The sequence below is a fragment of the Pinus tabuliformis genome, chromosome 4_2 (genome assembly GCF_031772625.1).
Source record: "Pinus tabuliformis cultivar Carrire ecotype Pingquan chromosome 4_2, CPIR1, whole genome shotgun sequence".
Lineage (NCBI taxonomy): Eukaryota > Viridiplantae > Streptophyta > Pinopsida > Pinales > Pinaceae > Pinus > Pinus tabuliformis.
Window position 1 is genome coordinate 963,140,260 of NC_142304.1, and position 72,089 is coordinate 963,212,348.

Here is a 72,089-nt window from a genome sequence, read left to right on the forward strand (position 1 = left end):
AGGCTTACGTGTCAACCGTCTTTGTCTCCGGAATCGAAAACAGTATGGACAAAGCGAACTCGTTTAACAGGTTCGAAGTCTCCTATTAAAGTTAGAACAAGTGTTCCAACAACATCCGAGATTCCGGTTACTCCAAACATTTCTGGAAACCCTGCCTCTATAGAAGAAGTTCAACAGCCACAGAGGGACAGTGATACTGATCCTAGTCTGAGAGTAAACACTTGTGTTACTGAACCAGTTCCATCTGCAACCGGTTCGGAGAGTCTTGCTCTTCAAACATCTGTCGCTGTCGATTCAACCCCTTCTTCGGCACCAGAAATATTTTACGGACCTGACGGTCTTCCCCTTCCACCTGGTTTGATTGCGATAGAGGAAATTGTAGAAGATCCGCAAGCAAGTACTCCAACACACTTTGGAGTCGGGGTCACTCTATTTCCTTCTTCGTCAGAAGTTGGTCTACCACCAGCGGAAGTTCCTGTGGAATCACTAGGCAATCTTTTGGATAGACTCCAAATGTCTGAACAACCGTCAACATCTAGGACTGTGTCGACTGACACAGCGACAGCAGAACTCCCTGCCGTCACTCCGACAATGTTTGCCGGCGTACCATCTGTCCCGACTAGCTCACAACCGCTAGAAGGAGTCCATCCAGGGGCTATTTCGACAGTATGGTCTGTTCTTGTTTGTTCTTCCGGAATAATATCTGGCTACTCTTATGTTGAGTCTCGACAAATTGATCCATTTGGAGGTCAATTTGGGCAATCCAGTCCCCAAGGGCAGAAAATCCCCTTGAGTTCCGGATTACCACCGTATGGGGGGCAGTATGCCCTTTCATTACCCCCTCCGGGAGGATATCCATACGGGAGTTCACAACAGTATTCAGGTTATACTGGAGTTACATCAAGTGGTTGGGTACCTATGCTACCTCAACAACCAAGAGTTGTATATTCAATGCAACAATGTGTACCTATGTCGAACATCCCGACTACACCAGCTATTGTGACAATATCACAAGTTCAAACGCTGCCTGTTGTATGCCAACCTCAAACTTCTCAGGTTGTAATGCAACAGCCCCTTGACCCTGTGACTCAACCACAATCGCCAACTAGTGGGGCGACACAGGTCCAAACGGGTACAATTACCCCACACCTTGGTCCAACGGTTAGTATAGCGCAACAGAACATGGCTTCACAACCGTGGCTGGTGCAATACCAACAACCACAATTCCAACAAGTATACCAAGGTTCTGAGCAGCAGATCTTTGCGAACAGTGGACAGCCGTACATTCAAAACGGTCAAAATCAACCATTTTACAATGGTCATGCCCACCAACCGTATCAGTCATACCAGCATCAACTACATTATGCTGGTATGCAAAGGCCAACTGCTCAGGCGATTCCATCGTATCCTGGGTATGCTTCACCTAACCTGAATCAACAGTTACCATTCGTGGCAACCTTAGAGTTACCTGATTTACACCGGTTAACAAACGATCCAATTGCTTACGCCCCTTGGTGGCCAGCAATTCCACATAAACTTCCATCATATATTCCTAAATTTAATGGAAATCCGGGTGAAGATCCATCGAATCACGTGATGACATTTCATCTATGGTGTTCATCAAACACCCTCAACGATGATTCGATAAGGCTTCGCCTCTTCCAGAGGACGTTAACGGGTCCAGTGGCAAAATGGTATATTGAATTGCCTAGAGCTTCGTTCGACAACGAACAGAACTGCTTACCAACTTCAAACAGACAACGGTCACTCACATATCTGATCATATACATGAGTGGCGACGACGTCGTAGGATGGTAAAAACGTACGTTCCCGATCAACTATTAGCTGAATGGTTTATCAAGTCTTTACTTCCTACCATCACGGAAGATGTGGCAAAGGGGGGAGTCGTAACGGAAGAGCAAGTTATCGCTCGTGAACAATATCTGAAATTGGTCTATACTCAGTCTGGCACGCTCTACGACAAAATACCTGACGCCCCTAGACCGGAATTCTCAATTCCTCCTCCTCCTAAATCGAACCATGACTCTCACGCCGGCGATGGCGTGATTGGCAAAACAGACACGAAATCGACGAAGGCTACATCTAAGAAGGCCTGTAAGATTTCAGATCAAAATGCAAAAGACGAACTTCTTGCTTCGGAAGTAAATGTCGTATCGACAGATAAAGGCAAAGAAACCAAACAACCAGGAAGCAAGAAGAATCAAGGCAAAGGGAAGAAGAAGAAACAGGATGAGTCATCTCCTGAAAAAACTTCTTCAAACCCTCCTGGAAATAGGAAACCCCCTTTCGGGTGTCAAATATGTGACGAGGATCATTGGACGAAAGAATGTCCATAGAAAGCTGAGCTTAAGAAATTCTTTAAAAGTTCGAAAACCTCAGCTGTGTTAACTGATCCGTTTCCAAATCCAGGAACAAATCTAGTTGATAGTGGAAATGCATCCCCGTCTCAAGTGCTAATGTTGTTGATTTCGAAACAGCAAAATGATGCTTTGATTTCGACAAGGAACAAAGATTACGAGAATCCGCAGTTGTCGAACGACAAGGATAAAGATCAACCAAGTAGTTCGACAACAACTTCGATAGAAGTTGTACCACCCATCATTCCTGAATTAACAATAAAACCGCCAAAGGGAGTAGTACACAAGTCGACATTTAATCCTCGCGCTAGAGCGGCGCAGCATTATAACATAGTGGAAGATTTGGCCCAATCGCCATCCGCTATGTCGACTCTTGAAGTACTACAAAATTGCCCATCCCAAAGGCAGGCTTTGTTATCAGCCATTGGTGGGGTTGATCCTAAGGATTCCAATCTTGTATCCTTTGACCACAAAGGATACGATCCTCAGTTACCAACCCAACTAGCTTTCCTTATTCAAGTGAAAGCCCTCAACAAAACTGTTCATCGAACAATTATTGATGAGGGGGCATCTACATGTATCATGTCAATGAGTTGCTGGAAAACTTTAGGATCTCCAACCTTGTCGCGATCGTCGAAAACATTAAAAGCATTCGACGGCAGGACATATACCCCATATGGTATCCTAAATAACTTGAAAGTTGAACTAGGGGGAAAAACAGTAGAAATAGATGTTGAAGTCATCGATGGGAATCTTGATTACAACATCCTACTAGGAAGACCATGGATATATGCCATGGCAGCTGTTGTGTCGACCTATTTCAGAAAGATTGCATTTCCCTTTCAAGGAGGAATTACAATCGTCGAACAGCAAAACTTCCTCCCAAATGGTTCTCAAGTTACTGGAAGCATTCCAATGATCCATGGAGGCAATCATTCGCTCCAAAATATCGGAGTAGGTCTCCTAAAAGACCCTGCCTTAATGGGTACTTTTGCCCTACCGCCTCCGAGTAATCTGGCGGAAGTGGCCACAGTGGAATATGAAACCTTCTATATCTAATGGATTTGGACTCCGAGGACGGTTCTTATCTCGTGTCAACCTCGTTAAAAAATGAAACAAGGAGTCATGAGGATAGTTCTTCTACTATGTCAACCTCATTAAAAAATGAAACAAATCCCCTTTTCAAATGTCAAAGGTAAACCTTCATTCCAACCACCGAGTTGAATGCAATGAAGCTTGGGGGGCATGCACCTCGTTTTGCGTTATTATGCTGGGGGCATACAAACTTATCATCGAGCAGTGTTACCACAAGGTTCAAGCTCGTTAAAAAATAAACCCGCACCGAGCAAATGTTTCCATCCGCATTTAAGCTCGTTAAAAAATGAACTATCTTCCGGTAAATAACCACCGTGAATGTAACATTATCAGCCATTAAAGCCTTGGTCGTGTTTGCACCGTCACCTCCACTTTTCCATTGGCCGATCATTCACCTCCATTTGATTGTTTACCCATTTTGAGGAACAACTGTGAAGAGTGATTTCACTAGCCATCCTTGTGACACTGCCGTGCTTGGAAAATTCCAACCCTTACCTGGAATCAGCTGCTACCCATTTTATCACTCGTTCCTCAAAAGACGAGTCTCTTTTAAGCTCTTTTCATCTGACTCGTAAAATATGAAAAGATTGCCAAGTTTTTGCCTTCCAGCTCGTTAAAGCAACTGGAAGTGCTATCCCTCCTCTAGATTTTAATCTTTTTAGACCTGAGGGATTATTGCACAAAAAGATCGAGCGCTTGTTTTTTTCGGCTCGTTAAAACTATCGAAATTTCATCCCTTCTGTATTGTTTTATACTTTTTCGGACTTAAGGGATTAGATGACGAAAAAGGACTTCCGGAGTTACCTTTACGTTCCTTTTTAGACTCCCTAAAAAGGAAAAGGACCGAGTTATCTTTGTCGTTAAACTCGTTAAAAACATTAATAGCGACAAACGTGTCTTTAGACGAGAATGAGTTTCACTATCGCTAGGCTCGTTAAAACATAGCGATGGGTTTGCCCGAAGGGAAAATTATAGAACAAGCATATGTTATCCTCCTCAAGCTTGACAAAAATAAAGAGGTACTGGTCAACAATGACTGGGGAAAAAATAGGAAGAAACTCAAAGAACCTTTATTGGTAGCAAGTCGCTCTTGAACATGACACTTCCACTCCGTGCCAGAGTCGGGTTGGGTTGTTTCATTCACCGGTCACATCACCATGGTCTCGCCATATGTTGTGGGGAAAAATGCCTATGCAGGACGATCCTATCCACCTAAGGTGTGACAGTGCCTTAGCAACAAACAGAGACAACTATTCTAGTATTCTTCCTTTATGAATTAGAATGAAGAGAGATGGATGGACTAACCGGTGTCTTCCGTTTGTCCCTCGATCTAGTTTCTCTTCTCTTTGGGAGTTCCCAGCTACTTGTCTTCTCGCTCGCCCAGCTTCAACAGGTTTCTGCAAGATCACAAGAGAAGAACACTACACAAGACATAGATTCATATTCATAACTAGTTCAGGATTAGAAATAAACTAAACATACTAATGCAATCATACATCAAAGATACATCAGTATATAGGAGAAACCAAGATAGCTTTATTGATGAATAACAAGGTTCAGGAAGAGATACAACCCAGAGGGCTCCAATCCAGCATCTCCTTCCCAGCAAATGGAATTCCTATCTTCACCCCCTTCAAAGCATTAAGCACCCAATAATTCCAATCTCAAACCAACAGCAATTCTTTGCAATAACAAAATTCCAGCCTCTAGATCTCATGGAGGAGAGATCCATATATAGATGTTTGGAGAGAGGATGAGTCAGCTTGAGATCTGACTAGTGTCCTCTCCCTCTGTCAGTTCTTGATTCCACTTGGAGGTTCTTGCTTCCACTTGGAGATTTGGAACCTCTTACTCATCATAGTCGAATTCCCTGAGGCAAGTGTCATTTTGGAAGCTTCCTGGGTTTTGACACCTTGAGAAATGAGCTTGCCACATGTCCACTCTCGCTCAGCGCAGGTAGCCAGTGTTGGCTTTGACATTCAGCGCAAGTAGCCAGTGTTGGCTTTGACATTCAGCGCAGACAGTCAGTGGAGCCATTGACATGATCCTGAATTGACTTGTTTTTGAGCAGTTTCTGGTGGAGAACTTCTGTGAATTGTTGTGGTTTGTTAGCCTTGTTCCTCTAGGGGTAGGAACAACATGTTTAGGGACTTTGGATCCCTTAGATTATGGACATTTTATGCTCAACGCTGTAAGGCACAAAAATGTCTATAACAGTTGCCCCCTAAAGTATGAGGCCGTTCATCGGGTGAAATGCTTTATCCAGGAGGGTCCGAAGTTCATCCAATGCTGGGAGGAGACCTGTAATAAGATACAATACAATACATTATTTTTCATACTGCTTTCATGATCTAGCTGAGGTGGGCATTCCCATGCTCAGCTTTATAAATTCATTTTTCTGTACATAGAACAGACAATCGTCTGATGGTAGACTGATAATTTTGATGAAATTATCATCCTTTGAGTAGGATGATTATCTGCTGCAATGATGTACATGTCAATGTCTTTATTTTTCCTGAACATATATCGCAGCCCAGATGGATGAAACTAGATCCGGGGTCTTCAAACTCGTTCGATCTTCACTCTAAGTACAAGTCGATCCATGTGAGAAATGTTCTGAAGTCGAACATGGAAAGACATCGCTTGATTACCGGTCAATGAGGTAAATCGTTAACAAGCGCGAGAGGAATCACCGATAATGATAATGACCCTCAAGGTACTGCAGTACAATTCACGTGGTGTGAATAAAGGACTTGGCGTCGAACACCACGCAAAATCTTTCGGTCGAAGGTCATTGATGTATACCTGTCGCCGGAAGTGAGAAACTTGCCATTGAGGCATGCAAGCTTCAAAGTACTGAAGGGGTTGTTCCTAGATCCACTTCTTGGATAATGAGCTGATGTCGACAAGAAGCGATCCGTCAAAGGAGGGCCTTAATGAATCCCACATCAGTGACGCGGAACGGAGCTAATGATTTTGATGGAGGTGAAAACGATCTGTGACATATGATTCAGGGTGGCGGTCATGAAAGGATGAAGGATAATGTATGGCAGTGGATGGGACACGGTTGACTTTTCTGAACGACTTCTCTTGAACATATGGCGACACTGATGCAATGGATTGGTAGCATTACCCCAAATATGGATGGTATGGTGAGACCATGGTGATGTGACTGGTGAATGAAACAACCCAACCCGATTGTGGTACGGAGGAAAAGTGTCATGTTCAAGAGCGACTTGCTACCATCAAAGTTTTCTTGAGTTTCTCCCAATTTTTCCCCAGTCATTGCTGACCAGTACCTCTTTATTTTTGTCAAGCTTGAGGAGGATAACATATGCTTGTTCTATAACCTGCCCTTCGGGCAAGCCCATCGCTATGTTTTAACGAGCCTAGCGATAGTGAAACTCGTTCTCGTCTAAAGACAAGTTTGTCGCTATTTAGTGATTTTAACGAGTCTAACGACAAAGATAACTCGGTCCTTTTCATTTTTAGAGAGTCTGAAAAGGTACATAAAGTTAACTCCAAAATTCCTTTTTCGTCATCTAATCCATTTAGTCCGAAAAAGTATAAAACAATACAGAAGGGATGAGTTTTCGATAGTTTTAACAAGCTGAACAAAACAAGCGCTCGATCTTTTTGTGCAATAATCCCTCAGGGCCAAAAAGATTAAAATCTAGAGGAGGGATAGCACTTCCTGTCCCTTTAACGAGCTGGAAGACCAAGGACTCGGCAATCTTTTCATATTTTACGAGTCAGATGAAAAGAGCTTAAAGAAGACTCGTCTTTTGAGGAACGAGTGATAAAGCAGGTTAGCAGCTGATTCCAGGTATAGGTTGGAATTTTTCCAATCACGACAGTGTCACAAGGATGGCTAAGTGAAATCACTCTTTGCAGCTGTTCCTCAAAATGGGTAAACAATCAAATGGAGGTGAACGATCGGCCAATGGAAAAGTGGAGGTGATGGTGCAAACACGACCAAGGCTTTAATGGCTGATGAGGTTACATTCACAGTGGTTATTTACCGGGTGGGTTCATTTTTTATTTTAAAATGAGCTTAAACGCTGGTGGAAACACTTGCTCATTGCTTATGTTTATTTTTTAACGAGCATGAAGTCCGCGTTAAAACTGCTCGGATCTTGCGTTTATTTTTTAACGAGCATGAACTTTGTGCTAAAACTGCTCGAATATATGGTCTAATTTTGATTTTTTACCATAACTAGCTTTGCCCTTTTCAAAGATAGTACTGCATCCTCAATTGCTACATCAAACTAGTTAGAAATGAATAAAATTTGCTTGAAAACGAGATTAAAACCCTAATATTTTGCTTTGAACTACGTAAAAAGCAATTAAAAAGTGTTTTTACCTCTCATTTTACCATTTCATTTGAACTTGGTTTGTTGGAGCTTTGGAGGTGCCTCTTCCCCCTTGATTTTCATCAGCTGATTCCGGGAGATTCTGCGGACGATTTTCGGCGCCGTCTGGACCAGGTAGGAGCTAAACCCTAGCTCTTTCTTTTCATGGTTTCCTTTTTCCATTCTGTGCTTGTTTTCCTGTTTCCCTGAGCCCCTGGGGTTTTGTTAGGGCGCTCTGCCATCAGCGCAGCTGGTTCACTCGAAACCTGCGTTGAATGTCAAGCTGCCTTAAGGCAGTTTGACCTTCAACACAGGTGGAACACTGGCTAGTTGCGTTGGGCACAGAAAATTGGTTTTGTTGCACAGTTTTTGATGAAAATTTCGCCAGTTTCTCATCAAATCCAGGATCTTACTCCTTCTCTTGTTTGTTTTGCAGGGACCTTTGAGCAAAATGACCCTTACATGGCGAGAACGAGAACATGAAGAAGAGGATATGATTTCCCTCCATGATCCTGTCACGGTGAACGCGCTGCGGAACTGTGTCCTGCTGAAGTTCTTCCGTATCTCTAGTATGAGAGCGCAGATCTCCTTACTGCAGTATATGCTTGATGCTTGGGATCCTATCAACCAAGTATTTCAGATTAGGGGCAAATCTATCCCCCTGACCGTCGTAGACATTTACTTCTTGACTGGCTTGTCGAGGCGGGGTGCTCCCATTTCTTTGTCAGGTTCGGCCCGAGGGAATGACTCCGTGAGAGATTATGTCCGTCAGTATTGCAGGGAAGGATCTCAGCCGAGCAGAGATGGCAAGGTCGTTATCCGTGAGATTACTGACATGTCTCTCAGGTCAATTCTGTATACTATTGGTAGGATGGCCGGTAGTGCATCTCTTCATGTTGCCAACAAATCCTATGTGCAGCACTCCTTGGAGTGCCTCCAACCGAAAATATTCAACTGGTGTGATGCAGTACTTCTTCAGATGAAAAGTAAGTTGACCAAGGTAAAGGACAGGAAGTTGAAGAACTTTGGATTTGGTTCTATTTTGACTGCCTTTGCCTTGGAGAAGATACCACTGATGCAGCCTCAGTACATTGCACTCGACTTGCCTTCTCCTACCGAGCCACGCATGCAGAGATGGGTTGATCACATGTCTAGGCATGCTGGTCAATCTCAGATTTCTTTCACTGATACCTTCTTCAGGTGGTTCGAGCGTCAGGAGATGGTCTATTCCGAGTATCCATATGTTGGCATGGATTTCTGAGGTGATCCGGATTTGGCACTGTCGGATGGCGAACAGTGGGGCGCTATTGGTAAAATCTTCGACCATATCACTGTTTACTGTTTTTATGTATAATTTCCTTGTGCTTTATTCTATCAAGACTTTAATCAAACTCATGTGTGCATGCAGATGTTGGTCCTGTTCGTCCAGCAGTTCGCCCGAGAGCGCCAGTCGCTGCCCCAGCAGGGGAGACTGCTGGGAGGGTTATTCTTCGCGACCTTGACATGGCCGAGACCCTTACAGCTGTGCAGGAGCAGGTTGAGAGCCTTACTCTTGGCATTCCGGATGTACGGATCGACGAGTTACCTTTACAGTTGCAGCGGCATACTACTGGCGTGCCTAGACGATGGACTCGTCTCTTGCGCATGATTGCTCAGGCCGTGACGTGCTATCATGAGCATCACTAGGCTAGGGTGCCCCCTAGCATTTTTGAGTTTTTGGGTCATGGGACCAATTTTGTCTTGGTTACAGAACATTATATGTAAACGATAAACAGCTTATATATATTTTGATTTTCGGGGTTTATTTCAGTTGAGTTATATGATCCATATGTACAACATTGATGATGTGTCTCTTTTTATAAATGTCGCAAATGTCTATCTAACACATAGTTTGCTAATGAGTCGGTTAATGTGTTTAAGTTTCTGGAAATATGCTAGTATTGAATTAAATCAAACTGTCTTTCCAAAATCTTAACCCTTAGAAACATACGATAAATAGCTGGATTGCAGACGGAATATATACCATTGAGTTGTAGTATCACGAGTTGTGAGTCTAGCCTGACGATTAGTCGGCGTATACCATGGGTGATGGCATTAGAGAGTAGTTCTATCAATGTGCTATACTCAGCGATGTTATTCGTTGATTGCCCAATACATACACCTCTGAAACTTACTAACTTGCCGCTTGGGTCAAAAATGGCCCAGGCTGCAGAGGACAGGTTCCGCGAACTACGACTCTCTCCGTTAGCATATCCCACACATGTCTCAAAAAGGTTTGACATCTGCAAAAATGTAAAAGGTGGATTACTCGACCAAAACAACCACTTTATCGAAAACAAAATACAACAAAAGCATACAGGTTACTATTTAAGCATAGTAACGCTTGAGGTACAACCCATTACGGGGTTGCGCCAGTGGAATTCCGTCATAATCCATTAACTCGTAGGCTCCTTTTGCTAACACTCGTTTAACAATATAGGGGCCCATCCATAAAGAATTTAATTTACCTGCTCCCAATTTATCGGATTCTTGGTCATAAAGCAAGACCAAGTCACCTTCTGAGAAGACATGGGGTTTGACATTTTTGTCGAACTGCGCCTTGACTCGTTTCTTATGGGCTTCGTTAGCCAAAGCGGCATCACGACGGGTTTCATCCAATTGGATTAATTCCAAGAAACGGGCCTCTTCTTCCGAAGTTTCGGGGAGGAGATCAATTGCGAGTTTAAGAGACGAGATTTCACACTGGATTGGCAAGACTGCTTCCAGGCCATACACCAGTTGGAAAGGTGTGAACCTGGTCGCATTCCTTACCGATGTTCGGTAAGCCCACAAGGCTGAGTACAGGATCAGGTGCCACCTTCTTTTGTGAACTCCGATCATCCTTTGCAACATATGCTTCAGGACTTTGTTGATCGCTTCAACTTGTCCGTTGGCTTGCGGATAATACGGGGTAGAGCTGTCGTGAGATAGCCCTAGCTTGGCAGCTAATTCAACCATCATGTGATTGCGGAAATGCGATCCATGATCTGTAACTATAGCCTGTGGTACGCCGAACCTGGCGACTACATGATTAAAAAAGAAAAGGGCAGCTGTTTCACCAGTGTTATCTAATGTAGGCATCGCCTCGGCCCATTTGGTAAAATAGTCAACGGCGACTATAATATACCCATGCCCCCCGGTCGAGGTGGGGTTACATGTCATGAAATCGATGCCCCATTTGGCGAAAGGCCCAACAGCAACTATTGGCTGTAAAGGTGCGGGTGGTCTTCTGGTTTTGCTATCAAAAATTTGACAAGCATGGCAACTTCTGACTGCAGTTATGCAATCTTTGAACATGGTTGGCCAGAAGTATCCTGCTCGTAAGATTTTCTGTGCTGTTGCATACCCAGATTGATGCCCCCCACACGCGCCTGAATGACACTCATTCAGGGCTTTTTCGGCATCCTCATGGGTGAGGCACCTCCTCAGAACTGTATCGATACCACGACGGTAAAGTGTATCACCGACGATCATGTAGTCTTTCGCTTGGTATCATATACGTTTCTGTTCAGAGTGAGAGGTGTTAGGCCTGAACTTTTGGGTCTGGAGATAAATTATTATATCTCCATACCACTCATTGCTCGTAGATATCAGAAACAAACTCTCGTCCACGATTAATTCTTCGGATGTTTCATCGTTGGATGACGATGGAAGATCGCACAATAATTTTGCGAAAACTAGAGCTTTCTTTGATTTGGATTTTACAAATTCCATATCAAACTCTTGAAGGATCGCTATCCATTTTGAATATTTGCCCCCCAGCAACTGTCGCGATAATATATAAGTCATGGGGTTGCAATCTGATAAAATGGTAGTTTTCCGAAAGAGGACATAATGTCGAAACCTTTGAATCGCTTGAACAGCTGCAAGCGCTAGTTTTTCAACATAAGAATATTTTCTTTCTGTATCATTCAAGTTTTTACTTAAATAATATATAGGATGTTCAATTCCATCGACCTCTTGAACTAAAACCATCGCAATGGTTGTATCTGTTGCAGCCAGATACAGGTTAAAATCTCTTTGATAGTCTGGGGCATACATTAATGATGCTTTTATTAGAGAATCTTTCAGAGCATCAAAGGAAACTTGCACCACCTAATCCCAGACAAAAGGTACATCCTTTTTCAAAGGACGAGTATAACCTTTAGCAAGTTCTACGTAATTTGGAATGAACCTCCTTAGAAAGTTTGCTTTCCCTTGGAGTTTCTGAATCTGAAGCAAATTTGAAGGTGGAGGCAAATTGATGATTGCTTGAACCTTGTAAGGGTCGAGACGAATCCCATCCTTGGAGACTACAAAGCCAAGTAAACGACCAGAACTGACGCAAAACACACATTTGTGCGGATTGAGTCTTATCTTGTAGTGTCGGCAACGTAGAAATATCGCTCTTAAATGCTGCGGATGATTAGTCCGCTTTCGCGAATGAGCCGGAAGATCGTCGAGGTATGGCTGAACGATGTTCTTGATGTCATGGAAGGCATAATTCATTGCCCTCTGAAATGTCGCCCCTGCGTTCTTTAAACCAAAGGGTAATTTTCGATAAGCGAATGTGCCCCACGGACAAATGAATGCAGTCTTTGACTGGTCCTGTGGGAGGATATTTATTTGATTATACCCGGAAAATCCATCCATAAATGAAAAGATTTCACATCCAGCACATTCATCAATTATCTGGTCGATGAAGGGTGTAGGGTAGTTGTCTTTCGGGCAAGCTTGGTTTACATCCCTATAATTGACACACACTCTAATTGTCCCTTGTTTCTTCATAACAGGGACAATATTCGATACCCAATCGGTTAGAGGAACCGGGTAGATGAAACCAGCATGGAGAAGCTTTTCAACTTCTGCCTTAATGGCAGCGGATTTCTTGGGGTGCACCTGTCGAAGCCATTGTCTTACTGGTTTGACATCAGGATACATCTTAATTTCATGTTCAACTATACTCGAGTCAATGCCTAGCATTTCATCATATGACCAAGCAAAGACATCTCTGAACTCGCGAAAAAGAGCGTCATATATTTCCAGTTCTGAAGGAGAACAACCTTTGCTGACATAAATATTCTCTACAACATTTGTTTTAGTCGAGATATTTATGGCTATAGTCTCTTCAATATTGGATAAGTTTCGCTCGGAGTCCACCGTATTTACAGTATTTGATAGGAATTCAAAAACTGAAGGGTGGTAAAGGTCATGTTGAGTATCTTCTTCATAATCCTGAAGAAGGGAACGATGGTGGCAATCATTCCATGGTGCCCCGTCAATCAACATTGATTATAGGATTCCTTCGTCGGTTCCATGCACTCTCGACCAAGGGTCTAATGGGGTACCATATTCTCTAGACCTATCTACCCAAACGCTTGATGAGCGTTGATTTGGGTTCACCTCCCATGCCCGAAACATTGATTGCTACAATATTTCTATTGGGGTTGGGGGCAAAACCATTGCATGATCCATGTTGATATCGTCTTCTGAGATCTTCGTGGAAGATATCATGTTGCAGGCTGCTACCAACGCTATTTCTCCTATATAGATTGGAGGTGGAAGTGCGAAAGTTCCCATTAATGTGGGGTCTTTCAGTAGGCCTACTCCGATATCTTGAAGCGAATGGTTGCTTCCATGGATCATGGGAATGCTTCCTGTAACTTGTGAACTATTAGGGAGGAAGTTTTGTTGGTCGACGATCGTAATCCCTCCTTGAAAAGGGAATGTGATATTTCTAAAATAAGTCGACACAATAGCTGCCATGGCATATATCCATGGTCTTCCCAGTAGGATGTTGTAATCAAGATTCCCATCGATGACTTCAACATCTATTTCTACGGTTTTTCCTTCTAGTTCAACCTTGAAGTTATTTAGGATACCGCACGGGGTATATGTCCTTCCGTCGAATGCTTTTAATGTCGTCGAGGATCGCGACAAGGTTGGAGATCCTAAAGTTTTCCAGCAACTCATCGACATAATACATGTAGATGCCCCCTCATCAATAATTGTTCGGTGAACAGTTTTGTTGAGGGCTTTCACTTGAATAAGGAAAGCTAGCTGAGCTGGTAACTGAGGATCGTATCCTTTGTGATCGAAGGATACAAGATTGGAATCCTTAGGGTCAACCCCACCAATAGCCGATAACAAAGCCTGCCTTTGGGATGGACAATTTTGTAATACTTCAAGAGTCGACATAGCGGATGGCGATTGGGCCAAATCTTCCACTATGTTATAATGCTGCGCCGCTCTGGCGCGAGGATTAAATGTCGACTTGTGTACTACTCCCTTTGGTGGTTTTATTGTTAATTCAGGAATGATGGGCGGTACAACTTCTGCCGAAGTTGTTGTCGAACTACTTGGTTGATCTTTACCTTTGTCGTTCGACAGCTGCGGATTCCTGTAATCTTTGTTCCTTGTTGAAATCAAAGCATCATTTTGTTGCTTGGAGATCGAAAACATTAGCACTTGCGACGGGGAAGCATTTCCACTATCAACCAGATTTTGACCTGGATTGGGAAACGGATCAGTTAACACAGCTGAGGTTTGCGAATTTTTGAAGAATCTTTTAAGCTCAGCTTTGTATGGACAATCGGTTGTCCAATGATCCTCGTCACATATCATGCATGGACATTTTGGTTTCCCTTTCCGAGGAGGGTTTGAAGAATTTTTTCCGGTAGATGACTCACCTTGTTTCTTCTTATTCCATTTGTTTTGTTTCTTTTTGCTTCCTGGTTGATTGGTTTCTTTGCCTTTATCTGCTGATACGGCATTTACTTCCGAAGCAAGAATTTCTTCTTTTACATTTTGATCTGAAGTCTTACGGGCTTTCTTAGATGAAGCCTTTGTCGATTTCGCGTTTGCCGTGCCAATCACACCATCGCCGGCATGAGAGTCACTATTTGATTTAGGAGGAGGAGGAATTGAGAATTCCGGTCTAGGGGCGTCAGGTATTTTGTCGTAGAGCGTGCCAGACTGAGTATAGACTAAGTCTAGATATTGTGCACGAGCAATAACTTGCTCCTCCGTTATGGCAGGAAGTAACGACTTGATAAACCATTCAGCTAATAGCTGATCGAGAACGTACGTTTTCACCATCCTATGACGACGACGCCACTCATGTATATGATCGGATATATGAGTGGCCGTCGTCTGTTTAAAGTTGGTTAAGATTTCGGTTCCCGTTTCATACCTTATCGGTAATTGAAAATGGGTCAAGAAAGTCATGGCTAGGGAGCTGAAATTGTCGAACGAGGCTCTAGGTAATTCAATATACCATTTTGCCGCTGGACCCGTTAACGTCCTCTGAAAAAGGCGAAGCCTTATCAAATCATTGTTCAGGGTGTTTGATGAACACCACAGATGAAATGTCATCACGTGATTCGATGGATCTTCGCCTGGATTTCCATTAAATTTAGGAATGTTCGATGTAAGTTTGTGAGGAATCGCTGGCCACCAAGGGGCATAAGCAATTGGATCGTTTGTTAACCGGTGTAAATCAGGTAACTCTAAAGTTGCCACGAATGGTAACTGTTGATTCAGGTTAGGTGAAGCATACCCAGGGTACGATGGAATTGCCTGAGCAATTGGTCTTTGCATACCAGCATAATGTAATTGATGTTGGTATGACTGATACGGTTGGTGGACTTGACCACTGTAAAGCGGTTGGTTTTGACCGTTTTGAATGTACGGTTGTCCACTGTTCACAAAGATCTGCTGCTCAGAACCTTGGTACACTTGTTGGAATTGTGGTTGTTGGTATTGCACCAGCCATGGTTGTGAAGCCATGTTCTGCTGCGCTATACTAACCGGCGGACCAAGATGTGGGGTAATTGTACCCGTTTGGACCTATGTCCTCCCACCAGTTGGCGATTGTGGTTGAGTCACAGGGTCAAGTGGCTGTTGCATTACATCCTGAGAAATCTGAGGTTGACATACAACAGGCATCGTTTGAACTTGTGACACTGTTACAATAGCTGGCGTTGTTGCGATGTTTGACATAGGTACATGTTGGATAGGTAAATCCCCTCTGCGGACAGAGGCGATCCCACTAGCCCAACAGGGGTCTAGCAACAATCAGTCAAAGCTACTATGCAGGTTCCTAATTGCAAATAACAAAAGTAGGTAAAGAAGGACCTACTTGGAATCCAACGCTAGTGTCGAAGAAGCGGAGCTACTTTCGTTCCTTTGTCCTGGCTGGTCACAATCCTTCGCTATCCTCACGAACAGACACCTGCACACACAAAGAACGATACAAACACAAGCGTGGAATCTGATATAGGCAATTATATGTCAGTCAGAAAGGACATAACTTTACATCAAACATCATGTAAACAATGAAAGTGGAACCATAATAGTAGTCTTCTATTATTAATGATAAATAGAGAAGAGTACAACCAAGTTCTGACGTCGTAATTCTCCTCAGCCTGGACGAGCAGCTATGTGTGTCTTGCAGTATACCTCTTCTCTGGCAGCATAACCTCTCTATGCTTCACTATCACCCACGACTAGCATTACTCAAAACTAAGAACTCAGAACTAAACAACTACTCCCTTTGAACTAGCTTGTCAAATGCATGAGGACAAGCTTATATAGATGAAGAAGGGAGAATGATTCGATGAACCAGGACACCCGTTGTGGATTAGCATTATCCCCAAAAGCCATTAAAGATGGAGATAGGATAGAACTCATATCCTCAAAAAGCTCCATGTAATGAAGGAAACAACAGTCGGGCGTGCGTTAAAGAAAAAATCATTCCCAAACTGGGCTGGCGCGGGTGTTGTTCTGTGACAGGGCGCCAATGGTCACGCCCTCTTTTGAGGATCCCAGTGATTGGCGCGGGTAAGATACTGTGGACCTGCGCCAATGGAAAAAGAGTACTTTTCAGGGATAATTTGCAGAAGGTGTCTTCAGGGAACATGAAGTACATACTCAGGGGAACATAATGCAAGTGTTTTTGGGTTATGTCACTGCTCACAGGTCCCGGAATGCGTCCTCCAATGTATGGAAACGGGGCGATAGGGACAGTGACCAATGGTGAAAAATTACTGTGTAACAGATGCCCCCTAAAGCATGAAGTCCGAGAGGGAGAGAGAGGGGTGAAATGCTTTATAGGAACACACAAGAACACATATAGCTGCCGCCGAGGATCTGCATTGAGAGACACAACTGATAGTTCAATTACATGATGTACGTGGTATGGTCGCAGCCATCCATAAGAGAGTACATAAATAATCTAGATCCATAGTATGGACGCAGCCATCTGGTTAGGATCAATGAATTGACTCAGGTATGGTCGCAGCCATCCAGCGAATGAGTCATGTATCAAGAATCACGCCTGGATTACAACATACACAATCCAGGGTCTTGCGCTCCATCTCGACCCGAACAAGAGTACAAGTTCAAGCATGCGAATATAGGAGCTGAAGTCGAACATGCATGAACATCGTCTGATTACCAGTCAATAATGGAAACTGTTAACAGACGCGAGAGGTACCACCAATAATGACAATGGCCAAAAGGAACTGCTCTGGAGTTCTAGGTAGAGGGTGTGCCAAACTTTTCGCAAAACCGCAGAATACTTTTTAGGGTACGGGCGGTCAATCTTCCCGAATGCTGTGTTCAGTGCATTGCGATCAGTAGGGCGGCCGACACAGCTTCCTATGGATAAATGGTTTTAAGCCTATAGGGGTCTCCCAATGTATACGCGACGATACGTGGGAGCACAATCCGTACTGGCACCTATCGTTTCACCGTGGAGGAATCACCCAACCACTCGACGATAAGCTACCAGGTTTAAAGACGCCGGAACACGTCTCTAACCTAGACCTCTAGAATGTTCACGTTAGGTTCCAATGCGTTGTTATGTTCATTGAGTTTATTTTAAAGTTTATCTTCAATTATGTTTCAGTTTGTTGGTCCTACCGTATGTGATCTCTCAAAACTTCCTAAATGCACACGACATGCCAAAATTATATCACTTCATTCAATGAATTCTATCTACAGGAGAGTTGAGATTTTTACACAAACGAAATGATCGCTGAGCAAACAACAAAGATCCTAATGCAGCTAATAACAAGAAATAAAAAATTTCTTTTCTTTTTCTTTTTAAAAGCAACAAATAACAATAAATGCTAGCTAAAATGATGCAAAAGATCTTTTGTTTTTCTTTCCTTTAAGATAGCATGATGCATTTAAACAAATCTTTAAGAGATATTCACAGGTATAAACAAACAAACTTCACTCAATGAAAATAGAACCAATTCTGAAACACCAGAATGAACTGTGCAAGCAAGGAAAAACACAAAGACGTTCAATGAACCATGTGATCCAAGTTCAAATGAAGTCAAGCAAAATTCAAACAGGCTAGAAGTGAATCACTCAAAGCATAGAAAACCAAGCTTTAACAACTACTAGATAGGTGTGGAACAGAACCAACAAGATGACTGGAAAATCAGAAAACCAGAACTTCCCACAGAAGGCTCGACATGCAAGGCCACTAGATGTGCTAGGGCTAGGATACAAAATCGATTGAAATAAGCAAACGACTGAAGGACAAAGGCAAAACCAGTCAAACAGAGGATCAACACACTTCCAGAAGCTGTAAAAGATATAAAAGGAGAAAAAATCTGAGTCGAAAGAGCCTCCAACCAACACTCAGGCAAAATTCACAGGGCTGGCGCGACTGTCAGCCTGCAACTTGCGCTAACAGAAGATTGGCGCGGGTTGCCGTCGGGCAACTTGCGCCAACTGGCGCGACTGTCAGAGTAAAAAGCGCACCAACAAAGCTTGACGGCTTAAAAATAAATAACCCGACCCCAGGTCGGGCCGACAAAAACAATCTCAAAACTGACCCAGAAAGCTCATAGACTCAAGCAAGCAAGAGAAAATTGACATGCAAGACAAACTCCAAATAGCTCCTCCCTAGCGGAGTCGCCAAATTGTTGGATAGGTAAATCCCCTCTGCGGACAGAGGCGATCCCACTAGCCCAACAGGGGTCTAGCAACAATCAGTCAAAGCTACTATGCAGGTGTTGGATACCTATACCAATAGGTTTCATATTTCATGATTGGCAAGAGAAAATCCAAATATGCTCTGCTTTGAGTTCACAAAGATCCCATATTTCCTAAAGAGCAAGAAGGTGTGTAAAGTGTTTCAAATGTTGATGACCTTATTTCAAATTTTGATGGATGATCCAACAGTCTAATCTGGATCATGCCATGTGTTCAATTTTGTGTTGTAGACTAGAGAAAGAAGTCTGTCCAAACTGTTTAATCTTGGCAGACAACTAGTTTAGGTAGAGAAGAAAAGGATCCCAACAGCTTAATCTGGGACCTTGGAAGAGATAAGGGTAGAAGTAGATAGAAAAAGAAAAAGAAAAAGCCAAAGAAAAGAAAAGGCAAGTAAGGGTCTGCAAGTCCAAATGCACCCTCCAAGAAGAAATAAAATGCTAGGCAAGTAGCTGGGTAGGTAGCAGGGGTTGCAGAAAGGTATCCCTATCATTGCAAGGTTGGTGATGGTGGGCAGCAAGGCAAAAGATTACAGCTGGAAGCATGACTAATTTCCCTCACTCCCCTCCAATTTCATTTCTAACATTCCCTCACTAGCCTGAGATTCATGGAAAAGACTAAGTTTTCATGGTGGTTCTTGATCTTTAAAAGCCACATTTCTTATCTAAAGTTCTTTTCATTTTTGATCTACTCTTGAAACCAAGCTTGTTTCATATAAACTCAATGGTTTCCGCATCCACTTACCCCCTCCTCCACAACTAACACTAACCCTATTGTATAAATCCCTTATATCGCCTTTCTCCCTAATATTACTAACACCAAGGTGTATAAATCCCAGCATTATCTACATATTCTCCTTTTGGCATTATAGCCAAGTAAATGGTCTAAGGAGACTTCAGTCCACCTGGGACTGTGGTCAACCTTGTCTTGGATGTGCTCTGACCCCTGGTTATGAGCAGAAATCCTGTCCCTCAAGCCCTTACCGTCTCTCTGCTGAAAGCGCACAAAAAACCCCCTTTTCCTATGAAAACCCCTGAAAAGGCCCAAAAAACCCAAAAACTGCGAAAAAACCCACTTGCCTATAGTCCTCCGCCCAAAAATTAAACTGAATATTTTATTGCGCTGGCGGGACCCCTCCCCAACATGCTCGACCAGTCGGAAGGCCCGCCAGCCGTCAGATCTCCGTCGCCCAGATCTAAAGGTGGGCGGTCATTTTCACTCCCCGACCTGCCGACCTTTAGCGTCCGGGGAAAGTGGTTTTGCCTATCCCGTACAGGGGACGCGTGGCAGGCGGTGGGGTTGTTCGGAGCCCCCCTCCCCGTTACCGCCTTTGCCCAAAGGTGGTGCGGGGAACCCGCTTAACCGCCAGCCCTAATACCACTCTCCCCCACGTCATCTGTACGTCACCCTGACGTCACCTCGCCGGCGCCCGCCCCAGCGTCCCGTGGCCCTCCACGCGGACCCGCCACTGTACCCGCCCGCCACCGTGTCCTGCCACCCTGGCGAACACCTCGGCAGCCACGTCACCTCCGTACCTGGGCCCCACCATGACGTCATGCTGACGTCATCGGCGGAAAAGCGCCAAATGCACACTTTTGCCAAATTTAACGATTTAAACGACTAAATGAGTTGTTTTCGCTCATTTGCATGCGAAAGAGAAACTAGCCGTTGCCAACAGCTGCCGCGAAACCTCTCACTCAGCCATCAAATTCGACAATCCGACCATTCAAAGTGCAGACTTCGACGGCACTAAGTCTCCACAACCCGGCCCGCGAGCTTCCAAGTCGATTTTCCAGGTATTTCGCCATTTCCTTCCACTTTGCCCGTGAATTCCAATTTTCTGTAGAATTCACCATTAAAGACTGATAAAATCACTTAATTCAGCTCCACCTGAGCACCTAAACCAAACCCAAGCAACCTGCCCCATCCCTTAGCCACAATTTGACACTGGAGAAATCAGTTCGCGGGTTAAAACTGCAAAATTGGCCCCCGAGGTACCCGGCATTGTTCCCTTTTGCCAAGTGCAGTTTACCTGCTGCTTAAAGTCTTTAAAGACTTATCAAGCTATTACCTCTTCCTGCACACATTCAGACTATATCATGGCAGCATCTGCATCCTCCTCCCTCAGTGTTACTCCACTAAATCAAACCAACAAGGAACTGGAGGCCTTGCCATTTATTGACAAGGATTGTCTCATCAATGACTTTGAGGGAAGCAGGGACTTCTTGAAGACCTTCACTACACTGAGGGAAGACCATAAGGCTGGACTTGGTACAGATGGAATATGGGAGTCAAACCTGCCCTATTACTGTCTCCCAGCTGTGAATGTTTTCCCTGAAATCATTCACTTATGTGCTCAAAACTATGATCTGGAGCACAGAGCTGTCAATACTCCATCAGGGAGGATCCTTTTTTATATAAATGCTGACTCCATCAACAAGATGTTACAGTTTGATCAAACGGAGTTGCTAGTCCCATTCTCCATGAGGTATTTACTGGAAGCTGGTGATAAGATGACCAGTGAGGAGCTGCAGAAGGTCACCAGGAACTACATGTGGACTGAGTGCCAGCCTACAGGGCCACCCCCTTATCTGCATGAACATTTCAATGACTCAGGCAGGCTGCTGCTGGACATGATAGCCTATGTGCTAGGTTACCAAAACAGTAAGCATGTGGATCAAGCCATGCTCGTATTGCTGTCTGCTTACAGCCCACGTAAACCCCCTGCCCGAAAGTATAACTTTGCTAAGTTCATAGCCAATAGGATTCATGATCAATTGAGCAAATTGGACAGACAGGGGGTCTTCAGGTACTTAGCTTACATCTACCACCTGTTCATGTTTTATCATTCTGAAGCCTTCCCATGCTACATCAGAAGGCTGGATAACAAAGGAGAGAGAAGATCTGTCATTTTCTGGACCTCAGTCTATCATGAAATCACAAATTCACCCTACACCTATTGTGAATTTGTTGACCAGTTTGTGTACCCAGTCTCCTGCATGCTTATGAAGTCCCCTCCACCTAGAGTATCTAATGAGATCAAGAAAGCTTTGCAGCTATCTAAGAAGTACAAAATAGGTGATTGGTACCTATATGAACACCATACTGTGTTCAGAGTATATGGGTGTGAGCTATGTCCATATAGGCTACCCAAGTATGTTCCTATGAGATTATTTGCCTTGGAGTATTACAGGCAATTGATTCAGTCAGACCTTACCCATTTCCACAGCTCCAAGAAAAAGGCACACCTTAACTTCAAAAATGAGTTGGGCCCTTTCATCATGAACAAGAAGGAAGGATGGGAATCTGCAGACCTGATCCTCAAGGACAAATACAAATTGTCATACAGTTTTCGATGGGTCCCTTATGACCCTCAAGGTTTCATCACTGCTAGGAGAACTAAGTACAGACTCCTAGGGATTAAACACTGCCACTACCCACACATAGAAAAGTATGCCAACTTACAAGAATGGCAGCTGGACACTTTAGTTGAGAGCTTAACTGAAGAAGAGAGAATGCTTAAAAATATGAAAGAACTTGAGAAGACTATTGACCTGGACTATGTGCTCCAGGTACCTTTCAGACTGCCTCAAACAGTGGGAGAAGGGACCTCAGTTACCAGGACAGCGCCACAAACAGCAGCAGCAGGCTTAGATAAAGGAAAAGGAAAAATGGATGCAGAGGATGAAGCAAAAAAGGAACAGTCAGAGCAACAGTCACAGCAGAAAGATCAACAAACAGAGCAGCAACAAGAACAAACTATTCTGCCACAAACTGGGCTGCCAGAACCCCCCCTATTGCAAACACCACCACCTCAAATTGAGCCACTAACTACCTCAGTTTTGCAGACCCCAGCACATGAAGAAAGGGGTACTAAAAGGCAAAGAGAAGAGTCCACTCCCCTCAGTGGATCCTCCCACCAGCCAGAAGCCAAAAGGCAAAGGGCAGATTCCCCAGAGGTGGAAGACATTACTGAAGATGTCTTGAACGATACAGCAAAGGACAGGGAGGGCAGCCAACATACAGGGACAAGCTCCTTTCAGCAGGAGCAGAATTTACAGCTTGGTTTGGAGGTGTCATCCTCTTCTCAGCAAAGCCAGAAGCTTAAAAGTGCTAAGGCTACCTTCAAAGAAATCAAGGCAGCAAATGAGTTATTGAGGGCTGAGGTTTACAAACAATTTATAGATGCCACTCCAGCCCAGCAGGAAAGGTTGATGTCGGTCTACGACTTCAAAGAGGAAAAAATGATTTTCAGCCATTTCAAACCCAAGGGGCCGCACCCAATGACAACTGCAGATTTCATCAAAACAAGGGTGGAGGTCCTGGCTAAAGACATACACCCTATGGACCAAATTGAGCTCCACAAGCAGACTGGGGAGATGGTCTATGCCACCTTGGTAGAGAAGGCCACATTAGCTCATGAGCTGAAAGAATCTTTGAAGAATACAAACACTCAACTAGACTTTGAGAGGTTGTCCTCTAAGGCCAAGGACAATAGGATAAAATCTCTTGAGGAGATTATTGTTGATCTAGGGCATGACCCTAGTGACCCAACCGGGGTAAAAGCCCTCATAAAGAAAAAGGATGATGATTTAAATGCCATGAAGAAGAGGTTGAAGTTGTTACCTACAGAACACCCTCAGACAGCTGAATTGCAAAAGGAAAAGCAAGTTAATGAACAACTTGACCTCTTATTACAGCAAGATCAAAGGATTCAAGAACTAGAGAAAGAGCTGGAGGGAGCATTGCAAGACAAACAGGGAGGACCTACACTCCAAGTTCCTCCAACAGATTCCACAACAGCAACAACTTCTGGGGCAGCAGTGGCTCCCACAACTGAAGCAGCAGGTACAGCAACAGCTCCAGATGCCCACCCCAGTGTAGAAGAACTGACCAAAGCTGTCAAGGCAATGGAGCTACAAGCGGATGAAATAAGGAAAGCAAAAGAAAAACTGGCAGAGATAGATGCCAAATATGATCAATCAAAGATAACGGTAGCAGAACAGGGCAGACAGATTAAGGCTCAAAAAGATAAAATAAAAGCCCTGGAGAAGGAGCTCAATCTGGAAAATACTATGGCAGAAATCAAAAGAATTTTGTGGAATAAAATTACCCAAGCCGTTATCAAACAGTGGAAATCCATTAAAACAATGCATGAGCATATGGATTTAATTGTACAAGCCCAGGCAGATGTCCAGAGGGCCAAGACAGTGTTAGGAAACAGACCTGAGTATGCTAGCCAATTGATAGAATTTTTGAACAGGCAAGACAAAGAAGAGCTGGCAGCCGTTGGAATCACCAACAGAACAGAGGCCATCCTCATGGCTAAAAAGGTACTAACTCTCAGAGGTTATGTACAGACGGCAGAAAGAAGAAGTTATGAGATACAGACTGAAGTTGAAGATTATAAACTTAGAATGGGAATGCTACAAGCAAGAGGACTGCCCAGCCTGTTGAGCAGCTCAGGAAAACTGATCAGCAGTGATCAATTTGCAAACAGGGTGGCCGCTTACATTGAAAATCAAATCACTGCATCCAGCAGTACCTTTGAGGGAACAGTTCCTCCAACAGGACAGAGCTTGTATACTAAGCTTGAAGGCTCATTTTTTATTGAAAATGAGGTAAATCATCTATTTGAAACTCCTCCTAGTTTTTTCAGATATACAGAGCTTGATGAGACTCTAATTAAAATTCGGAGGCACCAAATGCCTAAGGAGGACTGGTGGCAGGCCATGCTCCAAATTTTGCCACGGTAGTTTCAAGACATTCGGCCACTGCCAGCTCAGGTCACCAGAAGACAAGTGTAAAAAAGTCAATGTTTGAAAAGCATCCAAAAAGTGATTCATCACCAACGATGACGGCTAGCCACGTTTTGAACAGCGCGTCCCCAACCGACTCAGCAACTCTCAAAGGCCAAATATCTTCTGACAGAACATCAAGACGCCTTCATTTTGTATTCAATGCTGTAATAAATTTCTGATAATAATATCTCAAAAGTTGGTGAGAATATTAAGTCTGAGATAACTTAGAACTCAGATATTTTGTAAACAATCGCAAGTATATATTCACCCCTCACAGAAGCTTAAGGGGTTGTTGTTATTTTCTTTTGAAGAGCTCTAGCTCGTTGTAATATTTTCAGAGAATTAATACAAAGGAAGAATGGAATTTCCAAGGCTTGGTGTTCTTTGATGTATTGTGGTGAAAGATGAATGTTACAGGATTCCAGGGTGTTGCATAAAACAGCAAGTATTCTCAAATCTCTTCATTATGTTTCTTTTGAGTCTTTTGTTCTCTTTTGTTGTTCAAATGTTTTACGCTTGATAGCAAGGTGAAAGGATAGTCCCAGGATTTAACCATGTTTACCCTGGACTCAAACTGAGCTATTATACATGTTTTCCTCAGATACAGTGACAGAATTGTAATTCTTAATTGCTGCATTTCGAAACTGTGTCTTCTACTGTGATAGACATTCTCAGGGATACAATCTTTGCCCCTAAGACCTCTGTTTTCTCCTCTTAAAGCTGTCTGTTGGGAACATGTAGATAAAAAGTGGAAATTCTTAAATGCTTTCACTGTTTGTGTTACCTGTTTCCAGTCATTTAATCAAAAAACCTGTTCTATTAAGCACTCGAATGGCCCTGTAAGTCCCATCTTTCATCTCAAAATTTCAAACACACATAGCCGCAGACTCCATTGCCCAATGGTATTCAGCCTCTCTGAAAACTACATCACTAGAATCTAAAAGGAGTTTCATCAACCAACACATAAACAAAACCAGTGCATAATAGCTAGCCTAAAACCCTATCATAAACAGTTACAAATCATAAAGAGAGAGCCCTCTCTGATCACAGTTTGGCTAGAAACAGTGATCCAAAGATTGGTTAGTGGTTACCCCGGCCGTATTCCCTTGGGAGTCATAGGGAACAACCTGGGTGTTAACATAATTGGCGACTCCACTGGGGAGTTTAAGATTTTGCAGTTTCTATCTATCTCCCAAAGCTACCATCAAGCCTGAAACTAGCCAAGAGGCCTTAGGACTGTTTCTCTAATACAGGAACAGCTTTAGGGAAGAGCTAGCTAGGGAAACTTCATCTTAGCTTTAAGACCTATATAGTCATTCCAGAATGCTTGTTCAGTCCTTGTACATATAAAACTTCTGTATAAAGTTCTAAAAGAATACTTAGAAGCTGGCTCCCAAAAGAAACCCAAGGCACACTAGGGCAAACCCTGACCCTAATCAACCTATCATTGTTGATAATCCAAATATCATACCAAAGAACATAAGGAGACAGCAAAAGCAGGACAAGCCTGCTGATTCAAATACAAGGTCAGACCAACCCATCCTCATTCCCACTCCTTGCAAAGTTCTTTTTCGTTCCACACCCAATTCCCCTAGTTCATCATCGACACCTCAAAGCCCTCCTCTCCCATCTTCACCATCTGCACATACTCTTCCGATCAGTTCCCCGCTTGTTAACCCGGTTACACCTGTAATCCCTGTTGTCCCATTTGTTCCTATTAACCCTATAAACCCCATAAATATGGCTAACAGATATGCACCTCTGCAGATACCAGCCAATGCTCCAGCTCTACCCCAAGACTACCAAACCAGACTCTCATTTTTTGACTCCCATGGCCCTTTGACAGCCATCCAGCATGCTAAAAAGATGCAAGACCACTTTGAGACCTACGAAATAGACGATGACAGTGTCAGGATGAGGATCTTTGTCCAAAGTTTAACTGGGGATGTCAGAACTTGGTTTAGATCCTTAAATGCAAATTCCATTGCAACCCCTGAAGTTCTATACCAGGAATTTACCAATAGATGGGAGAAAAAGAGAGATCCGCACCATATACTTGGTGAATATAACACTATTAAAAGAGGTCCCCAAGAAACGGTTTTGGAGTATTGTGCTAGGTTTAATAACATATACAATGCTATCCCCCAGAACTTAAGGCCCCCTCCTGATTTGGCCCTTTATAACTTCCCTGATGGTTTTGATTCTGATATGGCCTATCAGTTGAGAGAAAGAGACCCTCCAACCCTTGCAGAAGCCCAAAGGGTTGCAGTCACTGTAGAAGCCAACCTAATCGCCAAAAGAAACAGGGCAAAGCTGGAAAAGAAGACTGGTTTCAAAGAAGAGCCCTCAGGTTTTGATCAGAAGTTGGATGCAATACTAAACAGCATGAAAAGACTAGGTGAGAGAGTGGAATCAGTAGAAAGAAAGTCATCATGGGAGGCACCACAAAACAATACTCCTAGAAACCCAAATTTTAGGAGAACACAGAACCCCAATATAGGAAAAACAGGTGCTGATCAAGATATCAGACCCCCTTTTCAAGAAAATTATGCAGAAACCTCCTCAGCTAATCAGCTCAATGAAGATCCTGAGATCAACTTAATAGGTCTGGATGGTAAAAGCCAGGTTTTCTTAACACAGCAAGACCATGAGGAAGATGAAAACAAAATATTCCAAATACAATCAGGAGAATCCTTTGACTTTAAACAAGGATATGATACTGCTGTCTATGAAGTCCATAAGCAATACAAACTAAGGGGTAGGACTGTGAATGTGAATCAGCCCGAAAAGATAAAAGAGAAACAACAATCTAAAGAAACCTTAGTCACTGAACCTAATGACAGAACAAACTTACCTACAAAAGAAGTAGTGGATGAGGAGGTCACTGAAATACTGCCCCCACCACAACAGTCCACGGCAGCCTCGCCCTCTCACCCTAACCCAAACACTAATCCTCAAGACGTCAATATAAGGGGCAACTTCCAAAATCAGGATGAAATCCACCAAGAAGATCTAGTGAACAGAAAAAGAACTGCTACCCGTGACTCCAAAATCCAAATTGATAAACCTTTTGACCTAGGAACAGAGATTGGCAAGTTAAAGGTAGCAATCCCCCTCTCAGAGCTAGCCAAGCATGACATATACAAACAACAGATCAAAAAATCCCTTCAGCTCACCAATAGCAAAGATGATGTAAATGTGCTGGATGACACTCCAGAATTGCTGTTTGGCCCAGAGGTAGATGGAAAAACAGTAATCACAGGGGTTTTACCTTTTTATGTCAGCTTGCATATTCATGATAAAATACTGCATAATGCAATGTTTGACTCAGGTGCTTCTCATAACCTGATGCCAAAAGCAGTCATGGAAAGATTAAACTTAGACATCACAAGACCATACAAAGACCTGTTTTCTTTTGATTCCAGTCAAGTCAAATGCCTGGGCCTAATTAAGGATTTATGTGTGTCCTTGGTTCAATTTCCCAGCAAAACCATTTTAATGGATGTTGTTGTTGCCGATATCCCACCCAAATATGGGATGCTCTTATCAAGATCATGGGGAGCGAAACTCCAAGGCTCCCTGCAATTAGATATGTCATATGCAACCATTTCTGTCTTTGGACAACCCAAGAGACTTTATAGGGAAACACTCATGAAATATATGGTCAGCAGTGAAGAAAAGCCTCAAAATTTTCCAATATATGCTGTCCATTCGGACATAGACTCCTTCATCCTCTTCAATAACAGCGCAAGCTTCTCAAACAATGACATTAAGACCGAAACACTCATACAAGAACAAAACATTGATCAAACAAGTAGCACCTGCCAAATCTCAATTAGCCCAACAATACCCATTAACCCTCCTCCATTTGTCAAAGATTGTCAAACAAATGATGAAATTATCTTAGGAGACAAATGGGAAAAGAAACCTCAACTCATGCTTACATTGCCATCCCATGAAAAGAAGGTTAAATCTCCTATTCAGCAAAATAGTCTGTGGGTCCTAGAGTTTGATGGCTCAGTTAACAAGTTAGGGGCAGGAGCTGGAGTATGGATACATAACAAAGAGAAAGGCTATGCAGAAGGCCGGGCTTTTAGATTAAACTTTAAATGCACTAACAACATGGCAGAATATGAAGCTCTGCTACTAGGCCTCAAGATTGCAAAATCATTACAAGCACATAGCCTCTCAATCCTGGGGGACTCTGATCTAATAATTCAACAAGTGAGAGGAAATTTTGTTACCAATGACAAAAGATTGAGGTCCTATAGGTCTGCTGTAATTGAAGTATTAGAGACTTTCTCCGAGTTCGTTATCACAAAGATTCCAAGGGGCCACAATCTCCATGCTCACAGCTTGGCAACATTTGCCAGCACCTTCAAATTCCCACTACAACCCAACAATTGTTTCACAGCAGAGGTCAAATATAGGCCTTCTATTCCAAACAATGTCAAAGAGTGGCAAGTATTTGAGAATGACATGCAAATAAACAACTTTTTAACCTTGCAACAAGAGTTTACGGGATTAAATATTGACCTTGAGATAGCAAGTCAATCTCAAATAGTTGACGGAGCAAGTCAATCACAATTACAGTTTCAACAGTCTGCCCACCCAATGTCACCTAGAACAGCCAAACAATTACTCAGTCCAACCATCTTCAACAAAGAAAACATTCGGCAAATTCACCAAATTGACTGTGAAGAGCTGAGCAACGCTGAAGATGAGATCATACAACTCAAAGACAATCTTCTTCCAGCAGGCCTTACCCCACTAGAGGATATTTTTGACTCAAATGATGTCCCCAGAAAACCAAAGATGCAGCCATTAGATGCAACAATTGAAGAATGTAACATTGGTACCACTGACAAGCCTAAAATAATAAAGCTATCCGCTGCTTTGCCCCCTGACCAAAAACCCAAATATGTTGATCTCTTTAAAGAGTTCCAAGATGTCTTTGCCTGGGGTTATGAAGACTTGAAGTCTTATGATACCTCTGTTATCCAGCACACCATTCAAACAGAAATTAAGAAGGATCAATCCTGTGCTCCTTCCTTCCATTGAAAAGGAGTTACATAAAATGTTCAAAGCTGGTATCATAGCACCAATCAGGTTCTCTGAATGGATTTCAAACTTGGTCCCTACAAGAAAGAAAACTGGTGAGATTAGACTTTGTGTAGACTTAAGGAATTTGAATCAAGTATCACTCAAAGATAACTACCCTTTACCCAAAATGGATCACATTCTTCAAAGAGTAGTAGGGGCTTCAAGGATATCATTGCTTGATGGATTCTCAGGCTTCAATCAAATCCTGGTACACCCTGATGACCAAGACAAAACTGCATTTACAACCCCATGGGGAACTTTTAAGTATGTGAAAATGCCATTTGGATTAAAAAATGCAGGGGCAACGTTTCAAAGAGCAATGGACATTGCTTTTACAAAAGAGATCCATGACTTCTTGGTCATTTACCTAGATGATCTTACACCCTTTTCAAAATCTGACCAAGAACACTTGAAACACTTGAGACAGATTTTCATAACATGTAGGAAATATGGTATTTCCTTAAACCCCAAGAAGTCATTATTTGGCTTGGAAGAAGGGAAACTTTTAGGACACATTATTTCAAAAGATGGGATAAGAATTGATCCAGATAGGATACAAGCTATCCTACAAATGCCTCACCCAAGGAATGTCAAGGAATTGCAAGGATTCTTAGGGAAAATCAACTTTTTAAGAAGGTTTATCCCTAATTTAGCAGAATTAATCAGATTACTAAACAATATGCTAAAGAAAGATTCAAAGGTCAAATGGACTGTTGAAGCAAAACAAGCCTTTGAAAGTATAAAATTGGCCTTGACTCAAACCCCAGTGTTAACCAATCCTCAGTTTGACAGAGACTTTATCATTTTCTCCTTTGCCTCCCAACATACTATTGCTGCTGTTTTATTACAGAAAGATGACCAAGGGAATGAGAAGCCTATTGCCTTTTTCAGCAGAGCTCTTAGAGATGCCCCTCTAAAGTATCAAATTATGGAGAAACAAGCTTACGCTTTGATCAAAGCTATTAAAGACTTTAGGATTTACATCCTTTACTCCCATGTTGTGGCTTACGTACCAAGTCCTATTGTCAAAGACATTCTCACCCAAGAAAACTTAGAGGGCAGGAGAGGAAAATGGATTGCCAATATACTAGAATTTGACATTGAAATAAAACCTACTAAGCTGATAAAAGGGCAAGGTTTGGCCAAATTAATGACAGAAGCAAATTTCCAAGCCTTAGATATCAACCAATTGGACAGTGAAATAGAGCTGGCGACTCCAAAGATCAATGTAGCCTTTGAACAATCTCCTTGGTACTCTGACATCTGTTATGTGTTACAAAACCTGTGTGCTCCCCCAGGACTGTCCAGAACTAAGTATAGGTTCCTAAAAATGAAAACATCCAGATTTTGTGTGATGGATGGAAATTTACTTTGGAAAAACCATGAAGGAATATTGCTGCATTGTCTAATGGAGAATGAAACTAACAAAATCATGCAAGATTTCCATGCTGGAGACTGTGGTGGACATTTGTACTGGAAGTCCACTGTGGACAAGATATTGAGGGCTGGTTATTACTGGCCCACCATGTTCTCTGATGCTAAGAAATTCACAGCCTCATGCCACAAATGCCAACTGTTTGAAGGCAAAAGACAGTTGCGGCCACTTCCTTTGAAGCCCATTGCAACTGAGAGACCTTTCCAACAATGGGGTTTGGATTTCATTGGGGAAATTCATCCCTCATCTTCAGGGCAACACAGATGGATCCTAACAGCAACAGACTACTTCACCAAGTGGATTGAAGCTGCCCCATGCAGACAAGCAAATGATTCGGTGATTATTCAGTTTTTGGAAAACAATATACTGGCTAGATTTGGTTGCCCAGACAAGATAATAACAGACAATGCTGCTGCCTTTAGATCCAAGAGAATGGTGAACTTCTGCCATAAATTTCACATTACTTTGGGCCATTCTACTGCTTACTATCCTCAAGGAAATGGCCTTGCTGAATCATCAAACAAAAGTTTAATAAACATCATAAAGAAAGTGCTGGAAGAAAACAAAAAGAATTGGCACAAGAAACTGGTCAACGCTTTATGGGCAGATAGACTAACAACTAAAAGATCAATTGGGACCAGCCCATATGAGTTAGTCTATGGATTAGAAGCCAGATTTCCTTCATCACTTGGAGTGCCGGTTATGAAGCTTCTGCAAGAAAGTCAAGCAGAGCCAAATGATATGCAAAGAAGGATCAATCAGATAATCTGTGTACAGCAAACTAGAGAACAAGTTTTCAGCAGAGTGCAGATATTACAAGAAAAATTGAAAAAGGCCTTTGATAGGAGAACCAAAGCAGAAGATTTCAATGTGGGGGACAAAGTCTTAAAGTGGGATGCAAGAAGAGAAGAGAAAGGAAAACATGGAAAGTTTGACTCTTTATGGAAAGGACCATTTGCTGTCCAAGCAGTACAAGGTAACAACACCTACTTCCTTGAAAGTCTGACTGAAACTGACTTGGATGAAGGTCCGGTCAATGGCAGGATGCTGAAGCACTACTTTGACTATTTCCCATGAGTGGAACCTAAGGATTCATTGTATATATATAGATGTACATATTATTTTCTGTTTTAGATTGTAAAAAGCAGTTTTCCCAAGTGATTCACCAAGCAGCAAGAGGCAAATAGAATCAGAGGTCTTCCAAGAAAGAAGCACACAATTTTGACACATCAATGCAGTAAAGTTCAAAGATTGGTATGGGCAGCTAAGGAACAAGGCAATCTGACCTGCTGTTCTTGGTCTTTCAAAAGAAAAACCATCCCCATGTGGAGCCACTGTTGGATACCTATACCAATAGGTTTCATATTTCATGATTGGCAAGAGAAAATCCAAATATGCTCTGCTTTGAGTTCACAAAGATCCCATATTTCCTAAAGAGCAAGAAGGTGTGTAAAGTGTTTCAAATGTTGATGACCTTATTTCAAATTTTGATGGATGATCCAACAGTCTAATCTGGATCATGCCATGTGTTCAATTTTGTGTTGTAGACTAGAGAAAGAAGTCTGTCCAAACTGTTTAATCTTGGCAGACAACTAGTTTAGGTAGAGAAGAAAAGGATCCCAACAGCTTAATCTGGGACCTTGGAAGAGATAAGGGTAGAAGTAGATAGAAAAAGCAAAAGAAAAAGCCAAAGAAAAGAAAAGGCAAGTAAGGGTCTGCAAGTCCAAATGCACCCTCCAAGAAGAAATAAAATGCTAGGCAAGTAGCTGGGTAGGTAGCAGGGGTTGCAGAAAGGTATCCCTATCATTGCAAGGTTGGTGATGGTGGGCAGCAAGGCAAAAGATTACAGCTGGAAGCATGACTAATTTCCCTCACTCCCCTCCAATTTCATTTCTAACATTCCCTCACTAGCCTGAGATTCATGGAAAAGACTAAGTTTTCATGGTGGTTCTTGATCTTTAAAAGCCACATTTCTTATCTAAAGTTCTTTTCATTTTTGATCTACTCTTGAAACCAAGCTTGTTTCATATAAACTCAATGGTTTCCACATCCACTTACCCCCTCCTCCACAACTAACACTAACCCTATTGTATAAATCCCTTATATCGCCTTTCTCCCTAATATTACTAACACCAAGGTGTATAAATCCCAGCATTATCTACATATTCTCCTTTTGGCATTATAGCCAAGTAAATGGTCTAAGGAGACTTCAGTCCACCTGGGACTGTGGTCAACCTTGTCTTGGATGTGCTCTGACCCCTGGTTATGAGCAGAAATCCTGTCCCTCAAGCCCTTACCGTCTCTCTGCTGAAAGCGCACAAAAAACCCCCTTTTCCTATGAAAACCCCTGAAAAGGCCCAAAAAACCCAAAAACTGCGAAAAAACCCACTTGCCTATAGTCCTCCGCCCAAAAATTAAACTGAATATTTTATTGCGCTGGCGGGACCCCTCCCCAACATGCTCGACCAGTCGGAAGGCCCGCCAGCCGTCAGATCTCCGTCGCCCAGATCTAAAGGTGGGCGGTCATTTTCACTCCCCGACCTGCCGACCTTTAGCGTCCGGGGAAAGTGGTTTTGCCTATCCCGTACAGGGGACGCGTGGCAGGCGGTGGGGTTGTTCGGAGCCCCCCTCCCCGTTACCGCCTTTGCCCAAAGGTGGTGCGGGGAACCCGCTTAACCGCCAGCCCTAATACCACTCTCCCCCACGTCATCTGTACGTCACCCTGACGTCACCTCGCCGGCGCCCGCCCCAGCGTCCCGTGGCCCTCCACGCGGACCCGCCACTGTACCCGCCCGCCACCGTGTCCTGCCACCCTGGCGAACACCTCGGCAGCCACGTCACCTCCGTACCTGGGCCCCACCATGACGTCATGCTGACGTCATCGGCGGAAAAGCGCCAAATGCACACTTTTGCCAAATTTAACGATTTAAACGACTAAATGAGTTGTTTTCGCTCATTTGCATGCGAAAGAGAAACTAGCCGTTGCCAACAGCTGCCGCGAAACCTCTCACTCAGCCATCAAATTCGACAATCCGACCATTCAAAGTGCAGACTTCGACGGCACTAAGTCTCCACAACCCGGCCCGCGAGCTTCCAAGTCGATTTTCCAGGTATTTCGCCATTTCCTTCCACTTTGCCCGTGAATTCCAATTTTCTGTAGAATTCACCATTAAAGACTGATAAAATCACTTAATTCAGCTCCACCTGAGCACCTAAACCAAACCCAAGCAACCTGCCCCATCCCTTAGCCACAATTTGACACTGGAGAAATCAGTTCGCGGGTTAAAACTGCAAAATTGGCCCCCGAGGTACCCGGCATTGTTCCCTTTTGCCAAGTGCAGTTTACCTGCTGCTTAAAGTCTTTAAAGACTTATCAAGCTATTACCTCTTCCTGCACACATTCAGACTATATCATGGCAGCATCTGCATCCTCCTCCCTCAGTGTTACTCCACTAAATCAAACCAACAAGGAACTGGAGGCCTTGCCATTTATTGACAAGGATTGTCTCATCAATGACTTTGAGGGAAGCAGGGACTTCTTGAAGACCTTCACTACACTGAGGGAAGACCATAAGGCTGGACTTGGTACAGATGGAATATGGGAGTCAAACCTGCCCTATTACTGTCTCCCAGCTGTGAATGTTTTCCCTGAAATCATTCACTTATGTGCTCAAAACTATGATCTGGAGCACAGAGCTGTCAATACTCCATCAGGGAGGATCCTTTTTTATATAAATGCTGACTCCATCAACAAGATGTTACAGTTTGATCAAACGGAGTTGCTAGTCCCATTCTCCATGAGGTATTTACTGGAAGCTGGTGATAAGATGACCAGTGAGGAGCTGCAGAAGGTCACCAGGAACTACATGTGGACTGAGTGCCAGCCTACAGGGCCACCCCCTTATCTGCATGAACATTTCAATGACTCAGGCAGGCTGCTGCTGGACATGATAGCCTATGTGCTAGGTTACCAAAACAGTAAGCATGTGGATCAAGCCATGCTCGTATTGCTGTCTGCTTACAGCCCACGTAAACCCCCTGCCCGAAAGTATAACTTTGCTAAGTTCATAGCCAATAGGATTCATGATCAATTGAGCAAATTGGACAGACAGGGGGTCTTCAGGTACTCAGCTTACATCTACCACCTGTTCATGTTTTATCATTCTGAAGCCTTCCCATGCTACATCAGAAGGCTGGATAACAAAGGAGAGAGAAGATCTGTCATTTTCTGGACCTCAGTCTATCATGAAATCACAAATTCACCCTACACCTATTGTGAATTTGTTGACCAGTTTGTGTACCCAGTCTCCTGCATGCTTATGAAGTCCCCTCCACCTAGAGTATCTAATGAGATCAAGAAAGCTTTGCAGCTATCTAAGAAGTACAAAATAGGTGATTGGTACCTATATGAACACCATACTGTGTTCAGAGTATATGGGTGTGAGCTATGTCCATATAGGCTACCCAAGTATGTTCCTATGAGATTATTTGCCTTGGAGTATTACAGGCAATTGATTCAGTCAGACCTTACCCATTTCCACAGCTCCAAGAAAAAGGCACACCTTAACTTCAAAAATGAGTTGGGCCCTTTCATCATGAACAAGAAGGAAGGATGGGAATCTGCAGACCTGATCCTCAAGGACAAATACAAATTGTCATACAGTTTTCGATGGGTCCCTTATGACCCTCAAGGTTTCATCACTGCTAGGAGAACTAAGTACAGACTCCTAGGGATTAAACACTGCCACTACCCACACATAGAAAAGTATGCCAACTTACAAGAATGGCAGCTGGACACTTTAGTTGAGAGCTTAACTGAAGAAGAGAGAATGCTTAAAAATATGAAAGAACTTGAGAAGACTATTGACCTGGACTATGTGCTCCAGGTACCTTTCAGACTGCCTCAAACAGTGGGAGAAGGGACCTCAGTTACCAGGACAGCGCCACAAACAGCAGCAGCAGGCTTAGATAAAGGAAAAGGAAAAATGGATGCAGAGGATGAAGCAAAAAAGGAACAGTCAGAGCAACAGTCACAGCAGAAAGATCAACAAACAGAGCAGCAACAAGAACAAACTATTCTGCCACAAACTGGGCTACCAGAACCCCCCCTATTGCAAACACCACCACCTCAAATTGAGCCACTAACTACCTCAGTTTTACAGACCCCAGCACATGAAGAAAGGGGTACTAAAAGGCAAAGAGAAGAGTCCACTCCCCTCAGTGGATCCTCCCACCAGCCAGAAGCCAAAAGGCAAAGGGCAGATTCCCCAGAGGTGGAAGACATTACTGAAGATGTCTTGAACGATACAGCAAAGGACAGGGAGGGCAGCCAACATACAGGGACAAGCTCCTTTCAGCAGGAGTAGAATTTACAGCTTGGTTTGGAGGTGTCATCCTCTTCTCAGCAAAGCCAGAAGCTTAAAAGTGCTAAGGCTACCTTCAAAGAAATCAAGGCAGCAAATGAGTTATTGAGGGCTGAGGTTTACAAACAATTTATAGATGCCACTCCAGCCCAGCAGGAAAGGTTGATGTCGGTCTACGACTTCAAAGAGGAAAAAATGATTTTCAGCCATTTCAAACCCAAGGGGCCGCACCCAATGACAACTGCAGATTTCATCAAAACAAGGGTGGAGGTCCTGGCTAAAGACATACACCCTATGGACCAAATTGAGCTCCACAAGCAGACTGGGGAGATGGTCTATGCCACCTTGGTAGAGAAGGCCACATTAGCTCATGAGCTGAAAGAATCTTTGAAGAATACAAACACTCAACTAGACTTTGAGAGGTTGTCCTCTAAGGCCAAGGACAATAGGATAAAATCTCTTGAGGAGATTATTGTTGATCTAGGGCATGACCCTAGTGACCCAACCGGGGTAAAAGCCCTCATAAAGAAAAAGGATGATGATTTAAATGCCATGAAGAAGAGGTTGAAGTTGTTACCTACAGAACACCCTCAGACAGCTGAATTGCAAAAGGAAAAGCAAGTTAATGAACAACTTGACCTCTTATTGCAGCAAAATCAAAGGATTCAAGAACTAGAGAAAGAGCTGGAGGGAGCATTGCAAGACAAATAGGGAGGACCTACACTCCAAGTTCCTCCAACAGATTCCACAACAGCAACAACTTCTGGGGCAGCAGTGGCTCCCACAACTGAAGCAGCAGGTACAGCAACAGCTCCAGATGCCCACCCGAGTGTAGAAGAACTGACCAAAGCTGTCAAGGCAATGGAGCTACAAGCGGATGAAATAAGGAAAGCAAAAGAAAAACTGGCAGAGATAGATGCCAAATATGATCAATCAAAGATAACGGTAGCAGAACAGGGCAGACAGATTAAGGCTCAAAAAGATAAAATAAAAGCCCTGGAGAAGGAGCTCAATCTGGAAAATACTATGGCAGAAATCAAAAGAATTTTGTGGAATAAAATTACCCAAGCCGTTATCAAACAGTGGAAATCCATTAAAACAATGCATGAGCATATGGATTTAATTGTACAAGCCCAGGCAGATGTCCAGAGGGCCAAGACAGTGTTAGGAAACAGACCTGAGTATGCTAGCCAATTGATAGAATTTTTGAACAGGCAAGACAAAGAAGAGCTGGCAGCCGTTGGAATCACCAACAGAACAGAGGCCATCCTCATGGCTAAAAAGGTACTAACTCTCAGAGGTTATGTACAGACGGCAGAAAGAAGAAGTTATGAGATACAGACTGAAGTTGAAGATTATAAACTTAGAATGGGAATGCTACAAGCAAGAGGACTGCCCAGCCTGTTGAGCAGCTCAGGAAAACTGATCAGCAGTGATCAATTTGCAAACAGGGTGGCCGCTTACATTGAAAATCAAATCACTGCATCCAGCAGTACCTCTGAGGGAACAGTTCCTCCAACAGGACAGAGCTTGTATACTAAGCTTGAAGGCTCATTTTTTATTGAAAATGAGGTAAATCATCTATTTGAAACTCCTCCTAGTTTTTTCAGATATACAGAGCTTGATGAGACTCTAATTAAAATTCGGAGGCACCAAATGCCTAAGGAGGACTGGTGGCAGGCCATGCTCCAAATTTTGCCACGGTAGTTTCAAGACATTCGGCCACTGCCAGCTCAGGTCACCAGAAGACAAGTGTAAAAAAGTCAATGTTTGAAAAGCATCCAAAAAGTGATTCATCACCAACGATGACGGCTAGCCACGTTTTGAACAGCGCGTCCCCAACCGACTCAGCAACTCTCAAAGGCCAAATATCTTCTGACAGAACATCAAGACGCCTTAATTTTGTATTCAATGCTGTAATAAATTTCTGATAATAATATCTCAAAAGTTGGTGAGAATATTAAGTCTGAGATAACTTAGAACTCAGATATTTTGTAAACAATCGCAAGTATATATTCACCCCTCACAGAAGCTTAAGGTTTTGTTGTTATTTTCTTTTGAAGAGCTCTAGCTCGTTGTAATATTTTCAGAGAATTAATACAAAGGAAGAATGGAATTTCCAAGGCTTGGTGTTCTTTGATGTATTGTGGTGAAAGATGAATGTTACAGGATTCCAGGGTGTTGCATAAAACAACAAGTATTCTCAAATCTCTTCATTATGTTTCTTTTGAGTCTTTTGTTCTCTTTTGTTGTTCAAATGTTTTACGCTTGATAGCAAGGTGAAAGGATAGTCCCAGGATTTAACCATGTTTACCCTGGACTCAAACTGAGCTATTATACATGTTTTCCTCAGATACAGTGACAGAATTGTAATTCTTAATTGCTGCATTTCGAAACTGTGTCTTCTACTGTGATAGACATTCTCAGGGATACAATCTTTGCCCCTAAGACCTCTGTTTTCTCCTCTTAAAGCTGTCTGTTGGGAACATGTAGATAAAAAGTGGAAATTCTTAAATGCTTTCACTGTTTGTGTTACCTGTTTCCAGTCATTTAATCAAAAAACCTGTTCTATTAAGCACTCGAATGGCCCTGTAAGTCCCATCTTTCATCTCAAAATTTCAAACACACATAGCCGCAGACTCCATTGCCCAATGGTATTCAGCCTCTCTGAAAACTACATCACTAGAATCTAAAAGGAGTTTCATCAACCAACACATAAACAAAACCAGTGCATAATAGCTGGCCTAAAACCCTATCATAAACAGTTACAAATCATAAAGAGAGAGCCCTCTCTGATCACAGTTTGGCTAGAAACAGTGATCCAAAGATTGGTTAGTGGTTACCCCGGCCGTATTCCCTTGGGAGTCATAGGGAACAACCTGGGTGTTAACAGCAGGTTCCTAATTGCAAATAAAAAAAGTAGGTAAAGAAGGACCTACTTGGAATCCAACGCTAGTGTCGAAGAAGCGGAGCTACTTTCGTTCCTTTGTCCTGGATGGTCACAATCCTTCGCTATCCTCACGAACAGACACCTGCACACACAAAGAACGATACAAACACAAGCGTGGAATCTGATATAGGCAATTATATGTCAGTCAGAAAGGACATAACTTTACGTCAAACATCTTGTAAACAATGAAAGTGGAACCATAATAGTAGTTTTCTATTATTAATGATAAATAGAGAAGAGTACAACCAAGTTCCGACGTCATAATTCTCCTCAGCCTGGACGAGCAGCTATGTGTGTCTTGTAGTATACCTCTTCTCTGGCAGCATAACCTCTCTATGCTTCACTATCACCCACGACTAGCATTACTCAAAACTAAGAACTCAGAACTAAACAACTACTCCCTGTTGTGGGGAAAAGTATCCGATGCGGATGACACTAACCCTTTCTAAAGGTGACAGACTTTAGCAACAACTGAATGACAAAGTTTTCATGTTCATCTTTATGAAAGCACAGAGAGAATAGAAAGAGGATCAACCAACCTGGTGTCTTGCGCTTAGTCGATCCTTGTCCTTCTCGCTTTGTATCCCGTTCCCAGCTCTTTACTCTCCAAGCCGATCCAGCTGCACACAGAATCTGCACAACAAAAGGGAGCAAACTACGAGATACAAGCAATCATAATTGAAGCATGGATTAGGTTGCATCAAATATACATGTAAACACAAAAGCATCTATGTAAAACAAGTATATAGAAGAACATGCAAACTTTATTGATAGAAAGTAACAGGGTTCCAGAGGAAGTTACAACCAATGATGTTGGCCCCAATCCACCAGCACCTCCTCGGCAGCAAGAACTCTCTTCTTCACCTCTAGTAAAACAATCACCCAATAATCCTGGCAGTATACCAACAGCACCTCCTTGCTTATACAAAATTCCAGCCTCCCTAGACCTCATAGAAGAGCTCTATATATAGGAGGGAAGAGGAAAGGATGAGTCAGCTGGAGGCTGGCATATAGCTGACTAGTGTCCTCTCCATCTTCAGTTAATCTTCAGTTCGTGTGTTCACTTGGAGATCCTTGCTTACACATGGTAATCAAGTACCTCTTACTCATCACAGGGCGAATCTCATGAACCAAGTGTCATTTTGGAAGCTTCCTGGGCAATTGACACCTTGCAGGATGACTGTGCCACTTGGCCAATCTCGCCCAGCGCAGGTAGCCTTCATTGTTTTTGACTTCCAGCGCAGGTATAGAGTGGGACAGTGGCAATACAGCGCAGATGCTCAGTTAAGCAGCTGACATGATCCAAAATAAGCCTGTTTTGAAGTGTTTTCAGGTGGAGAACTGATTGGAAGTGCTGTTGTTTGATGACCTTGTTCTTTTAGGGGTAAGAACAACATATTTAGGGACTGAGGATCCCTGTAATTATTGACATTCCATGCTCCTTGACGCGAGGCACAAAAATGTCTATAACAGTTGCCCCCTAAAGTATGAGGCCGTTTATCGGGTGAAATGCTTTAGCTAGAGGATCCGAAGTTCGTTCCAGTGCTAAGGAGAGTGCCCTGTAATACAATACAATACAATACATTATTTTTCATTCATCATTATTCTCATGATCTAGCTGAGGCGGGCATTCCCATGCTCAGCTTTCTATAAATACATTTTGGTACATATGACAGACGATCGTCTGAAGATAGACTGATAATTTTCTGCTGAAACTATCATCCTTTGAATAGGATGATCATCTGCTGCAATGATGTACATGGTAAATGTTTTTATATTTCCTGAATATATATCGCAGCCCGGATGGATGAAACTAGATCCGGGGTCTTCAAACTCGTTCGATCTTCACTCTAAGTACAAGTCGATCCATGTGAGAATTGCGCTGAAGTCGAACATGGAAAGACATCGCTTGATTACCGGTCAATAATGAAAATCGTTAACAAGCGCGAGAGGGATCACCAATAATGACGATGACCCTCAAGGTACTGCAGTACAATTCACGTGGCGTGAAAAAGGACTTGGCGTCGAACGCCACGCAAAATCTTCTGGTCGAAGGTCATTGATGTATACCTGTCGCCGGAAGTGAGAAACTTGCCATTGAGGCATGCAAGCTTCAAAGTACTGATGGGGGTGTTCCTAGATCAACTTCTTGGATAATGAGCTGAAGTCGACAAGAAGCGATCCGTCAAAGGAGGGCCTTAATGAATCCCACATCAATGACATGGAACGGAGCTAATGACTTTAGTGGAGGTGAAAACAAACTGTGAAATATGATTCAGGGTGGCGATCATGAATGGATGAAGGATAATGTATGGTAGTGGATGGGACACGGTTGACACTTCCAGAATGACCCCTCTTGAACATATAACGACACTGATGCGATGGATCGGTAGCATTACCCCAAATGTGGATGGTGTGGCGAGGACCATGGTGATGAGACCGGTGAATGAAACAACCCAACCTGATAAGGTACGGAGGAAAAGTGTCATGTCCAAGAGTGACTTGCTACCTTTAAACTTTGATGTTCTCCCAATTTTTCCCCAGTCATTTCTGACCAGTACCTCTTTATTTTTGTCAAGCTTGAGGAGGATAACATATGCTTGTTCTATAACCTGCCCTTCGGGCAAGCCCATCGCTATGATTTAACGAGCCTAGCGATAGGGAAACTCGTTCTCGTCTAAAGACAAGTTTGTCGCTATTTAATCATTTTAACGAGTCTAACGACAAAGAAAACTCGGTCCTTTTCATTTTTAGAGAGTCTAAAAAGGTACAGAAAGTCAACTCCATAATTCCTTTTTCGTCAGCTAATCCCTTAAGTCTGAAAAAGTATAAAACAATACAAAAGGGATGGCTGTTCGGTACTTTTAACGAGCTGAAACAGGCAAGCGCTCGATCCTTTTGTGCAATAATCCCTCAAGTCCAAAAAGATTAAAATTTAGAGGAGGGATAGCGTTCCGATCATTTAACGAGCTGGAAGGCCAAAACTCGGCAAACTTTTCATATTTTACGAGTCAGTGAAAAGAGCTGAAAGAAGACTCGTCTTTTGAGGAACGAGTGATAAACAGGGATAGCTACAGATTCCAGGAACAGGTTGGAATTTCCAATCACGGCAGTGTCGCAAGGATGGCTAGGTGAAATCACTCTTCGCAGCTGTTTCTCAAAAGAGGTAAACACACAAATGGAAGTGAATGATTGGCCAAATGAACGGTGGAGGTGGTGGATGAAAACACGATCAAGGTTCTTATGGCTAATGAATTTACGATCTCAAAAGGTTATTTACCGGTTCATTTTTTCCATGAGCTTGAACTCTGGGTGAAACTTTTGCTCACACTTTTCTATTTTTTAACGAGCATAAATTCAGTCATAAAACTGCTCGAATTTCGCGTTTATTTTTTAACGAGCATGAACTATATGCTAAAACTGCTCGATATACCAGTCATAAAAAGAACGCCTCCTCTAAGGATCCATTTTTTATAGAGCTTGGGCCTTACCACAGCTATGCTCCAAATTTTGGCAAATTTTACTTCTGCCCCACAGGCTTTCTTTCATGCAAGTTCGGAAACGGTTAATCTTAAAACCAGATAAATAACCGCCCCTAGCTTACACTCCAGAAAGTTTGCATGCCCCCAGGTATAGGATAGAATTTCGAGGCTGCCCCTCCTCTCCCCTACTTCTGTTTTTCTTTGGGTGTTCTTACTTATTTGTCATCTTGCTAATCTAATGTTAACGATACTTGTCTTCTCGTTATTTTAAGGGGTCTTACGCAGTACTCAGACTTCTTGTCGGCCCACTTTTAACAAACAGCTACGTGACAATAGAAGAACACTACTCAAAGATAAAACATTGGTATTATTGAGGGAGGCTTGCCTCTTTCTTATTATCCGAAGAGTGGTTCTATTTGCTGCCGCAAATCAATCTCTTTCTTCGGCGGTGTCTATCATTGGGTTGTCCAAAGATGGTTACCCTCTGTCACAACAATACGGTCTCCTTCTTAGTTTACTGCCCCTGCTTATCCTTGAAAACATATGTTTCGATGGGCGAGGCTTGAATTTAAAGATGGTGACTACTTGTTACAATAAGGGAATTCCTACTTGGGCATTGCCCACTTTTTTAGACAAAGGTGAATGATTCCCAAACACATAACTTTAACAAAAGATCATTATTCCAGAACAACCCCACTTCCTTCGGACGGGGTACGGACTAGTCATGTTCTCCTGCGGAAATTCTTCCTTATACCTGGAGTTTCTTCTGCCCGAAGCAGACCAGGGTGCATGCCCCCTGGGTCCTAGTCTTTCTTTCTGAATTACTCGCGCTCATCGGGAAGGAGGACTGGAGGCGGAGGCGAATCTTGAGTGAACAGACCATTTAGGATTGGTATTTGACTATTTGCGATGCGAGATCCCGGAAATGAAAGTTGGTCTACGAGCTTGACCATCCTTCCTTCGTGTGGAAAACACATTACTCTAAAGAGTGAGGAGACTATTTCTCCCATGCAATAAATATAGTCGCGTCCAAGGAGTAGGTTATAATCCAAGGGTCCTTGAACTACCAACACGTTCATCCTGACAGTCTTCCCCTTCAATGTAACAGGTACATCGGGGAGGATTCCTAATGGTCGACTGGTTCCTTTATCAAAACCTGAGAGATTTCTCAACTCAGGTAAAAGCGCTGGGGAACCCAGTGCTTTCCAAGTAATAGAGGAAAGGATACTCACAGACGCCCCTTCATCAATGATAGTACCAGCCATAACCATTCTATAGATCTGGACAATGATTCTAAATGGTGTACTGGCTGGTAACCGGGGTCTGCCTAGTTGATTCCAATCAAAGGATACAACCAGGTTGCTTGGTGGTGGGACCGAATATACAGCCGGATACGACTCAGATGACGTTCCTTCCTGCGATAAAGGAATGGGCGCATTGCCCGGATGCTCGTCGGAGTCGGTGCTGATAAAGAGAACCTGGATGGTGTCATCCTTGTTCTCATCAGTGAGGGTGTCACATGAAGACGACATTTCGGTGACGGTGTCATTTGAAGACGGATCTTCAACGACGGAGTCATTGGACGATAGAACCTTTGAAGGAAGAACCGGGTCAACTGCCATTTCGACCTTTAGACTTTCGTCTGGTCTAGATTCGGTAGGTTCATTCTCAATGACTGACACATCAGCTGACCACTTGAGTGGTTCAACTGGATTTTCAACTATCGAGGGATTAGGCGCGAGTTTTCGGTATCCAGGCGGAAGTTGCACCGGTGACACCGGGCGATCTTCCAAAACTCTCTTTGCCTCATCTAAGAATGGACATTTGTGGATGGCATGGTGACCTTCACACAATAGACAGGGTGATCTTGGTCCCCTTCTTCGTCCTTCACTCTCGCTAGTTGAGGGAATGCAATCAACTTGACAACCAGAGGTTGATGCTACCGGATTGTGCAACCTCGGGGACCAGTCCCTTAGTATCCGGGGAATACAAGGACAATCACGATGGAAATGGATCCCTTTGCAAATGACGCATGGCGATTTAGGCCCGGTCGGTGCAGTGTGTGGGTTTTTGTCAGTTTTCTTCTGCTTGCCCCCAGTCGCCTTCGCCAGAGGCTCCTTCTGCTTCTTCCCTTTCTTCTTCTTTTCCTTCTTCTCCTTGGGAGGCTGACTTTTGCCGGCTCTACCCTGCGAAGATGAAGGATCAGAGGAAGTATCACAAGAGGTAGAAGGCTGGTGGGTAGTTCTAGATTGTTCTGACAGTTGATTCGACTGCTCAAGATTAGTGGCGATTTGGACAACATTAGTTGAAAAGAGCCAAACAGGAAGGCCGATTGTCAATCCTGGAAGTGACAATGTAGCCATATGAGGCGCACCAACATCTCCCCAAGAGGAGAAGGGATTTGGACTTCCGCCAAGGTTACTTCCTTGGTTGGTGGGCTCCATACTTTTCAACTGAAAGATTAACGTGGGAATAATAGGTGATTATGTTCCGCTTTAAAATAAGTTTTATTTACGACGCTTTTAGACACAAACTTGCTTTTTCATGTTTTAAGAGTCGAGAAAAAGCTAAAGATGACTCTAGTCGCCTTCGATGTATTAACGAGCCCGAAGTGACAAATGCTCAGTTGGACCTTTTCAGTTATAGAGTTTGAAAAGGGCCAAAAGAAACTGCTCTGGAGATCTAGGCAGAGGGTGTGCCAAACCTTTCGTGAAACCACAGAATACGTTTTACGGTACGGGTGGTCGATCTTCGTGAATGCTGTGTTCACTGCATCGCGATCAGTAGGGCGGCCGACACGGTTTCCTAAGGATAAAGGATAAAAGCCTATAGGGGTCTCCCAATATACGCGACGGTACGCGGGAGCTCAAATCTGTGTTAGTGCCACCGACTCTCAGGAGGAATCACCCACCTTCGTAGAGATCGACAATCACTATGTTTAACGACGCCGGAACACGTCTCTACCTAGACCTCTAGATGTTTGCGTTAAATTCCAAAGCGTTGTTATGTAAATTGAGTTTATTTTAATGTTGATCTTTCTTAACAGTTTGCCTTTCAGGTTCGCCACGAGATGTATATATACAACTTCCTATATGCAATCTAAGAATGAGAAGCAAAATCTTTTCAATCTTTCAACTTTGAAAACCTTAATCTACTTGAGGAAAGAGCAAGACACAACTTTTTCCACAGATCAAAGAACACACACTAAAATGCACATTTTCCTAAATCGTCAAGCATACAGTCAAATGCAAAATGCACAATGCATGTATTTCTTTTCGTTATCCTTAATGTTGATGCTTAACAAAAGGAAACTGTTGTATGATTTTTGAATCAACTTTCAAGTAGAAATAAACAAGCTTGTCCACAATCAAAAGAACACCTTATGAAAGACTTGTTTTAAATACAGGAAAAGTATAGATTCAAACCATAAAGTGAGAAGCAAACCAATCCAAAACAGCTATGAACAGCAATAACACTAACTCATAAGACCACAAAAATGCTTTTACAATTCAGGATCTAAGAGGCCATAGCTACTAGGTTCGCTTTTCACAATGGGAAATTGTAACTGAAACAAGAAATACTGAAAGAACGTTTACAATTTCATCACACAACTGAGGCGGAATAATGTCAAGGAGAAGTGGTCTACAGCAAATACAATAACCAGCAAGCAATCAGCCAAAAACAAGTGCAAACAGGGCCAAGACACAAAGGAAGAGCTGAGCTAGACTAAGGCCAACTGGACCAGCGCAGGCACTGGTCTGCCAGTTTCACTCTCAGCGCAGTTCCCGAAGGGAGCACCTGCGCTGTAATGCAGACTGCCTGTGGACAGCCTGCACTGACTTACGAGAGTTACGTCTGCTAAGAATTCCGGGTCATAAAAAGCTCAAAAATGTACTGTTTTGACTGAAATAAAATGCTATGGGTTAAGTACAGGCTAAGGGATGATCAAGAGGATAAAGATCTATCACAAAGAGTAAGGATTCATCTGTAGATTAGCTCTTTAAATCTTGAATTTGCTCAGCAAAGGAGCAAGAGTAGCAAAAACCCTCTACTTCGCTTTTGATAGAGTCAAAAGCTTTTCGATTCGGTACTCCTTTCTTCAAGAAATGAATAGCAAAATACTACAACAACAAGATACTAGGATCTCCCCAGTGGAGTCGCCAGTTTGTTGTGGGGAAAAGTATCCGATGCGGATGACACTAACCCTTTCTAAAGGTGACAGACTTTAGCAACAACTGAATGACAAAGTTTTCATGTTCATCTTTATGAAAGCACAGAGAGAATAGAAAGAGGATCAACCAACCTGGTGTCTTGCGCTTAGTCGATCCTTGTCCTTCTCGCTTTGTATCCCGTTCCCAGCTCTTTACTCTCCAAGCCGATCCAGCTGCACACAAAATCTGCACAACAAAAGGGAGCAAACTACGAGATACAAGCAATCATAATTGAAGCATGGATTAGGTTGCATCAAATATACATGTAAACACAAAAGCATCTATGTAAAACAAGTATATAGAAGAACATGCAAACTTTATTGATAGAAAGTAACAGGGTTCCAGAGGAAGTTACAACCAATGATGTTGGCCCCAATCCAGCAGCACCTCCTCGGCAGCAAGAACTCTCTTCTTCACCTCTAGTAAAACAATCACCCAATAATCCTGGCAGTATACCAACAGCACCTCCTTGCTTATACAAAATTCCAGCCTCCCTAGACCTCATAGAAGAGCTCTATATATAGGAGGGAAGAGGAAAGGATGAGTCAGCTGGAGGCTGGCATATAGCTGACTAGTGTCCTCTCCATCTTCAGTTAATCTTCAGTTCGTGTGTTCACTTGGAGATCCTTGCTTACACATGGTAATCAAGTACCTCTTACTCATCACAGGGCGAATCTCATGAACCAAGTGTCATTTTGGAAGCTTCCTGGGAAATTGACACCTTGCAGGATGACTGTGCCACTTGGCCAATCTCGCCCAGCGCAGGTAGCCTTCATTGTTTTTGACTTCCAGCGTAGGTACAGAGTGGGACAGTTGCAATACAGTGCAGATGCTCAGTTAAGCAGCTGACATGATCCAAAATAAGCCTGTTTTGAAGTGTTTTCAGGTGGAGAACTGATTGGAAGTGCTGTTGTTTGATGACCTTGTTCTTTTAGGGGTAAGAACAACATATTTAGGGACTGAGGATCCCTGTAATTATTGACATTCCATGCTCCTTGACGCGAGGCACAAAAATGTCTATAACACTCCCTTTGAACTAGCTTGTCAAATGCATGAGGACAAGCTTATATAGATGAAGAAGGGAGAATGATTCGATGAACCAGGACACCCGTTGTGGATTAGCATTATCCCCAAAAGCCATTAAAGATGGAGATAGGATAGAACTCGTATCCTCAAAAAGCTCCATGTAATGAAGGAAACAACAGTCGGGCGTGCGTTAAAGCAAAAATCATTACCAAACTAGGCTGGCGCGGGTGTTGTTCTGTGACAGGGCGCCAATGGTCGCGCCCTCTTTTGAGGATCTCAGTGATTGGCGTGGGTAAGATACTGTGGACCTGCGCCAATGGAAAAAGAGTAATTTTCAGGGATAATTTGTAGAAGGTGTCTTCAGGGAACATGAAGTACATACTCAGGGGAACATAATGCAAGTGTTTTTGGGTTATGTCACTGCTCACAGGTCCCGGAATGCGTCCTCCAATGTATGGAAACGGGGCGATAGGGACGGTGACCAATGGTGACAAATTACTGTGTAACAGTACACATTGTTGCATAGAATACACAACTCTTGGTTGCTGGGGTAGCATAGGTACCCAACCACTTGTCGTAACTCCAGTATAACCTGAATACTGTTGAGAACTCCCGTATGGATATCCTCTTGGAGGGGGTAATGAAAGGGCATACTGCCCCCCATACGGTGGTAATCCAGAACACAAGGGGATTGGTTGCCCTTGGGGACTGGATGGCCCAAATTGACCTCCATAGGGATCAATTTGTCGAGTCTCAACATAAGAGTTGCCAGATATTATTCCGGAGGAACAAACTGGAACAGACCACATCAATTTGTCGAGTCTCAACATAAGAGTTGCCAGATATTATTCCGGAGGAACAAACTGGAACAGACCACACTGTCGAAATAGTCCCTGGGTGGACTCCTTCTAGCGGTTGTGAGCTAGTCAGGACAGATGGTATGCCGGCAAACATTGTCGGGATGACGGCAGGGAGTTCTGCTGTCACTGTGTCGTTCGACACAGTCCTAGATGTTGATGGTTGTTCAGACATTTTGAGTCTATCCAATAGATTGCCTAGCGATTCTACAGGAACTTTGACTGGTGATAGACTAACTTCTGATGTAGAAGGAAATAGAGTGACCGCTACTCCAAAATGTGTTGGAGTACTTGCTTGCGGATCTTCTACAATTTCCTCTATCGCAATCAAACCAGGTGGAAGAGGAAGACCGTCAGGTCCGTAAAATATTTCTGGTGCCGAAGAAGGGGTTGAATCGACAGCGACAGTTGTTTGAGGAACAAGACTCTCTGGACCGGTTACAGATGGAACTGGTTCAGTAACACAAGTATTTGTTCTCAGACTAGGATCAGTGTCACTGTCCCTCTGTGGCTGTTGAACTTCTTCTGTGGAGGCAGGGTTTCCAGAAATGTTTGGAGTAACCGGAATCTCAGATGTTGTTGGAACACTTGTTCTAACTTTGATAGGAGATTTCGAACCGGTTAAACGAGTTCGCTTTGTCCGTACTGTTTTCGATTCCAGAGACAAAGACGGTTGACTCGTAAGCCTCCGCGAACGACGGGGTTTCAATTGACTTTCTTCCACGATTGCGGATTACTCGATCAACCAAAATACAAAAAGGGGAAAGTGTGTTTCCGAATTAAATGAATTTTTAGACGCTTTAGACACAACTTGCTTTTTCACTTTTAAAGAGTCGAGAAAAAGCTAAAGATGACTCTAGTCTCCTTCGATGTTTTAACGAGCCCAAAGTGACAAATGCTCGGATGGACTTTTTCTGTTATAGAGTCTGAAAAAGGCCAAAAGAAACTGCTCTGGAGTTCTAGGCAGAGGGTGTGCCAAACTTTTCGCAAAACCGCAGAATACTTTTTAGGGTACGGGCGGTCGATCTTCCTGAATGCTGTGTTCAGTGCATTGCGATCAGTAGGGCGGCCGACACGGCTTCCTAAGGATAAAGGTTTTATACCTATAGGGGTCTCCCAATATATACACGACGGTACGTGGGAGCACAATCCGTACTGGCGCTATCGTCCCTCAGGAGGAATCACCCACCTTCTACGAGATCGACAGTCACCAGGCTTTACGACGCCGGAACACGTCTCTAGCCTAGACCTCTATGTTGTGCGTTATGTTGCAAAGCGTTGTTAAGTTCATTCAATTTATTTTAGGTTGATCTTTTTAGAAGTTTGCCTTTCTGGATCACCACGAGATGTATGATACAATTCCTAAATGCAGTCTAAAGATGATAAGTAAGCTTTATATCTTTTCAACTTTGAAAATCCTAGCTACAAAGGGAAAAGAAAGACACCATATTTTCTCAAAGAGCAATCAGCACACTCTAATGTACTTTTCCTAAATCAAGCATGCAAACTATCAAAATGCAAATGCACAATGCAGGTGTTTGTTTTCCTCTTTCTTAGTATTGATGCCTACAAAGAAAGCTTTTTGTACAACTTTGAATTTGCTTTTAAATGACAAATACAAACAAGTTTAATTTTTTCGAAATCAGAAGGGTAGAAGAGAATACAACACTTTACGACTTTCGAAATGAACACTTGTTTTGACAATTAAAAGAGACAAACTCAAACCAATAAGCAAAAGTAAATGTATAATCAACTGTAAACAGCCAATGAACTCTCTCCTAAGATCACAATCAACATATCTGAATCAAGGGCTACAGGATGATTATTTCACTCATGCAAAGGAAAACTGTAAATGACGCCACAAACACATAAAAACACTCACAGTCTTTTTGTACAAAAGGAGGCGGAATTTAAGCAGAGAAAAGGAGTTATCAGACTGGTACCTATGCTGATTACAGGCTACAAAAATCAGAGATCAAAACAAGGCAAAAGAGAGCAGAGAACCCCAGCTGCACAAGGCCAAACTGGTTCAGCACAACCTCAACACAGGGGTTTTGACATTCAACGCAGGTAGCCTTCACGGGACCTGCGTTGAAATGCAGAACCTCTTCACAGGGTTTGCGCTGAAGGAGAAACGAGAGTTTCTCACTGGGTTCTGGGTCACAGATTGCTGATTAATCAACGGTTTCAGGACAAATAAAAGCAACAAGCAAGGTACAATCAAAGGGATGCCTTGAGGGGGTACTAAGATCTATGACAAAGGATCATCAAATCATTTGTGAGTCCATTGTTCAGATCATAGACAAATCCAGTGATTGGATCAAAGCAGCAACTGTCTACTTTGCATCTGAGAAGAGAAAATGCAGTTCGATTGTTGCTGTTGAGTCTATGAAACAAACAATGATAGAGACACAAATAAAATGACTAAACAGATCTCCCCAGCGGAGTCGCCAATTTGTTGTGGGGAAAAATGCCTATGCAGGACGATCCTATCCACCTAAGGTGTGACAGTGCCTTAGCAACAAACAGAGACAGCTATTCTAGTATTCTTCCTTTATGAATTAGAATGAAGAGAGATGGATGGACTAACCGGTGTCTTCTGTTTGTCCCTCGATCTAGTTTCTCTTCTCTTTGGGAGTTCCCAGCTACTTGTCTTCTCGCTCGCCCAGCTTCAATAGGTTTCTGCAAGATCACAAGAGAAGAACACTACACAAGAAATAGATTCATATTCATAACTAGTTCAGGATTAGAAATAAACTAAACATACTAATGCAATCATACATCAAAGATACATCAGTATATAGGAGAAACCAAGATAGCTTTATTGATGAATAACAAGGTTCAGGAAGAGATACAACCCAGAGGGCTCCAATCCAGCATCTCCTTCCCAGCAAATGGAATTCCTATCTTCACCCCCTTCAAAGCATTAAGCACCCAATAATTCCAATCTCAAACCAACAACAATTCTTTGCAATAACAAAATTCCAGCCTCTAGATCTCATGGAGGAGAGATCCATATATAGATGTTTGGAGAGAGGATGAGTTAGCTTGAGATCTGACTAGTGTCCTCTCCCTCTGTCAGTTCTTGATTCCACTTGGAGGTTCTTGCTTCCACTTGGAGATTTGGAACCTCTTACTCATCATAGTCGAATTCCCTGAGGCAAGTGTCATTTTGGAAGCTTCCTGGGTTTTGACACCTTGAGAAATGAGCTTGCCACATGTCCACTCTCGCTCAGCGCAGGTAGCCAGTGTTGGCTTTGACATTCAGTGCAAGTAGCCAGTGTTGGCTTTGACATTCAGCGCAGACAGCCAGTGGAGCCATTGACATGATCCTGAATTGACTTGTTTTTGAGCAGTTTCTGGTGGAGAACTTCTGTGAATTGATGTGGTTTGTTAGCCTTGTTCCTCTAGGGGTAGGAACAACATGTTTAGGGACTTTGGATCCCTTAGATTATGGACATTTTATGCTCAACGCTGTAAGGCACAAAAATGTCTATAACACCATACCATCCACCTTTGGGGTAAATGCTACCAATCCATCATATAAGTGTCGCCGATATGTTCAAGAGAAGTCATCCAGAGAAGTCACCCGTGTCCCATCCACTGCCATACATTATACTTCATTCTTTCATGACCGCCACCCTGAACCATATATCATCAGATCGTTTTCACCTCCATCAAAATCATTTGCTCCGTTCTGTGTCATTGATGTGGGATTCATTAAGGCCCTCCTTTGACGGATCGCTTCTTGTCGACATCAGCTCATTATCCAAGAAGTTGATCTAGGAACACCCCCTTCAGTACTTTGAAGCTTGCATGCCTCAATGGCAAGTTTCTCACTTCCGGCGACAGGTATACATCAATGACCTTCGACCGAAAGATTTTGCGTGGTGTTCGACGCCAAGTCCTTTATTCACACCACGTGAATTGTACTGCAGTACCTTGAGGGTCATCATCCTTATCGGTGATTCCTCTCGCGCTTGTTAACAGTTTACATCATTGACTGGTAATCAAGCGATGTCTTTCCATGTTCGACATCAAAACATTTTTCACATGGATCGACTTGTACTTCGAGTGAAGATCGGACGAGATTGAAGACCCCGGATCTAGTTTCATCCATCCGGGCTGCGAGATATATTCAGGAAAAATAAAGACATTGACATGTACAGCATTACGGCACAGATAATCATCCTACCAAAAGGATGATGACTGCATCAAAATCATCAGTCTACCATCAGACGATTGTTTGTCCTGTGTACATAAAAATGAATTTATAAAGCTGAGCATGGGAATGCCCGCCTCAGCTAGATCATGAAAACAGTATGAAAATAATGTATTGTATTGTATCTTATTACAGGTCTCCTCCCAGCATTGAATGAACTTCGGATCCTCCTAATAAAGCATTTCACCCGATAAACGGCCTCATACTTTAGGGGGCAACTGTTATAGACATTTTTGTGCCTTACAGCTCTAAGCATGAAATGTCCATAATCCAAGGGATCCAAAGTCCCTAAAAGTGTTGTTCCTGCCCCTAAAGGAACAAGGTCAACCAATGATAGCTTCTCCCAGAAGTTCTCCACCAAAAACTACTCAGAACTAGTCAAATCAGGATCAATTCAGATGCTCCACTAGCTGGCTGCGTTGCAAAGCACCCAAATACACTGGCTAGGTGCATTGCAATGCACTTGAATGCACTACCCAGGTGCGCTGAGCAGGAAATGACAAGTGACAGAGTCATTCAACGAGGTGGAGAGACAATGGAAGCTTCCAGAATCTTCTCCAATGACACTTGCCTCACTGAATTTGACCTGTGATGAGTAAGAGGCTCTCAGTCTCCAAGTGGAAGCAAGAACTGACAGAGAGAGGCCACAAGTCAAAACATAAGCTGACTTATCCTCTCTTCTTACATCTATATATGGATCCCTCATCCCAGAGATCCAGAGGCTGGAATTTTGTACTTTGCAGAGAATTGCTGTTGGTTTGGGATTGAGATTAGTACATTGGGTGATTTATGCTTTGTTGGAGGTGAGGAAGGGATTCCTTTGCTGGGAGGTAGATGCTGGATCAGGACTCACTTGGTTGTATCTCCTCTTGGACTTTCTTATCATATCAATAAAATTATTTGAGTTTCTCCTACATGCTGTGTATCAATGATGTTTTGTTATATTTGCATGTTTAGCTTAATCTGATCCTAAGCTTTTTATGAATGTGTATCTATATCTTCGTGTAGTTTCTCTCTTCTGTGATCTTGCAGGAATTTGGTGAAGCTGGGCCGGTAAGGGAGCAGAAAGCTGGGAGCTATTGAAGAGAGGAGCGGTTGGATCAACAAACTAGCGCAAGACACAGGTTAGTTTATCCTTCCTCTTCGTTTACATCTCATAAAGAAGAATACTCAAGTAGTTTTCCTTGTTTGTTGCTAAGGCACTGTCACACCTTAGAGTGGGATAGGGGCGTTCTGAATAGATACTTTTCCGAACAACAGTGAGGTTAGAAATGAAACATACCTGGGTGCCATTAATGGATTGAAGATCCAATGGTGGGGTTCGATATGTTGAAGATAATGGAGAATATCCTAGAATAGGTAGAGTTGGTTCACGTAGCCTTAGGATAGGAATTAGTTTCTATTTCTTAGGATGTTGTTCTAACTTCCCTAAAACCATGTATTTTATTTAATGTGTAATGTTGATGAACACTGTAGAGCGTTATGCAGAGCCAGACTCTCATGGTTCAGACTCTCTTTCGTAGAGTTTACCAGTGGGTTTTATTTTCATTAATACAAACATTGCCATTTTTATCATGGTATCAGAGCATCAGTGCTAAGAAACCTATACGCTGGCTGGTGGGTGGTTCTTTGAACTGAAATCGTTGCAAGTTTTGAGTGGATAGCCACAATGATACACTACTACACTTCCAAAAATTTTCATTCTTTGGTCGTCGCACTTTTCGAATGTACAGCTGCGACAGTTGCGACTAGTCTCTGAAAATTGGTGTATTTCTGCGATGGTCTCGAAAATTGGTTGTATTTCTGTGACTAGTCTTGGAAAATTGGTGTTTATCTACGGCTAGTCTCAGATATTGGGCAAATATTAGCAACGATCATGTAAATCAAAGAAATTGCAAAGGGAGCCAAGAGAAAGGCTCTAGCTGTCAGAGAGGCTGAGTGGGGAAGCCAAGAACAAGGCTGTAGCTGACAACAGGAGGTTGTTTAGAGGCTGAGAAGAAAGCCACGGTGATCTGCGCGTGTGGTACGATATCGAACAACAGTGATCTATCTCTGTCACAGATCTGGGGTAAATTTAACATCTTTTACCTGTCAATTTTTTTTTCTAAATCGCCAAGATGAATAACAATATTTTTGAAGCATGCATGAACAAGCATAACAAGCTCGATGGTTCCAATTATGCAAATTGGAAGTTTAAGATGCAAACTCTGCTAGAAGTGCAAAGTGCTTGGACGATTGTGAATGGGGATGAGCCGACGCCCGCGGCTGGATCAGCATTGGTCCCAGATTGGGAGAAACAAGAAAGCAGAGCAAGGACAATGTTAAAGATGTCAGTGAAAGATTGTATTATACCGCACATCAGAGAAGGTAAGTCAGCTAATGAGATCTGGGGAACTCTGAAGGAATTGTACAAGATCAGAAATTGAAATCATCTTTTGTTCCTCAAGAGTAAGATCCTGTCCATGAAGATGGATGAGAATGAAATGATTGCTTCATTTGTAGCAAGGATCAAGGATCTAAAATACAAATTATCAAATATTGGTCATACAATGGATGATACAAATCTTGTGACCATTACAATGAATGGTGTCAGTGATGATTATCATATGTGCGAGAAGTATGCTGAAAGGTAAGAATCTTTAAAATGGTTTACGGGCTGAAGTAGTGAGTACAATGGTTTATTTAAAAAATAGGAGTCCTACAAGAAGTTTTGAGTTTAAAACTCCTTTTGAAGCTTTATATGGATATAAGCCTACGGTAAAACACTTAAGAATATTTGGATGTAAAGCATTTGCCCACATACCCAAGGAAGATAGAAATAAATTAGACTCAAAAGCCATCAGATGCACTTTTATAGGGTATTGTTCGTCATATAAAGCATACATATTATTTAATCCCTCTACTCAAAAGATATTTGTTAGTAGATATGTTAAATTCCATGAGCAGGATGGTGAATAAACTAATGAGCACTATGATGGATGGGACATTCCATACTTTGAAGAAGAAGATGCAGAGAACAATCAGGGTCAGCAGCAAACAAAGGCAGAGGATGAACAACAACAACAGCAATAGTAATAGTAGCAACAACAACAGTAGCAGCAGCAGCAACAACAACAGCAACAACAACAACAACAACAACAACAACAGCAGCAGGAAGAAATGAGGTTTGAAACCACCACCCCACCACTCAAGAGATCAGGTAGGAAAGCTCAAATTCCTGCAAGATATAGGGAAAATGCTTTTATAACTAGTATGATGAATGTGGTTGAACCGTCTAGTTATAAAGAAGCAAATGAAAGTAATGAATGGAAAATAGCCATGGAACAGGAATATGATTCAATAATCAGAAACAACACTTGGGAATTGGTAGAACTTCTTAGAGGAAAACGGGTCATAGGTTGCAAATGGTTATATAAACCAAAAATTAATGCAGATAGAACTATAGAAAAACTAAAAGCTAGGTTGGTTGCAAAGGGGTATACATAAAGAGAAGGGATAGATTATGAAGAAAGCTTCACCCCTGTAGCTAAATTGAACACCATCGGAATGTTAATTGCTTTAGCTACTAAGGAACATTGAATAATGCACCAACTAGATGTAAAGTTTGCATTTCTGAATGGAGAACTAAAAGAAAAGGTTTATTTAGAGCAACCAGAAGGGTTTGTCCAGAAGGGAAAAGAACATTTAGTCTATAGGTTGAAGAAAGCACTCTATGGACTAAAACAAGCTCCCAGGTCATGGTATGAGAAAATTGATTCATTTTTTCTGCAAGCTAGCTAGAATAGAAGTAAGAATGACCCTAATCTTTACACCATGAAAGATGAACAAGGGTGCGTAGTGCTGATTTCATTATATCTAGATGATTTGATAATTAGAGTGATGCTATATATATAATTAATGAAATCAAGCAACAGACGTCACAGATGTTTGAGATGAAGCATCTCGGTGAACTCAGATATTGTTTAGGTTTCAAAATCTGGAGAGATTTAGGTCAAAAAATTATGTCTCAAGAAAAGTATGTCAAAGGCCTGTTAGAGAAGTTTAGAATGGATTAGTGCAAGTCTGCATTGGTACCATTGCAGCAGAACATCAAATTGTAGTGTGAGGATGGCTCAAAAGTAGTGGATGCAACACTTTATATACAGTTGGTTGGGAGTCTGATCTACCTAACCACTACTAGACCTGATTTGGCATATGCAGTCAGTGTGTTGAGAAAATTTATGTCTTAGCCACTTGAAAGCCATTGGAATGCAGCAAAGAATGTTTTGAGGTATCTACAAGCTACTGTAGATTATGGAATTATTTACACTAACTCTTCTGATGTTAGACTGGCAGGATTTGCAGATTCAGATTGGGTAGGAAATGTAGATGATTGCAGATCTATAACAGGTTATGCATTTAGTCTTGGATCCAGGGTGATCACTTGGAGCAGCAAGAAGCAGAACACAGTCTCCTTGTCCTCAACAGAAGAAGAGTATCAAGCCATGTGTGCAGCAACGTGCGAGGCGGTTTGGTTGTGGAGACTTCTCCAAGATGTTGGGGAAGAACAGACAGTCGCAACAACAATCAGATGCGACAATCAAAGTTCAATCAAGTTGGCCAACAATCCGGTGTTTCACAAAAACATGAAACATATTGATACTCAATTCCATTTTGTAAGGGAGAAAGTGCAATCTAAAGAAATTCATCTAGAATATTGTAATACATGTGATAATGTTGCGGACATTTTCACTAAGCCCCTTAGAAAAGTAAAATTTCAAATGTTTAGGGAGATGTTAGGCATATATGTGAACCCATTCTCAATTAAGGGGGAGTGTTGAAGATAATGGAGAATATCCTAGAAGAGGTAGAGTTGGTTCACGTAGCCTCAGGATAGGAATTAGTTTCTATTTTTTAGGATGTTGTTCTAACTTCCCTAAAACCATTTATTCTATTTAATGTGTAATGTTGATGAACATTATAGAGCATTCTGCAGAGCCAAACTCTCCTGGTTCAGACTCTCTTTTGTAGAGCTGACCAGTGGGTTTTATTTTCATTAATACAAACATTGCCATTTTTATCATGATATCAGTCTGCTACTGGTAAAACCTTAACTCACAACACTCTTCAATCTCGTTTTCCCTCCCGCCCTGTGAAAGTGAAAATATGCTACTCTTAAACTTAAAAGAAAGGATGAAAAAAATAGTGAATTTTGAACCAGTCCTCCTTGTGTGGAAGAAGACTAAAAGTGGGGTGGAAATGCAGCGAGGTTAGAATTGAAACATACATAGGCGCCATTAATGGATTGAAGATCCAATGGTGGGGTTCGATATTAGCCTGCTACTGGTAAAACCTCAATTCACAACTCTCTTCAATCTCATTTTCCCTCGCACTCCGTGAAAAGTGAAAATATGCTACTTGTAAACTTAAAAGCAAGGATGAAAAAAATAGTGAATTTTAAACCAGAGACCTGAGGTGTGTGTACTACTCCCTGTGTGGAAGAAGACTAAAAGTGGGGTGTAAATGCAGCGAGGTTAGAAATGAAACATACCTAGGCTGATCCAGGTGGATTTTGGTGGCCACCCACCTTTCCAATTTGGACTCCCACAACTGTCTCTTTCAACTTTTTTAGCTTCCTAAATTGTAGCACAATTTACTAATTTTAGCAGTTTTTTCGGGTCCTGAACTTGCGAAGCCATTTTGAGGCCCTAAACGACGTTTTTTGGGAAATCTGGGGGCAACATGGGTCCATGGATTGATGTTTCCCTACCCAAAGTGGTAGTGCTCGGATAGATCTTTCTAACGAGCTATTGTACGCGTCAAGCGGAGATCGTATGCCAAAGTTACAACCCCGGGAAATTGATGTACCAGTTTACCCAAACGGGGCCCACAATTTGGTGTTTCATCTTCTAGGGTTAGGTTTCGGGATGTGAAGGGTTTTCCATTGTGTCTAAACAATAAATAGGCCTTCGAGCCTCATTGTAACACAGTTCAGAGGCATGTAGCCACCACATCTCTTCTTAGAGATAAGCTACCATCGCCCTAGCTGGTTTATTTCCATTTCTGTTTGTAAGCATATTTCAGTATTTTACAGTAATGAAATGAAGTATTATTTCCGCTACATATCTGTCATTATGGTTATCTATGTATTTTATTGCGTTCCTATTTAAATTCGGATCAGTGGTATCAGAGCGGTCTGCTTTTTCTCTATTTTTCTTTGCATGTCCCCAACGAGGTCGGGATATAAGGAGTTAGGGCTTGAGTTGGTCGAACCTTTGCGAGACTAGCCTCGCAAATCCCGACGGCCTCCCATGGCGGATGAGAAGAAAGATTAGGGGGCAGGAGATCCTATCAAAATCTTGCTCGAAGAAGCCCTCGAGCGACAACAGAACGCGATGATGGACAGCTTTGCGCAGATCCTTCAGCGGCTACCTAGAGGTGACGCATCGGCTTCCAACATCTACTCTGGAAACGCCACACCGTTTAAGGTACAAGTTAATTTTGAAATCCCCATATTTGAGGGTCAAATAGACGCAGATGTCGTAGATAAATGGTTAAATCTGCTAGATGGGTATTTTTCTGTTCATGAATTTTCAATTCAGGAAAAAATTGTTTTCTCTCTTCTCAAAGCATCCCCCCACATCAAGGACTGGTGGGAAACCTACTGCGAGTAGAAGGATGAAAGTACAGGCTCACTACTTTTAGCCGCACCCACTTGGAATGACTTCCGGGATGCCATCAAGGAGCAGTACTACCCTATCAAAAGCTATGATGACAAATACATCAAATGGACCACACTGCGGCAGGGACGAGACCAAGATGTGCCAGAGTTCACAAACATTTTTCATACCCTTCACACATAGTTGGGTATCAAATATTCTGAGCTGCATCTGGTACTCAAATATCGTGGCTACCTACACAGATACATCTAGGAAGAGATGGATTTCTTGAACATCTCCTCACTCGGCACAGCATACCAATACGCTGTCAAAATCGAGCAAAAGTTCAAACAGAAGAAGCAAGACTTTGGATCTGCAAATCCAAAGCCCAAAGGACAAAGCCAAGGCAGGGTGACCCAAGACAACCCGTTGAAGCCGCAAGAAAAGAACAACACCATGAAGCCGAAGAAGGACACAGGAAAGTGGTGTGAGTTCCACAAGAGTCCCACTCATAACACAAGTGAGTGTCAGACCAAGCAATTGCTAGTGGCCAAGTTGAAGGCTTCCGAATCAGATGCATGTTCCGACCCTGAGGTAGAACCCGACAAGGGGAATGGCAAAGGGAAGTAGATCATTGATGTGGAGCCCAGCGCCATTGTTGCCACCACCAAGATCCAGAAGAATGAGCCTGAAGACCCAGAGGAGGGGGAACGTATTTTCCACTCACAGATGTGGGTGAAGGGTTCACCGCTGCAATTCATTGTCGACAGTGGCAGCCAAAAGAACCTCGTTTCAGCAGAGGTCGTGAAGCGATTGGGTCTACTGACTACACCACACCCGCAACCATATAGTATCGGGTGGCTTCATGAAGGACGAGATCTCAAAGTTTGCCAGCAGTGCCGCCTTCCCTACAGCATCAAGCCCTTCACAAACGAGGTATTGTGTGATGTTACACCTATGGATGTTTGTGATGTACTATTAGGCAAACCATACTTGTGGAGGCGACATGCTGTGTATGAGTCAAGGCCTCGTGTTGTCATTATTTCTTTGAATAATTCATTATACAGGATACCAGAGGTAGCCCCACCTACTGCCACCTCTTTGATCACTGCTAAGAAAGGTAGCAAGCTCATCTCCCAGACTAGGAAATTCATTTGTTTGGTTCGCTCCCAAAGTAAGGGGAAGATCGTTGCCACATCCATGACCCCCGCAAAGGGTTCCTCCACGCAGCAACAGTAGCAAAGGAATACGGTCATGACAGAACACAGGAACAACTTCTCCTCACCCACAGGGGTACCACACAAGCTTCAGGTGGGCAACAAAGTCTGGTTGCATCTGCAAAAAGAATGCCTTACAAGAGCCCATCAAAAGCTCCGACCACGTCGACATGGTCCTTACACCATTACTAAGGCTATGGGAAATAATTCTTTGGAGCAAAACATTCCTCCATTCCTTCACCTACACCAAGTATTCAATGTGTACTACCCTCGACCATGCTTCCCACCATTACTGGACACATCCGAGATTGCAGAGTAGCTCACCAAGGACCAAGCTGAGCAGATGGAGGAACTCAACGCAATGGGTACCATTGCTTCCTAAGGGGGGAGGAATGATCCAGGTGGATGTTGGTGGCCACCCACCTATCCAATTTGGACCCCCACAACTGTCTCTTTCAACTTTTTCAGTTTCCTAAATTGTAGCACAATTTACTATTTTTAGTAGTTTTTCAGGTCCTGAACTTCCGGAGCCGTTTTGAGGCCCTAAACGACGTTTTTTGGGAAATCTGGGGCCAACATGGGTCCGTGTACCGATGTTGCTCTACCCAAAGTGGTAGTGCTCGGATAGATCTTTCTAACGAGCTATTGTACGCGTCAAACGAAGATCGTATGCCAAAGTTACGACCCCGGGAAATTGATGTACCAGTTTACCCAAACGGGGCCCACAATTTGGCGTTTCATCTTCTAGATTTAGGTTTCGGGATGTGAAGGGTTTTCCATTGTGTCTCAACAATAAATAGGCCTTCGAGCCTCATTGTAACACAGTTCAAAGGCATGTAGCCACCACATCTCTTCTCAGAGATAAGCTACCATCACCCTAGCTGGTTTATTTCCATTTCTGTTTGTAAGCATATTTCAGTATTTTATAGTAATGAAATGAAGTATTATTTCCGTTGCATATCTGTCTTTATGGTTATCTCTGTATTTTATTGCGTTCCTATTTAAATCCGGATCATGGGCGCCATTAATGGATTGAAGATCTAATGGTGGGGTTTGATATCAATCTACTACTGGTAAAACCTTAATTCACAACTCTCTTCAATCTCATTTTCCCTTCTACCCTATGAGAGGTGAAATTATGCTACTAATTTTCCCTCCCTCTGCCCTATGAAAAGTGAAAATTTAATTCACAACTCTCTTGAATCTCGTTTTCCCTCCCACCCTGTGAAAAGTGAAAATATCTACTAGTTTTCCCTCCACCCTGTGAAAAGTGAAAATATACTACTTGTTTTAGAAGCTAAATGAAGATTTGAATTAGGAGAGCTTTGTTACATCAAAGTTAAGGCTGAATTTTTTCAAAAGTGTTAAAATTTCCCTCCCTACAAAACAATAAATACAATATTTATAGAGGATAGAGTAGATGTGTAGGTGTAATGTAAGTATGTAAATAATTCTAAATATGGGCTTAGTTAAAGAATAATAGTAATAATAATAATAAAAGTCAAAAGTATGGGGATGAGTGAAAAAATCTAAATGTTGGCTCAATTAATAATAAAAATAATAAAATTCAATTTGTTATATTTTGATTTTGTTATTAACTTGTGAATAGGTTTTGTTACAATACCATGAGCTAATACCATGGCTTATCCATACCTCAAGCCCAAAAACCTTAACTTATTTCACAACCAAAATATTTTATAACAATATGACAAGATTCTTAACCATGGATATTCACCCCCCACTTTACAGTGGATATTATTAACTTGTAAAAAATTGGTTTTGTTATAATACCATGGGCCAATACTATGGCTTATCAATACCACATGCTCTAAAAACATAACTTATTTCACAATCAAAATATTCTTAACCATGGATATTCATTCTCACTTTACCATGGATATTATTAACTTGGAAATAGACTTTGTTAAAATACCATGGGCCAATACCATGCTTATCAATATCACATGCCCAAAAAACATAACTTATTTCAAAATCAAAATATTTTATAATAATATGATAGGATTCTTAATCATGGATATTCACCCCTGCTTTGTCATTGATATTATGAACTTGTGAATAGGCTTTGTTACAATAGCATGGGGTAATACCATGGATTATCAAAACCACATGCCAAAAAATCATATCTTATTTCACAATCTAAATATTTTATAACAATATGACAAGATTCTGTTATGAAACCAGCTCACAAAAAGATAGAAAAGAGAGATCCACGCCTTAGAATCCCTCTATTGTTATTTTTGTGGCTTTATATTATTATTGTTAGGTCGGCTGGATTATATTGTGACTCCCTAGACTCCTATATATAGAAAGGAGGTTTTGTCATTTGTATCATCCAAGAATTGTTCATTTATGTAATGTAAAGGAGGTTTCCCCCTCGAAGAGGCTGAATTCTAAGGCGTGGATCTCTCTTTTCTATCTTTTTGTGAGCTGGTTTCATAACAGATTCTTAACCATCGATATTCACCCCCACTTTACCATGGATATTATTAACTTGTAAATAGGCTTTGTTACAATACCATGGGCCAATATCATGCCTTATCAATACCACATGCCCAAAAACCATAACTTATTTCACAATAAAAATATTTTAATGTAATTTAATTTTATAACATTTTTTATTTGAAGCTAATAGGAAAATGGTTGTAATTAGTTTTGAGATATATATAAACCCTCTATCCTCACGACTACTAAAATTATTCCCATATAAATTAAATTAAGGTTTTAATAAAATAAAAAATGAGAATATTTTTGTATTTAAAGATGTGAAATTTATATAATACAAATATTAGTAAGAACCAACATAGATCTATCTTAACTAAGGATCGAAGTTATGATAGAAAGAAAAGTGAAGGGAAGAGAGGGGGAGGGAGATAGTGACAAAGATGGAGGGTGGAGAGAGAGAGAGAGAGAGAGAGAGAGTGAGAGAGAGTGATGGGGGGAGACAGAGAGAAGGAGGTAGGAAGAGAGAGAGGGGAGAGAGAGAAGAAGAGAGTGGGGAGAGAGATATGGAGTTGGAGGGGGAGAGAGAGGGAGGAAAGAACTAAGGCATAAGGAGATAGAGGTGGAGAGAGAGGGAGGAAAGAACTAAGGCATAGGGAGATAGAGGTGGAGAGAGAGAGGGAGTGAAAAGGGATAGATGGATAGAGAGAGAGGGAGAGAAGAGAGGAGGGGAGAGAGAGAATAGGTGGGGATAAAGATAGGGAGAGAAGGGAAAGAGAGAGAGAGGGAGGCACAAAGATGGAGGGGGAGGGAGAGACTGATGGGGGGGACAGAGGGAGGTGAGAGAGAAAGGGAGAGAGAGGAATAAGAGAGAGGAGAGAGATATGAAGTTAGAGGGGGAGAGAGAGGGAAGGAAGAAGAAAGAAATATTGGAAGAAAGGTAGAGAGAGAGAGGGAGTGACAAGGGAGCGATGGAGAGAGGAGGGATAGAGGGGAGAGAGAGAGGTAGAGAGGAAGAGGGAGGGAGAGAGAGATACATATGGACAGAGAGTGTGTATATTTGGGGGGTGAGATAGAGAGAGGGAATAAGAAAGAGACACATAGATACAAATATAGATATTATATAGTATTATATAACCAGCCTAGATCCATCTTAACCTGGATCTACCAAGCACCAAGAAAGAGGATTTCACATCGAGAGATTGGATCCCTCTCAGCGCTTGATATATCTAGGTTAAGATGGATCTAGGCTGGCATAATAAGTTTGTAGTTGTATTTGATAAACTAACACTTTTTTTATCCAGGTTAAGATGGATCTAGACTGGCTTAATAAGTTTGTAGTTGTATTTGATAAACTAACACTTTTTTTATGGTTGTGTTTGAAAACAATTTTTCCATATTTGGTGTATTTATCATAATAATAATAATCTAATTTTAATTTAATTTTAAGCTTACCTTTTTTATGCAATGATTTTGTTGTTAGTTTATAGAGATAGACATGTTATACTTTTGGAGCTTGAAAAGGAAACACGTGCTCTTAACTTGGTTGTATTGAAAACATTTAAGTGTAAGAAAGAAACATGCCCTCTTAACTTGGTTGTATTAAAAACATAAGTGTTCTTGTATACTAGGTGGGTGCAAACAAGAGAGAGTATATGGTAAGTGGATTAAATAGTTAAAAACAAATGTTAGTTAAGTAGAAAGTTACAAAAATCTAACAAATAGGCTAGGGTTGGGATATTACTATTTTGGGACATCTAAAGTTGAAGGTACATTTTATGGAAGTGTAGTCTAAGCCCTTGGGTGTAGGGCACATATTATGGGTATCTTGGACTTTTTGTGTGTGTTAGTGGTGTCAACTAGTGGTGTAGTGTCCAACCAATGAATAGGAAAAGCTTTTCATTCACAAGGTTGGCATCAATCAAGTATTCTTCCTCTCTACCCAACTCTAAGATGAGGAGTGTGAATAATGGACTTATTATTGTAACAAATTGCAAATATTTGATTATCTTTAAGTTCAAGGGCTTGAAGTGGCTGCCTCAACCTACAAATCTTTAAAGGAACTATGTGTTTTTCAATTAAACCCTTGTGGTCAAGGAGCTACAAAAGAGGAAGGCCTTATGGCTATTTTTAAGGGGTTGTAATGACCCTCGTCTTGTGGTAAATATGTAGATATGATGCTAATGGTCCTAATCTTAGTACATTCATGTATATAATGTAAATATTTTCCTATCACCTTGCATTGTGTAAATATGATAAATATTTTGTGGTTACCCTGATGTACATGTTGAAGTTCCACTTGCATGATTATGGGAAACACTTCTCAGTTATCCTTGTGTACATGAGGAAGATCATAATTACTCTATGCGATAAAAACACCTAGTAATATTTTCACACTGAACACTATACAATAAACTTAACCCTAATATCTTAGTGAAGAACAAGTAACTAGCTAGACTCTGGAAGGGTTTTTGGATTGACTGTTAGTGAAACTCATTGTAGTTAGGTGTGCCAATGTGTGGTGAGTGTTAGTGAGTGCTAGGGAAACACAAGGGAACACTATAGAAAAATGCATGGAAATGAATGTATAAGAGTGTGTGACAGGGAGTGTCAATGAGTTCCGTGTGTGGTAAGAGGGGAGTGACATGGTATGCTAAGCAGCGCTAAGTCATTCTAGGGTGCCAGAGAAACATGCAACCAATATGTGCTAGGTGCCAAGGTGTGCCAAATAGTGCTAGGAAGTGTTAGGGAGCAGTAGGGAAACACAAGGGATCACTAGGTGAAAATAATGCATGCAAATGAATGATTAAGAGTTTGTGATAGGAAGTGTCAATGATTTCATGGTGTGCTAAGGAGGGAGTGACAAGGTATGCTAGGCAGTGCTAAGCCATTCTAGAGGCCAGGGAAACATGACAAGATGTGGTAGGTGCTAAGGTGTGCCAATGCATGCCAGGGAGAGTTATGGAGTGTCAGGGAAAAATAAGGGAGCACTAGTTTCAAATGCATGGAAATGAATGAATAAGAGTGCGTGACAACGATTGTCAGTGAATTCTAGGTGTGCTAAGGAGGGAGTGACAAGGTATGCTAGGTAGTTCCAAGGAATGCTAGAGTTCCAGGGCGACATGCCAAGATGTGACAAGTCCTAGGGTGTGCCAATGTGTGTTAGGGAGTTCCATGAGAACACAAGGGAGAACTAGTTCAAATGATATGGAAATGAATAGATAAGAGTGTGTGATAGGGAGTGTCAGCAAGTTCCAATTGTGTTAAGGAGGGAGTGACAAGAGTATATGCTAGGCAATGCCAAGGCATGCTAGAGTGTCAGGGCATGTTAGGGAGTGGTAGGATATGTTAGGGAGTGGAAAATCATGCCAAGGAATGCAGGTGATGATAATGTGTTCCATGTAGTGCCAATGGATTGTTATACGTGCCATATGTTATGGCATGTGAAGATGTAAACTATGTTTCTTAGTTGTTTTATGGGCACTATTGGATGTGACCCTTGACTTGGTAACTTGTTAAGTGAGATGAGTTAATATTGGATATAAGAAGCCTAAGATGATTTATATTCCATTAGGGGAACAAGGCATAGTCTAGTTGTAGTAAATGTAACTTGGTAAAGTTGTTGTAGTCGAGGCAAGACATGGTTGGGTTCCTAAGTCTAAAATAAAATAAGGGTATTTATGAGGGAATGATAATTAAGGAGTGCCATGGCATGCCAAGGAATGAAAAGGTGTGCTGACATATGCCAGATAGTGTTAATGCATGTCAAGGAGTGTTTAGGAGTGTCAAGGAATCATAAGGGAGAACTAGGTCAAAGTGCATGGAAATGAATGAATAAGAGATTATGCCAGGGAGTGTTACTGAATTCTAGGTGTCCCATGGACAAAGTGTGTTAGGATAATTTCATATTGGGACTTGTAGGAGGAAATCCTACGATTGTGATAAGAGGATGGAAAGAGTAGTTTGAGACAAAGGGAGACTTTGGTCTAGGCACAACAATATTTTTTCAATGACTTGGTTGGGTTCCCAAGTCACAAAAAATGTAAGGTTATCTATGAGGGCATGAAAACTAGGGAGTGCCAAGGTGTGCAGGGAATTTTAAGAAGTGCTAACACATGTTATAAAGTTCCAAGGAATGTTAGGCATGTCAAGACATGCCAAGTGCTAAGGCATGCCAATGTGTGCTAGGTTCTAGGATGTGGTGCCAACACATGCTAGGGATTGCCAAGGAAACACAAGGGAGGACTCATTTCAATTACATGTAAATGAATGAATGTGCATGTGTGATAGGGAGTGTTAACAAGTTATAGGTGTGCTAAGGAGGGAGTGACAACGTATGATAAGAAATGCCAATAGACGATAGAGTGCTAGGAAATCCTACTAAGATGTAACAAGTGCCATGGTGTGCCAATGTGTGCCAAGGAGTGTTAGGGAGTGTTAGGGAAACACAAGGGAGCACTAGGTCATAATGCATGGAAATGAAGGAATAAGAGTGTGTGGCATGGAGTGTTAGTGAGTTCCAAGTGTGTTAAGGAGGAGTTACAAGGCATGCTTGGCAATGCTAAGGAATGCTAGAGTTCTAGGGCGACATGCGGCCAAGATGTGCCAACGCGTGTAAGGAAGTGTTAGCTGGGAGTGTCGGGGAAACACAAGGGACAACTATGTCAAAATGAATGGAAATTAACAAATAAGAGTTTGTGATTAGAAGTTTCAGTGAGTTCTAGGTATGATGAGGACAAATTGACAAGGTATGCTAGGCAGTGTTAAGGCATGCTAGAGGCTAGGGCGACATGCCAAGATGTCATAAGTGCTAGGGTGTAACAACACGTGTCAAGGAGTGATAAGGAGTGCTAGGGAAACATAAGGGAGAACTAGGTAAAAATGCATGGAAGTGAATGAATAAGTGTTTGTGACCAAGAGTGTCAGCGATGTCTATGTGTGTGAAGGAGAGAGTGACAAGGTATACTATGTAGTGCCAAGGAATGATAGAGTGTTAATGTGGTAGGCCAAGATGTGTAAGGTGCTAGGGTGCGCTAGGGAGTGTTAGAGGGTGTCAACGAAACATAAGGAAGAAATAGTTCAAAATGCATGGAAATTAATGAATAAGAGTGTGTGAGAGGGAGTTTCAATGAGTTCTAGGTGTGTTAAGGAGGGAGTGACAAGGTTATATGCTAGGCAATGCCAAGGTATGCTAAACTACCAAGGCATGTCAGGAAGTGCCACAGTGTGCTAGGGAGTGTCAAAGCATGCCAAGGAATGTAGGGGATGTTAATGCATGCCACATAGTGCCAAGGCATTCTAAGACATGTCAAGTGCTATGGCATGTCAAGATGTAAATTATGTTGCTTAATTGTTTTAGACCAAGGTTGGATGTGATGAGCCTTGTCTTGGTAACTTGTTAAGTGGGATGAGTGAGATTGTACTTGAGTACCCTAAGATGAATTACAAGTAGTTCTTAGGTGAACAAGTCATATGTTTAATTTCCATGACACATGATAATCCAGGTTTGGCCTTAGAATTTTTTATGCGAACACACTCAAGTGCCACAACACATCTACTATGCAGAAAAAAATCTACCATGAAAGAAAAAGTAATGGATTGAATGGACATAGTTTAGGGTCTGCACATCTTCATATGTTAATGCTTATTATTGTTATATAAAATATCCATTTATATGTCTGGTGTAAGACTCCTCTGGAGATTTCTATCCAATAACAACATCTTTGTGGTAAAAAGTGTACTGTCAGAAGTTGCTCCATCAAAAATAGCAACCCAAAGGGACCTTACTATGCACACAGATGAAGAATTAAGAATATTTTTATCTATGAGTGCTGATATGGAGGTATGGGACAAAATTACACAGGCATCAAACCTTTTTGTTCAACCAATCAAGATATAAAAAGGAAAATGTGTGATTATATATACATGTGTGATAGTATTTGGAGAAATGCCAACCTAACCCACAAATTTTTTGACATTTTGCTGGAGCTGACCTATAGTTGTTCCTAAATTTAATAAACATGTCAAATAGGACTGACTTTTCAATACAAAATATAAATTGATAGAAACATCACCAAATTGTGAAAGTGTAAAAATTGGTATGGTTAAGGGGACCGATCCCCTTGAAAACTCTTAAATGTGGTAATGAAGGTTAAGCCTCGTTCTAGAACCCCTTTGGGCATCCATCTTAGGAATTGGTGTAGCATGCAACACTTCAGAATAATTTTTGTAGCAGTGATGTGAACACTTGTATAGTGACATGGGGTTGGAGTTGGCCTATCAAAGCTCATTGGTGTACTTTGGAACTTCTCTAGGGTGATGCCTTAGATGATTTGGAGTTCAAGGGCATGATTTGATATTTAGTTTGCATTGAAGAAGCTTTGGAGGCTAGATACTGTAGAAAAACCCCTTATTCTGAACAGGGAAGCACATGCCACTAAATAAAGTAACAGTAAGTACACAGATTTGAAACTCAAATCACATCACTATTTATTGCTCTTTGAAACAAGTAATAACTAAAATTTCAAACACTACTATTCACTTTTCATTTAGTCTAGAAGATACAATGAATTTGGAAACATGTACAACAATGTCTCAACTTTCTTAACTCCTAATCCTAATGCACCTTCCTTGCATGGATAGATAAGACAATTAAAATCTACCGCTAGTGAATACGATATGAGATATGCAAACATGCTTCCTTAGCTAAGGCTGATAATTAATAACTAGGGAAGAGCTCCTTTTAACTGTGCATGCAAAAACTAAATAAAGCAAAGAGTTTCGCTACTCCAGGCTCCAAAAATGAATCCACTGCCTAAGGTAAGTTCTTTGCCCAGAACAAGATATTAAGGACTCAGAAACTTTGTTGCTTCCTTGAAGAGAGGTGTATGCCAAATAGAACTAAGCTATCATGCACTATCCTCCAAATTCATTCACCTTTAACATAAATCTTGTGCCCAAAAAAAGGCAAGAGACCAATATCCAACATAATTCGTTGACCAACCAGAGACCCTTGTGCTCAAACAGCGAGATAATAAAGGAATGCCAACTAGGGTGGAATATTTCACCATCGAAATTGACAAGATATAGAAGGGGTCAAAAACTATCAGACCTAATGCTCAAGAACAAATGAATTAATCCACACTTGGTGATCCAAAATGAATTCAATCCTTCTTTATTTATAGATTTTCCAGAGGGGTTTTATATTCCTAGGTGATTGAGTAAACATTACTCCAAACCCCAAATTTGGGTTTTTTAAGCCCAGTTTCCCCAAAAATTTCCAAACAATGGGTATTTTGTGGTTTTTCCCCTTTATGGAGGACTATAGTCTATGGGGATGGATAGTATATTACATCCCATTCATCCTCAATTTATAGAGGACGTTACATGGCACCTAATAAAAGAAACAGTCCTTTAGTTTAGGAGGTACTAACTAAATGCTTATTTCTTTCCACATAGGACATACATCTTGCAAAAATGATCATCGGGTACAAATACTACAAAAGGCCTAAATATTACTAGCATTGTCATAGTCCAAGAATAAAAACCCTTTCAGGTGAAACAAGGTTAGTACCACATACTACAAGCACAAATGACAAATTCAAAAACAATATATTTATTCAATGAAAGAATGATGAATCATATTAGCGCACTTTAAATTTAATAGCTCTTGAGTTGCAGTGTCAATCAAAATTTCTCAGGTTGGATCATAATTAAGTACTCAATGTTGTTTTGGGTCCAATTTGGGGAAAAGTAGGAGCTCTTGGTGACAATGGGATGATTGGGCTTTTCAGAAGGGAGCTCTGCTATACTTTTCAACATACAAGCCATTCATTCTAGTGGAGGAGATATAGAGAAGCATTTAATAAGGACATTTCCAAGATCAATTTGGAGGAAAATATATTTTCAAAGCTTAAACATAGTTCTATATTCAAAGAACTGTAGTCATTTTCCAAAACAATTATTAATTCCCAAGAAATTGGAGGAAAGATGACATGTTGACCATTTATTCTTCTACTCGACAAGGAAGCATTTATGAAAATTCCTTGGCCCTTTGATCTAGTATTTGATGTAAATCTCTTGATTAGAAATGTAATAAGAGATGCAGATTATATTAAGGAAAAGGGAAAAGTAGAGGGCCAGTTAATAATTATCTCTAAAAGACTCTCAATAGAATCCTAACATATTTGAAATGGAAAAGGATAACTCCATGGTTATTTTTTGCTTTAGAAACTTTTCTAGTTTCCATGATTGAAGCATGTATTCATGGCTTGAAAGAAGCTCACAAATGCTTTTGATATTGGTTGAAGCAAAGAAAATGTGCGAAGTTACACTCACATAGAGGTATGGAAAAAAAGTATGTGGAGCTTGTTGTCCCAGACTCCAAACAAAGAATGGACAAAAGGTGAAAAAACCAAGTCAAAAGGTATGTGTAGCTTTTGTCATGTAGAGGTAGGTGTTAACTCCACACT